Raw genomic sequence first — 57,096 nt, forward strand, 5'->3', positions numbered from 1 at the left:
TCATTTCAGCGCTTCTTGCTCACCTCCTTTGGTTCCTCTCTGCCACCCATTGGTTTGAAGCCTGAGTCCATTTAGGGTATGTCGCCATGCCACTCTCTAGCCTGCCACTGCTGCCACTGCCTTTGCATGCCGTCCCCTATAGTGTCAGGGTCAATTATTGGATGTTTTAGATGCTATCTAGCCTCCTTCGGTCACTCTGTCATGGCCATGCTGTTGCCCATAATTTTGGCATAATGGTACGATTAAGCAGCCTCAGAGGCATCCATGCATGCTGCCCCTGCTGTTTCCAGTCCATTTCCGTGGTGTTTCCATCCTTTTCTGAGGTTCCCAGGTGTTTGGCCAAGCTTCCCTGTGCAGAGCCTTGGTCCCCTTGAAAAATGCTCGAGTCTCCCATTGACTTCAAAGGGGCTTGTTATTCGAGACGAGCACTCGAGCATCGGGAAAAGTTCGTCTCGCATAACGAGCACCCGAGCATTTTAGTGATCGCTTATCTCTATCCATTACCCTTCAGCAATAACTTCTCAAGTCACAAGACTGCAAGAGGGAGGGAGCGCGTTTATTAGCTGTATGATAATGTGGCTTCCCCGCAGATAAGGGATCACGCACATCTGTTTGGCAGGGGTGTAAATAAGAAGGAATTATATGCGGCTGTGCACTGAGACCCTCCAGGATCACTGAGAAGAAGGCTGTAAGTGGTGCATGTATCTGCTATACGCATGATTGAATTCCGGAATTTGGGGGAAAGCTTTCATGAGATTAATCTGCCTTGTTGGCTGTGGGGTGAAATGTGTGGGCAAATGGTAATCGTTTTGGTATCTGGTTTATATATTGTGGCTGATTATTGTTCTTAATTTCTTCTGTATGACTCCCTTTGTGGTATTTAAACTGTCAAGTGCTGCCCCTGTTTACACAACCTCAGGTTCGCTAATGGTTAATAAAATCCACTCAATTCTTTGAGTAACCTCAAAGAAATCACACCAAAACAGAATTATGGTATAGCAGCTAGGCTGCTTCCATGCGACACTAGATGGGAGACGGGGGACGGTGTCGTCGGACGATCCGACTGATTCGGACTGAGCGCGAGATTTAACATTCAGATTGTGTTGTTAGCCCAAGCACATGCACCGGGAAGACGAAGGTGAACTCCGGGGACCTGAGCGGGGAAGCGACACATGCAGGATATCTGGGGCACGATCTTAGTGAATCGCTGCAGAGTGCATTGTCAATTGTCCAGTTGACCCTATAGCTAGGACTCATTCCTGGCTGACCGGACACAGGAACGTCCACACTACACAAATTAGGTAACATCCATTTCAAAATAAAACAATATATTGTCATCTTCCTCCTTATTTCTATTTACATGACCAGAAGGACCTACCCTACTTCGGAGGTTGTATAAAAGAACAGTCCTGAGATAAGCAGCATTACTTCTAGAGGAGATACCAAGAGAGAACATGCTTCTAGCTACAGCCCTTCTCTGTGTCGTACTATGTCTGTTCTGGACAATATGGTGGAATGGGAAACTTAAGGCTCGACAACATCTTCCCCCAGGTCCTCCACCACTACCGGTGGTCGGTAACATGCTCCAATTAAATTCTTCGGAACTTCTACTTTCACTAAAGCAGGTAAATAACACAGTATAATAGTACATAAGGTTGGAAAAAGACACAGATCCATCCAATTAGGTCACACAAATGTTTTTTTATCCATAACCAGTGAGACATCCAGGCCGCTCATGGACATGTGCAAAGTATCAGCCATAACAACTTCCTGCGGCAGAGTGCTACAGCTTTGTTGTTTTTACAGTCGGGGTTATAACAGTACAGGCCGTCCCCAGGTTACATACAAGATAGGTTCTGTAGGTTTGTTCTTAAGTTGAATTTGTATGTAAGTCGGAACTGTATACTTTATAATTGTAACCCCCAGAATCTTTTTTTTGGTCATAAAAACAAGAATTAACAATAAATCTTCATTACAGACGCCTGTGATAACTGTTACAGCTGTTTATTATAGCCTAGGACTAAAGTACAGTAAACATCCAGAGGTCCGTTCGTAACTAGGGGTCGTCTGTAAGTCGGGTGTTCTTAAATAGGGGACGGCCTGTATTGTAAAGTAGATGACGCAGTAGATATTCCAGTGTTATAGCATAGGTAAGGGGACAGCGTTCCCTCCTATGCCAGTGACATCGGAGCCGGAGCGCGCAGTAAGGCGTCCTGGCGCAGGTGGCGCAGTGACGTCACACACTGTGACGCCTGCCCCAGACCCTCTGACCTCTCGAAAGCGGAGGAAGTTGATCAACGCCAGAGAAGGCAAGTTAAGTTTCTCTATTTTACTGGAAACTGTAAATGTAGTTAATGTAGTTAATGATACATGGTTAATGCTGGGGGGGACTGTACATGGTTAATGCTGGGAGGGGACTGTACATGGTTAATGCTGGGGGGGACTGTACATGGTTAATGCTGGGTGGGGACTGTACATGGTTAATGCTGTGGGGGGACTGTACATGGTTAATGCTGGGGGGGACTGTACATGGTTAATGCTGGGAGGGGACTGTACATGGTTAATGCTGGGGGGGACTGTACATGGTTAATGCTGGGAGGGGACTGTACATGGTTAATGCTGGGGGGGACTGTACATGGTTAATGCTGGGGGGGACTGTACATGGTTAATGCTGGGGGGGACTGTACATGGTTAATGCTGTGGGGGGACTGTACATGGTTAATGCTGGGGGGGACTGTACATGGTTAATGCTGGGTGGGGACTGTACATGGTTAATGCTGTGGGGGGACTGTACATGGTTAATGCTGGGGGGGACTGTACATGGTTAATGCTGGGAGGGGACTGTACATGGTTAATGCTGGGGGGGACTGTACATGGTTAATGCTGGGGGGGACTGTACATGGTTAATGCTGGGGGGGACTGTACATGGTTAATGCTGCGGGGGGACTGTACATGGTTAATGCTGGGGGGGACTGTACATGGTTAATGCTGGGTGGGGACTGTACATGGTTAATGCTGGGGGGGGACTGTACATGGTTAATGCTGGGGGGGACTGTACATGGTTAATGCTGGGGGGGACTGTACATGGTTAATGCTGGGGGGGACTGTACATGGTTAATGCTGTGGGGGACTGTACATGGTTAATGCTGGGGGGGACTGTACATGGTTAATGCTGGGTGGGGACTGTACATGGTTAATGCTGGGGGGGGACTGTACATGGTTAATGCTGGGGGGGGGACTGTACATGGTTAATGCTGTGGGGGGACTGTACATGGTTAATGCTGGGGGGGACTGTACATGGTTAATGCTGGGGGGGACTGTACATGGTTAATGCTGGGAGGGGACTGTACATGGTTAATGCTGGGGGGGACTGTACATGGTTAATGCTGTGGGGGGATTGTACATGGCTAATGCTGGGGGGGACTGTACATGGTTAATGCTGGGGGGGACTGTACATGGTTGATGCTGGGGGGGACTGTACATGGTTAATGCTGGGGGGGACTGTACATGGTTAATGCTGGGGAGGGGGGACTGTACATGGTTAATGCTTGGGGGGGGACTGTACATGGTTAATGCTGGGGGGGACTGTACATGGTTAATGCTGGGAGGGGACTGTACATGGTTAATGCTGGGGGGGACTGTACATGGTTAATGCTGGGGGGGACTGTACATGGTTAATGCTGGGGGGGACTGTACATGGTTAATGCTGGTGGGGACTGTACATGGTTAATGCTGGGAGGGGACTGTACATGGTTAATGCTGGGGGGACTGTACATGGTTAATGCTGGGGGGGGTTGTACATGGTTAATGCTGGGAGGGGACTGTACATGGTTAATTCTGGGGGGGACTGTACATGGTTAATGCTGGGTGGGGACTGTACATGGTTAATGCTGGGGGGGACTGTACATGGTTAATGCTGGGGGGGGGGGGGTTGTACATGGTTAATGCTGGGAGGGGACTGTACATGGTTAATGCTGGGGGGGACTGTACATGGTTAATGCTGGGGGGGACTGTACATGGTTAATGCTGGGAGGGGACTGTACATGGTTAATGCTGGGGGGGATTGTACATGGTTAATGCTGGGGGGGACTGTACATGGTTAATGCTGGGGGCTACTGTACATGGTTAATGCTGGGGGGGGCTGTAAATGGTTAATGTTGTGGGGGATTGTAAATGGTTAATGCTGGGGGGGTATTGTAAATGGTTAATGCTGGGGGGGACTGTACATAGTTTTTATAGAAGGCTGTATATAGTAATTACTGGGATCTGTATATAAAGGTTGCTGGGGTAGCTGTATATAGTAGTTGCTGGGGGAGCTGTATACAGTGATTGTGGGGGGAGCTGTATATAGTGATTGCTGGGGAGCTGTAAGCAGTGATTGCTGGGGGAGCTGTATATAGTTATTGTTAGGGGGTTGTATATAGTGATTGCTGGGAGAGCTGTATATAGTGATAGCTGGGGGAGCTGTATACAGTGATTGCTGGGGGAGCTGTATATAGTGATTGCTGGGGGAGCTGTATACAGTGATTGCTGGAGGAGCTGTATATAGTGGTTGCTGGGGGGAGCTGTATATAGTTATTGTTAGGGGGTTGTATATAGTGATTGCTGGGAGAGCTGTATATGGTTATTGTTAGGGGGTTGTATATAGTGATTGCTTGGGGAGCTGTATACAGCGATTGCTGGGGGAGCTGTATACAGTGATTGCTGGGGAGCTGTATACAGTGATTGCTGGGGAGCTGTATACAGTGATTGCTGGGGGAACTGTATATAGTGATTGCTGGGGGAGCTGTATATAGTTGCTGGGGGGAGCTGTATATAGTTACTGAGGGAGCAGTATATAGTGATTGCTGGAGAAGCTGTACATAGTGATTGCTGGGGGAGCTGTATATAGTGATTGCTGGGGAGCTGTATATAGTGATTGCTGGGGGAGCTGTATATAGTGATTGCTGGGAGAGCTGTATATAGTGATTGCTGGGGAGCTGTATATAATGATTGCTGGAGGAGCTGTATATAGTGATTGCTGGGGGAGCTGTATATAATGATTACTGGGAGCTGTATACAGTGATTGCTGGGGGAGCTGTATATAGTGATTGCTGGAGGAGCTGTATATAGTGATTTCTGGGAGCTGTATACAGTGATTGCTGGGGGGGCTGTATATAGTGATTGCTGGGGGAGCTGTATATAGTGATTGCTGGGAGAGCTGTATATAGTGATTGCTGGGGGAGCTGTATATAGTGATTGCTGGGAGAGCTGTATATAGTGATTGCTGGGGAGCTGTATATAGTGATTGCTGGGAGAGCTGTATACAGTGATTGCTGGGGGGAGCTGTATATAGTGATTGCTGGGGGAGCTGTATATAGTGATTGCTGGGGGGGAGCTGTATATAGTGATTGCTGGGGGAGCTGTATATAGTGATTGCTGGGGGGGAGCTGTATATAGTGATTGCTGGGGGAGCTGTATATAGTGGTTGCTGGGGGAGCTGTATATAATGATTGCTGGGGGAGCTGTATACAATGATTGCGATGGGAGCAGTATATAGCGATTGCTGGGAGAGCTGTATATAGTGATTGCTGGGGCAGCTGTATACAGCGATTGCTGGGGGAGCTGTATACAATGATTGTGATGGGAGCTGTATACAGTGATTGCTGGGGGAGCTGTATGTAGTGATTGCTGGGGGAGCTGTATATAGTGATTGCTGGGGGAGCTGTATACAGTGATTGCTGGGGGAGCTGTATATAGTGATTGCTGGGGGAGCTGTATATATTGATTGCTGGGGGAGCTGTATACAGTGATTGCTGGGGGAGCTGTATACAGTGATTGCTGGAGGAGCTGTATATAGTGGTTGCTGGGGGAGCTGTATATGGTTGCTGGGGGGAACTGTATGTAGTGATTGCTGGGGGAACTGTATATAGTGATTGCTAGGAGAGCTGTATACAGCGGTTGCTGGGGGAGCTGTATATAGTGATTGCTGGGGAGCTGTATACAGTGATTGCTGGGGGAACAGTATATAGTGATTACTAGGGAAGCTGTATATAGTTGCTGGGGGAGCTGTATATAGTTGCTGGGGAGAGCTGTATATAGTTGCTGGGGGGAGCTGTATATAGTTGCTGGGGAGAGCTGTATATAGTTGCTGGGGGGAGCTGTATATAGTTGCTGAGGGAGCTGTATATAGTGATTGCTGGGAGAGCTGTATATAATGATTGCTGGGGGAGCTGTATATAGTGATAGCTGGGGGAGCTGTATATAGTGATTGCTGGGGGAGCTGTATATAGTGATAGCTGGGGGAGCTGTATATAGTGATTGCTGGGGGAGCTGTATATAGTGATAGTTAGGGGAGCTGTATATAATGATTGCTGGGGGAGCTGTATATAGTGATAGCTGGGGGAGCTGTATATAGTGATTGCTGGGGGAGCTGTATATAGTGATAGCTAGGGGAGCTTTATACAGTGATTGCTGGGGGGAGCTGTATACAGTGATTGCAGGGGGGGCTGTATACAGTGATTGCTGGGGGGAGCTGTATATAGCGATTGCTGGGGGAGCTGTATACAGTGATTACTGGGCACTGTATATAGTGATTGCTGAGGGGACTGTATATAGTGATTGCTGAGGGGAGCTGTATATAGTTATTGCTGGGGGGGTGCTGTATATAGTGATAGTTGGAGGAGCTGTATATAGAGATTGCTGGAGGAGCTGTATATAGTGGTTGCTGGAGGAGCTGTATATAGTGGTTGCTGGGGGGAGCTGTATACAGTGATTGCTGGGGGAGCTGTATATAGTGATTGCTGGGGGGAGCTGTATATAGTGATTGCTGGGGGAGCTGTATATAGTGATTGCTGGGGAGAGCTGTATACAGCGATTGCTGGGGGAACTGTATAAAGTGATTTCTGAGGGGTTATATACAGTGATTGCTGGGGAGCTGTATACAATGATTGCTGGAGGAGCTGTATATAGTGATTGCTGGGGGAGCTGTATATAGTGGTTGCTGGGGGGAGCTGTATATAGTGATTGCTGGGGGAGCTGTATATAGTGGTTGCTGGGGGAGCTGTATATAATGATTACTGGGAGCTGTATACAGTGATTGCTGGGGGGAGCTGTATATAATGATTGCTGGGGGAGCTGTATATAGTGATTGCTGGAGGAGCTGTATATAGTGATTGCTGGAGGAGCTGTATATAGTGATTGCTGGAGGAGATGTATATAGTGATTGCTGGAGGATCTGTATATAGTGATTGCTGGGGGAGCTGTATATAGTGATTGCTTGGGGAGCTGTATATAGTGATTGCTGGGAGAGCTGTATATAGTTGGTGGGGGGAGCTGTATATAGTGATTGCTGGGGGAGCTGTATATAGTTGCTGGGGGGAGCTGTATATAGTGATTGCTGGGGGAGCTGTATACAGTGATTGCTGGAGGAGCTGTATATAGTGATTGCTGGAGGAGCTGTATATAGTGATTGCTGGGGGAGCTGTATATAGTGATTGCTGGGGGAGCTGTATACAATGATTGCGATGGGAGCTGTATATAGCGATTGCTGGGAGAGCTGTATATAGTGATTGCTGGGGGAGCTGTATGTAGTGATTGCTGGGGGAGCTGTATATAGTGATTGCTGGGGGAGCTGTATATAGTGATTGCTGGGGGAGCTGTATACAGTGATTGCTGGGGGAGCTGTATATAGTGATTGCTGGGGGAGCTGTATATATTGATTGCTGGGGGAGCTGTATATAGTGATTGCTGGGAGAGCTGTATATAGTGATTGCTGGGGGAGCTGTATATAGTGATTGCTGGGGGAGCTGTATATAGTGGTTGCTGGGGGAGCTGTATATGGTTGTTGGGGGGAACTGTATGTAGTGATTGCTGGGGGAACTGTATATAGTGATTGCTAGGAGAGCTGTATACAGCGGTTGCTGGGGGAGCTGTATATAGTGATTGCTGGGGAGCTGTATACAGTGATTGCTGGGGGAACTGTATATAGTGATTACTAGGGAAGCTGTATATAGTTGCTGGGGGAGCTGTATATAGTTGCTGGGGAGAGCTGTATATAGTTGCTGGGGGGAGCTGTATATAGTTGCTGGGGAGAGCTGTATATAGTTGCTGGGGGGAGCTGTATATAGTTGCTGAGGGAGCTGTATATAGTGATTGCTGGGAGAGCTGTATATAATGATTGCTGGGGGAGCTGTAAATAGTGATAGCTGGGGGAGCTGTATATAGTGATTGCTGGGGGAGCTGTATATAGTGATAGCTGGGGGAGCTGTATATAGTGATTGCTGGGGGAGCTGTATATAGTGATAGCTAGGGGAGCTGTATATAATGATTGCTGGGGGAGCTGTATATAGTGATAGCTGGGGGAGCTGTATATAGTGATAGCTAGGGGAGCTTTATACAGTGATTGCTGGGGGGAGCTGTATACAGTGATTGCTGGGGGAGCTGTATATAATGATTGCTTGGGGGGAGCTGTATATAGCGATTGCTGGGGGAGCTGTATACAGTGATTACTGGGCACTGTATATAGTGATTGCTGAGGGGACTGTATATAGTGATTGCTGAGGGGAGCTGTATATAGTTATTGCTGGGGGGGAGCTGTATATAGTGATAGTTGGAGCAGCTGTATATAGTGATTGCTGGAGGAGCTGTATATAGTGGTTGCTGGAGGAGCTGTATATAGTGGTTGCTGGGGGGAGTTGTATACAGTGATTGCTGGGGGAGCTGTATATAGTGATTGCTGGGGGGAGCTGTATATAGTGATTGCTGGGGGAGCTGTATATAGTGATTGCTGGGGGAGCTGTATATAGTGATTGCTGGGGGAGCTGTATACAGCGATTGCTGGGGGAACTGTATATAGTGATTTCTGAGGGGTTATATACAGTGATTGCTGGGGAGCTGTATACAATGATTGCTGGAGGAGCTGTATATAGTGATTGCTGGGGGAGCTGTATATAGTGGTTGCTGGGGGGAGCTGTATATAGTGATTGCTGGGGGAGCTGTATATAGTGGTTGCTGGGGGAGCTGTATATAATGATTACTGGGAGCTGTATACAGTGATTGCTGGGGGGAGCTGTATATAATGATTGCTGGGGGAGCTGTATATAGTGATTGCTGGAGGAGCTGTATATAGTGATTGCTGGAGGAGCTGTATATAGTGATTGCTGGAGGAGCTGTATATAGTGATTGCTGGAGGATCTGTATATAGTGATTGCTGGGGGAGCTGTATATAGTGATTGCTGGGGAAACTGTATATAGTGATTGCTGGGGGAACTGTATATAGTTGCTGGGGGAGCTGTATATAGTTGCTGGGGGAGCTGTATATAGTTGCTGAGGGAGCTGTATACAGTGATTGCTGGGAGAGCTGTATATAGTGATTGCTGGGGGAGCTGTATACAGTGATTGCTGGGGGGAGCTGTATATAATGATTGCTGGGGAAGCTGTATATATTGATTGCTGGGGGAGCTGTATATAGTTGCTGAGGGAGCTGTATACAGTGATTGCTGGGAGAGCTGTATATAGTGATTGCAGGGGGAGCTGTATATATTGATTGCTGGAGGAGCTGTATATAGTGATTTCTGAGGGGCTGTATACAGTAATTGCTGGGGGAGCTGTATACAGTGATTGCTGGGGGAGCTGTATATAGTGATTGCTGGGGGAGCTGTATATAGTTATTGCTGGGGGAGCTGTATACAGCGATTGCTGGGGGAGCTGTATATAGTGATTGCTGGGGGAGCTGTATACAGTGATTGCTGGGGGAGCTGTATATGGTGATTGCTGGGGGAGCTGTATATAATGATTGCTGGGGGAGCTGTATACAGTGATTGCTGGGGGAGCTGTATATGGTGATTGCTGGGGGAGCTGTATATAATGATTGCTGGGGGAGCTGTATATAGTGATTGCTGGAGGAGCTGTATATAGTAGTTTCTGTGGGGAGCTGTATACAGTGATTGCTGGGGGAGCTGTATATAGTGATTGCTGGGGGAGCTGTATATAATGATTGCTGGAGGAGCTGTATATAGTGATTGCTGGAGGAGCTGTATACAGTGATTGCTGGGGGAGCTGTATATAGTGATAGCTGGGGGAGCTGTATACAGTGATTGCTGGGGGTAGCTGTATATAGTGATTGCTGGGGGAGCTGTATATAGTGATTGCTGGGGGAGCTGTATACAGCGATTGCTGGGGGAGCTGTATATAGTGATTGCTGGGGGAGCTGTATACAGTGATTGCTGGGGGAGCTGTATATGGTGATTGCTGGGGGAGCTGTATATAATGATTGCTGGGGGAGCTGTATACAGTGATTGCTGGAGGAGCTGTATATGGTGATTGCTGGGGGAGCTGTATATAATGATTGCTGGGGGAGCTGTATATAGTGATTGCTGGAGGAGCTGTATATAGTAGTTTCTGTGGGGAGCTGTTTACAGTGATTGCTGGGGGAGCTGTATATAGTGATTGCTGGGGGAGCTGTATATAATGATTGCTGGAGGAGCTGTATATAGTGATTGCTGGAGGAGCTGTATACAGTGATTGCTGGGGGAGCTGTATATAGTGATAGCTGGGGGAGCTGTATACAGTGATTGCTGGGGGTAGCTGTATATAGTGATTGCTGGGGGAGCTGTATATAGTGGTTGCTGGGGGGAGCTGTATATAGTGATTGCTGGGGGAGCTGTATATAGTGGTTGCTGGGGGAGCTGTATATAATGATTACTGGGAGCTGTATACAGTGATTGCTGGGGGGAGCTGTATATAATGATTGCTGGGGGAGCTGTATATAGTGATTGCTGGAGGAGCTGTATATAGTGATTGCTGGAGGAGCTGTATATAGTGATTGCTGGAGGAGCTGTATATAGTGATTGCTGGAGGATCTGTATATAGTGATTGCTGGGGGAGCTGTATATAGTGATTGCTGGGGGAGCTGTATATAGTGGTTGCTGGGGGGAGCTATAAATAGTGATTGCTGGGGGAGCTGTATTTAGAGATAGCTTGGGGAGCTGTATACAGTGATTGCTGGGGGAACTGTATATAGTTGCTGGGGGAGCTGTATATAGTTGCTGGGGGGAGCTGCATATAGTTGCTGAGGGAGCTGTATACAGTGATTGCTGGGAGAGCTGTATACAGTGATTGCTGGGGGGAGCTGTATACAGTGATTGCAGGGGGGGCTGTATACAGTGATTGCTGGGGGGAGCTGTATATAATGATTGCTTGGGGGGAGCTGTATACAGTGATTGCTGGAGGAGCTGTATATAGTGATTGCTGGGGGAGCTTTATGTAATGATAGCTGGGGGAGCTGTATACAGTGATTGCTGGGGAGCTGTATACAATGATTGCTGGAGGAGCTGTATATAGTGATTGCTGGGGGAGCTGTATATAATGATTACTGGGAGCTGTATACAGTGATTGCTGGGGGAGCTGTATATAGTGATTGCTGGGGGAGCTGTATATAGTGATTGCTGGGGGAGCTGTATATAGTGATTGCTGGGGGAGCAGTATACAGTGATTGCTGGGGGGAGCTGTATACAGTGGTTGCTGGGGGAGCTGTATATAATGATTGCTGGGGGAGCTGTATACAGTGGTTGCTGGGGGAGCTGTATACAGTGATTGCTGGGGGAGCTGTATATAATGAATGCTGGGGGAGCTGTATATAGTGATTGCTGGAGGAGCTGTATATAATGATTGCTGGGGGAGCTGTATTTAGAGATAGCTTGGGGAGATGTATACATTGATTGCTGGGGGAACTGTATATAGTGATTGCTGGGGGAACTGTATATAGTTGCTGGGGGAGCTGTATATAGTTGCTGGGGGAGCTGTATATAGTTGCTGAGGGAGCTGTATACAGTGATTGCTGGGAGAGCTGTATATAGTGATTGCTGGGGGAGCTGTATACAGTGATTGCTGGGGGGAGCTGTATATAATGATTGCTGGGGAAGCTGTATATATTGATTGCTGGGGGAGCTGTATATAGTTGCTGAGGGAGCTGTATACAGTGATTGCTGGGAGAGCTGTATATAGTGATTGCAGGGGGAGCTGTATATATTGATTGCTGGAGGAGCTGTATATAGTGATTTCTGAGGGGCTGTATACAGTAATTGCTGGGGGAGCTGTATACAGTGATTGCTGGGGGAGCTGTATATAGTGATTGCTGGGGGAGCTGTATATAGTGATTGCTGGGGGAGCTGTATACAGCGATTGCTGGGGGAGCTGTATATAGTGATTGCTGGGGGAGCTGTATACAGTGATTGCTGGGGGAGCTGTATATGGTGATTGCTGGGGGAGCTGTATATAATGATTGCTGGGGGAGCTGTATACAGTGATTGCTGGGGGAGCTGTATATGGTGATTGCTGGGGGAGCTGTATATAATGATTGCTGGGGGAGCTGTATATAGTGATTGCTGGGGAGCTGTATACAGTGATTGCTGGGGGAACTGTATATAGTGATTACTAGGGAAGCTGTATATAGTTGCTGGGGGAGCTGTATATAGTTGCTGGGGAGAGCTGTATATAGTTGCTGGGGGGAGCTGTATATAGTTGCTGGGGAGAGCTGTATATAGTTGCTGGGGGGAGCTGTATATAGTTGCTGAGGGAGCTGTATATAGTGATTGCTGGGAGAGCTGTATATAATGATTGCTGGGGGAGCTGTAAATAGTGATAGCTGGGGGAGCTGTATATAGTGATTGCTGGGGGAGCTGTATATAGTGATAGCTGGGGGAGCTGTATATAGTGATTGCTGGGGGAGCTGTATATAGTGATAGCTAGGGGAGCTGTATATAATGATTGCTGGGGGAGCTGTATATAGTGATAGCTGGGGGAGCTGTATATAGTGATAGCTAGGGGAGCTTTATACAGTGATTGCTGGGGGGAGCTGTATACAGTGATTGCTGGGGGAGCTGTATATAATGATTGCTTGGGGGGAGCTGTATATAGCGATTGCTGGGGGAGCTGTATACAGTGATTACTGGGCACTGTATATAGTGATTGCTGAGGGGACTGTATATAGTGATTGCTGAGGGGAGCTGTATATAGTTATTGCTGGGGGGGAGCTGTATATAGTGATAGTTGGAGCAGCTGTATATAGTGATTGCTGGAGGAGCTGTATATAGTGGTTGCTGGAGGAGCTGTATATAGTGGTTGCTGGGGGGAGTTGTATACAGTGATTGCTGGGGGAGCTGTATATAGTGATTGCTGGGGGGAGCTGTATATAGTGATTGCTGGGGGAGCTGTATATAGTGATTGCTGGGGGAGCTGTATATAGTGATTGCTGGGGGAGCTGTATACAGCGATTGCTGGGGGAACTGTATATAGTGATTTCTGAGGGGTTATATACAGTGATTGCTGGGGAGCTGTATACAATGATTGCTGGAGGAGCTGTATATAGTGATTGCTGGGGGAGCTGTATATAGTGGTTGCTGGGGGGAGCTGTATATAGTGATTGCTGGGGGAGCTGTATATAGTGGTTGCTGGGGGAGCTGTATATAATGATTACTGGGAGCTGTATACAGTGATTGCTGGGGGGAGCTGTATATAATGATTGCTGGGGGAGCTGTATATAGTGATTGCTGGAGGAGCTGTATATAGTGATTGCTGGAGGAGCTGTATATAGTGATTGCTGGAGGAGCTGTATATAGTGATTGCTGGAGGATCTGTATATAGTGATTGCAGGGGGGGCTGTATACAGTGATTGCTGGGGGGAGCTGTATTTAATGATTGCTTGGGGGGAGCTGTATACAGTGATTGCTGAAGGAGCTGTATATAGTGATTGCTGGGGGAGCTTTATGTAATGATAGCTGGGGGAGCTGTATACAGTGATTGCTGGGGAGCTGTATACAATGATTGCTGGAGGAGCTGTATATAGTGATTGCTGGGGGAGCTGTATATAATGATTACTGGGAGCTGTATACAGTGATTGCTGGGGGAGCTGTATATAGTGATTGCTGGGGGAGCTGTATATAGTGATTGCTGGGGGAGCTGTATATAGTGATTGCTGGGGGAGCTGTATACAGTGATTGCTGGGGGGAGCTGTATACAGTGGTTGCTGGGGGAGCTGTATATAATGATTGCTGGGGGAGCTGTATACAGTGGTTGCTGGGGGAGCTGTATACAGTGATTGCTGGGGGAGCTGTATATAATGATTGCTGGGGGAGCTGTATATAGTGATTGCTGGAGGAGCTGTATATAATGATTGCTGGGGGAGCTGTATTTAGAGATAGCTTGGGGAGATGTATACATTGATTGCTGGGGGAACTGTATATAGTGATTGCTGGGGGAACTGTATATAGTTGCTGGGGGAGCTGTATATAGTTGCTGGGGGAGCTGTATATAGTTGCTGAGGGAGCTGTATACAGTGATTGCTGGGAGAGCTGTATATAGTGATTGCTGGGGGAGCTGTATACAGTGATTGCTGGGGGGAGCTGTATATAATGATTGCTGGGGAAGCTGTATATATTGATTGCTGGGGGAGCTGTATATAGTTGCTGAGGGAGCTGTATACAGTGATTGCTGGGAGAGCTGTATATAGTGATTGCAGGGGGAGCTGTATATATTGATTGCTGGAGGAGCTGTATATAGTGATTTCTGAGGGGCTGTATACAGTAATTGCTGGGGGAGCTGTATACAGTGATTGCTGGGGGAGCTGTATATAGTGATTGCTGGGGGAGCTGTATATAGTGATTGCTGGGGGAGCTGTATACAGCGATTGCTGGGGGAGCTGTATATAGTGATTGCTGGGGGAGCTGTATACAGTGATTGCTGGGGGAGCTGTATATGGTGATTGCTGGGGGAGCTGTATATAATGATTGCTGGGGGAGCTGTATACAGTGATTGCTGGGGGAGCTGTATATGGTGATTGCTGGGGGAGTTGTATATAATGATTGCTGGGGGAGCTGTATATAGTGATTGCTGGAGGAGCTGTATATAGTAGTTTCTGTGGGGAGCTGTATACAGTGATTGCTGGGGGAGCTGTATATAGTGATTGCTGGGGGAGCTGTATATAATGATTGCTGGAGGAGCTGTATATAGTGATTGCTGGAGGAGCTGTATACAGTGATTGCTGGGGGAGCTGTATATAGTGATAGCTGGGGGAGCTGTATACAGTGATTGCTGGGGGTAGCTGTATATAGTGATTGCTGGGGGAGCTGTATATAGTGGTTGCTGGGGGGAGCTGTATATAGTGATTGCTGGGGGAGCTGTATATAGTGGTTGCTGGGGGAGCTGTATATAATGATTACTGGGAGCTGTATACAGTGATTGCTGGGGGGAGCTGTATATAATGATTGCTGGGGGAGCTGTATATAGTGATTGCTGGAGGAGCTGTATATAGTGATTGCTGGAGGAGCTGTATATAGTGATTGCTGGAGGAGCTGTATATAGTGATTGCTGGGGGAGCTGTATATAGTGATTGCTGGGGGAGCTGTATATAGTGGTTGCTGGGGGGAGCTATAAATAGTGATTGCTGGGGGAGCTGTATTTAGAGATAGCTTGGGGAGCTGTATACAGTGATTGCTGGGGGAACTGTATATAGTTGCTGGGGGAGCTGTATATAGTTGCTGGGGGGAGCTGCATATAGTTGCTGAGGGAGCTGTATACAGTGATTGCTGGGAGAGCTGTATACAGTGATTGCTGGGGGGAGCTGTATACAGTGATTGCAGGGGGGGGGGCTGTATACAGTGATTGCTGGGGGGAGCTGTATATAATGATTGCTTGGGGGGAGCTGTATACAGTGATTGCTGGGGGAGCTTTATGTAATGATAGCTGGGGGAGCTGTATACAGTGATTGCTGGGGAGCTGTATACAATGATTGCTGGAGGAGCTGTATATAGTGATTGCTGGGGGAGCTGTATATAATGATTACTGGGAGCTGTATACAGTGATTGCTGGGGGAGCTGTATATAGTGATTGCTGGGGGAGCTGTATATAGTGATTGCTGGGGGAGCTGTATATAGTGATTGCTGGGGGAGCTGTATACAGTGATTGCTGGGGGGAGCTGTATATAATGATTGCTGGGGGAGCTGTATATAGTGATTGCTGGAGGAGCTGTATATAGTGGTTGCTGGGGGAGCTGTATTTAGAGATAGCTTGGGGAGATGTATACAGTGATTGCTGGGGGAACTGTATATAGTGATTGCTGGGGGAACTGTATATAGTTGCTGGGGGAGCTGTATATAGTTGCTGGGGGAGCTGTATATAGTTGCTGAGGGAGCTGTATACAGTGATTGCTGGGAGAGCTGTATATAGTGATTGCTGGGGGAGCTGTATACAGTAATTGCTGGGGGGAGCTGTATATAATGATTGCTGGGGAAGCTGTATATATTGATTGCTGGGGGAGCTGTATATAGTTGCTGAGGGAGCTGTATACAGTGATTGCTGGGAGAGCTGTATATAGTGATTGCAGGGGGAGCTGTATATATTGATTGCTGGAGGAGCTGTATATAGTGATTTCTGAGGGGCTGTATACAGTAATTGCTGGGGGAGCTGTATACAGTGATTGCTGGGGGAGCTGTATATAGTGATTGCTGGGGGAGCTGTATATAGTGATTGCTGGGGGAGCTGTATACAGCGATTGCTGGGGGAGCTGTATATAGTGATTGCTGGGGGAGCTGTATACAGTGATTGCTGGGGGAGCTGTATATGGTGATTGCTGGGGGAGCTGTATATAATGATTGCTGGGGGAGCTGTATACAGTGATTGCTGGGGGAGCTGTATATGGTGATTGCTGGGGGAGCTGTATATAATGATTGCTGGGGGAGCTGTATATAGTGATTGCTGGAGGAGCTGTATATAGTAGTTTCTGTGGGGAGCTGTATACAGTGATTGCTGGGGGAGCTGTATATAGTGATTGCTGGGGGAGCTGTATATAATGATTGCTGGAGGAGCTGTATATAGTGATTGCTGGAGGAGCTGTATACAGTGATTGCTGTGGGAGCTGTATATAGTGATAGCTGGGGGAGCTGTATACAGTGATTGCTGGGGGTAGCTGTATATAGTGATTGCTGGGGGAGCTGTATATAGTGATTGCTGGGGGAGCTGTATATAGTGATTGCTGGGGGAGCTGTATATAGTGATTGCTGAGGGAGCTGTATACAGTGGTTGCTGGGGGGAACTGTATATAGTGATTGCTGGGGGAGCTGTATACAGTGATTGCTGGAGGAGCTGTATATAGTGATTGCTGGAGGAGCTGTATATAGTGATTGCTGGGGAGCTGTATATAGTGATTTCTGGGGGAGCTGTATATAGTGATTGCTGGGGGAGCTGTATATAGTGATTTCTGAGGGGCTGTATACAGTAATTGCTGGGGGAGCTGTATATAGTGATTGCTGGGGGAGCTGTATATAGTGATTGCTGGGGGAGCTGTATACAGTGGTTGCTGGGGGGAACTGTATATAGTGATTGCTGGGGGAGCTGTATACAGTGATTGCTGGGGGAGCTGTATATAGTGGTTGCTGGGGGAGCTGTATATAATGATTACTGGGAGCTGTATACGGTGATTGCTGGGGGAACTGTATATAATGATTGCTGGGGGAGCTGTATATAGTGATTGCTGGAGGAGCTGTATATAGTGATTGCTGGGGGGAGCTGTATACAGTGATTGCTGGGGGAGCTGTATATAGTGATTGCTGGGGGAGCTGTATATAGAGATTGCTGGAGGAGCTGTATATAGTGGTTGCTGGGGGAGCTGTATATAGTGATAGCTGGGGGAGCTGTATACAGTGATTGCTGGGGGAAGATGTATATAGTTGCTGGGGGAGCTGTATATAGTTGCTGGGGAGAGCTGTATAAAATTACTGGGAGCTGTATACAGTGATTGCTGGGGGAGCTGTATATAGTGATTACTGGAGGAGCTGTATATAGTGATTGCTGGGGGAGCTGTATATAGTGATTGCTGGGGGAGCTGTATATAGTGATTGCTGGGAGAGCTGTATATAGTGATAGCTGGAGGAGCTGTATATAGTGATTGCAGGGGGAGATGTATATAGTGATTGCTGGGGAACTGTATATAGTGATTGCTGGGGGAGCTGTATATAGTGATTACTGGAGGAGCTGTATATAGTGATTACTGGAGGAGCTGTATATAGTGATTGCTGGGGGAGCTGTATATAGTGATTGCTGGGAGAGCTGTATATAGTGATAGCTGGAGGAGCTGTATATAGTGATTGCAGGGGGAGCTGTATATAGTGATTGCTGGGGAACTGTATATAGTGATTGCTGGGGGAGCTGTACATAGTGGTTGCTGGGGGGAGCTGTATATAATTACTGGGAGCTGTATACAGTGATTGCTGGGGGAGCTGTATATAGTGATTACTGGAGGAGCTGTATATAGTGATTGCTGGGGGAGCTGTATATAGTGATTGCTGGGAGAGCTGTATATAGTGATAGCTGGAGGAGCTGTATATAGTGATTGCAGGGGGAGCTGTATATAGTGATTGCTGGGGAACTGTATATAGTGATTGCTGGGGGAGCTGTACATAGTGGTTGCTGGGGGGAGCTGTATATAATTACTGGGAGCTGTATACAGTGATTGCTGGGGGAGCTGTATATAGTGATTTCTGGGGGCTGTATATAGTGAATGCTGGGGGGATCTGTATACAGTTATTGCTGGCAGCTGTATACAGTGATTACTGGGAGCTGTATTTAGTGAATACCGGGAGCTGTATATAGTTATCAGTGGGGGGGGGTGGGATATATAGCGATTGCTGTACCCTAACTGGACTACATACCATGGGGGCCCCCACCATTTTTTGCGCCCAGGGGCCCCCACCAACCTTAATCCGGCCCTGTGTGTCATGGGTGCTCCCCCGACCCGTGATCCTCCATGTGCCACTGCGCCCCACACTACGGTCTTACCTCTCCTAGTTCCTGACCCCCGTTGGGCGGCCATGTAGGCGCGTTCCCTGGCTTCAAAATATTTAAAGGGCCAGCGCACCGCTGATTGGTGCTGGTCCTTTCAGGAAATGGTTAAAGCCGGCGTTTTCCGAGCATTCCCTGCCGGATCTTCATGCTCTATGCCGTCGAGAAAGCTTAGTCTTGTTCCATGTGCCTGTGATTGGATCTCCCATTGTGACCAAAGACCAGTTGCCGTTTACCTGTCCTGACCATCTGCTCAGCCTCTGACCCTGAACCTTTGCCGCCTGTCTTGACCTCCTGCCTCTCCCCGACCCCGAACCTGCCTGCTGACTCTGTATCTCGCCTTGGCTGCCACAAAGTCGCACCTGTGGAACCACATGGAGATAGCACACCGCAACAAGTCCAACCCGCTTTGCGGCAGGCTCTGGTGAAAACCGGGTAAACTTAGATTCCGGTCCCAGGTGTCGGCTGACGCCATCATCCACGTTGGTCCAGGTGGTTCACTACCCCTGAAGCCTGACAAGGTGGTGGTAGGGACCAACAGCACTAACTATAGCGATGTACAAATGCCAATTTTGTTACAAACAAGTAAATGGATAAATGCTCACACGTGCTATAATATCAGTAGGAAAAGATTCTGTATAAATGAACATTGGGATAGCAAGAAATAATTACATCATTTGGGGAATGTTATGACATATAACACCCTAGATTATATGGACAGTAAGGAAGTGCAAGTACTACCCCCACCTAAATGAGACCTCCACCAGTGTTGTTTAGGTTTCCTGAGGAATAGATCACATATATCTTACTTGATTCTGCAGCGATGTTCTGTATCTCCGTTGTTCTCCTTGATGGCAATAAAGATAACAGCGTAGTGAGGATGTGCGCCGTTCGGCAAGACTATTGGTAGTAAACCCATTTACACTTAAATAACTTAGAAAGTGCACTTTGGCAACATAATAACCAAACATACCACCCACCCTTCAAAGAAACGCAGGCAGAGGCTTGTTGTTGGGTGTAAAACGGTCACAGCATATTTTAATGGCGCATCCTTGTGGCAAACAGCTTGGCCAATTTAAGCCATCAGGTTTTATAAGGCACCAACGGTAAATATTATTTTCACACCACCACCAGGAGCGGTATGCCCAGCCGGACTCCCGACTGGCAAGTCGTCCACCTGGTACACACTCATCTCCTTTTTCCGCTAGCTGTGACTTTAAATATATAACAGTATAACAAATCCAACATAACATAGCAGCAACAGAGAACAGTATAAAATACAAAACAAAAAAGGGGAGGGAGGGAAGCTTGAGGTGAAGTTCAAAGAGGCCTACCCTAGACCACAACCCCCATTTATATCCTAAAGTGACTACTGGGAGAGGGAGGGGAAAACTCTGCATCATGGGAAACAGAACATCCCACCCCCTTCCTAAAGTGCATGATTAACCCCGTTTGTACCTGAATAAAGAACTATGGACACCAACAGTCCGTGTGTACCCTTCTTATACAGTCGGGTGTACACTCCATCTGCGTCAGCTCCATAGAGATGAACGGAACAGAACATACATGCCTGACCGTCTGCTCCACTAGTCTCATGGACGACAAGGGGTCCTACAGACGTACCTTGGACCCCATCAGGCCCCATGTTATGTGATCTGTAGAGGGGTCTAATCACTGAGACCCCCACTGATCAGCAAGTTAGGTCCTATCCTGTGGAAAATTCAACAAAAGTGGGATCCGCTGACCCTTAGTAAATAAGTCCCAATGGGAGAGGTTTATCAAGCTGCATATTTGTCCCACTTCATCTGGGGTGTTATACAGTATATGAGCCCTGCTGTATGCCTAGGTATTCAGCAAGCTCCACAATCAGGACTGTGGGGACAACTCATCATCCAATAACCACCTGGCAAGCAGCAGGCGAGCATACCAAATAAATACCTTACAACGACATGCTGGGGATTGTGGGGTGAAAACATTTTAAACATTAAAGACTCTGGATTTTTATCTATTTTTATGTGCTGTTTATTCAATGCTGGTAAATATTTATATGTGCGGCCCAGTCATTGGTATTAGAGATGAGCGAGCACTAAAATGCTCGGGTACTCGTTATTCGAGACGAACTTTTCCCGATGCTCGAGTGCTCGTCTCGAATAACGAGCCCCATTGAAGTCAATGGGAGACTCGAGCATTTTTCAAGGGGACCAAGGCTCTGCACAGGGAAGCTTGGCCAAACACCTGGGAACCTCAGAAAAGGATGGAAACACCACGGAAATGGACAGGAAACAGCAGGGGCAGCATGCATGGATGCCTCTGAGGCTGCTTAATCGCACCATTATGCCAAAATTATGGGCAACAGCATGGCCATGACAGAGTGACAGAATGAAGCTAGATAGCATCTAAAACATCCAATAATTGACCCTGACACTATAGGGGACGGCATGCAGAGGCAGCGGCAGCAGCGGCAGGCTAGAGAGTGGCATGGCGACATACCCTAAATGGACTCAGGTTTCAAACCAATGGGTAGCAGAGAGGAACCAAAGAAGGTGAGCAAGAAGCGCTCAAATAATATTGGTACATGATAAAAGTTTGCCAGTATATTTTGTGGATTACACAGCAGGGTGGCGACAAAGTTAACATGGAAGCCATGAAAACAATCCAAAATTCTGCCTGACACAGCTCGTTTGATAAGGGGACGATGTATGGAGGCAGTGAACTAGTAGTAGATTAAAGGTACTGCAGTTAAAACTATGTTAGTTGGTTCTTGGCATGGAGCTGGCGCTCCGCTGCCAGACGAGCTTTCGCCAATCCAAGCCCCTGTCTCTAGGCTACTCCCCAAACAGCACTTCTAAGAACCTTTCGGATAAGATCAAGTGTAGTAGCGTTCTTATAAGTTTGGGATATGGCGGGTGAGGGGAATGTAAACATCTGCACAAGAAGCGCTGAAATAATATCCGTAAATGAAAAAAGTTTTCCAGTATATTTTGTGGCTTACACAGCAGGGTGGCGACAAAGTTAACAAGTTTGATGTGGAATGCCCTGCAATAGCTCTTGGGCGGTGTGCCTTTTATCACCTAGGCTCAGCGGTTTGAGCACCGCCTGCTGTCGCTTAGCAACGGCACTGCTGCTGTGCCTAGAGCTACCGACTGATGGCGCCATGCCCACGGATGGTAATTCGGAGGAGGAGGAGGTGGAGGAGGGGTGGGAGGATTTGGAGGTATAGTAGGCCTTTGAGACCTGGACCGAGGTAGGCCCCGCAATCCTCTGCGTCGGCAGTATATGACCAGCCCCAGGGTCAGACTCGGTCCCAGCCTGCACCAAGTTAAGTGTAGTAGCGTTCTTATAAGTTTGGGATATGGCGGGTGAGGGGAATGTAAACAGATGCGCAAGAAGCGCATGATGCGCATGGAGCTGGCGCTCCGCTGCTAGGCGAGCTTTCGCCAATCCAAGCCCCTGTCTCTAGGCTACTCCCCAAACAGCACTTCTAAGAACCTTTTGTATAAGATCAAGTGTAGTAGCGTTCTTATAAGTTTAGGATATGGTGGGTGAGGGGAATGTAAACAGATGCGCAAGAAGCGCATGATGCGCATGGAGCTGGCGCTCCGCTGCTAGGCGAGCTTTCGCCAATCCAAGCCCCTGTCTCTAGGCTACTCCCCAAACAGCACTTCTAAGAACCTTTTGTATAAGATCAAGTGTAGTAGCGTTCTTATAAGTTTAGGATATGGCGGGTGAGGGGAATGTAAACAGATGCGCAAGAAGCGCTGAAATAATATCCGTAAATGGTAAAAGTTTGCCAGTGTATTTTGTGGATAACACAGCAGGGTGGCGACAAAGTTAACAACTTTGATGTGGAATCCATGAAAACAACCCAAATTTTGGCCTGACAAACCTCGTTTGATAAAGGGACGATGTATGGAGGCAGCTATATGGACGACTTTTGGAGGTAGCAATGGAGACAACGTGTGGAGGCTGCTATGGAGACAATTCAATTTGGATAGTGCCTGTATGTGGCAGTCCAAAAAATTTTTCAAACCAGAGGAGCAGGTAGGTGGCCCTCCAGAAAAATGGAATAGATTGAGTGCCTGTATGTGGCAGTCCAAAAAAGTTTTTAAACCAGAGGAGCAGGTAGGTGGCCCTCCAGAAAAATGGAATAGATTGAGTGCCTGTATGTGGCAGTCCAAAAAATTTTTCAAACCAGAGGAGCAGGTAGGTGGCCCTCCAGAAAAATGGAATAGATTGAGTGCCTGTATGTGGCAGTCCCAAAAAATTGTTTAAAACAGAGGACCGGAAAGGTGGCCCTCCAGAAAAATTGAATAGATTGAGTGCCTGTATGTGGCACTCCCAAAAATTGTTTAAAACAGAGGACCGTGTCGGTGGCCCTCCAGAAAAATTAAATGCATAAAGTACTATAGCAAGAGCCAGTGGGCCCTGTCAAAAAACAGCCAGTTTCCTCTGCTTTACTGTAGAAAGAGGAGGAGAAGGAGGAAAATGAGGAGGAGGAGGAGTGGATAAATTATTCAGGTTGAGCTTCCTTCACCTGCTGGAGATTTGAAATTAGGAGAAATCCATGCTTTATTCATCTTGATAAGCGTCAGCCTGTCAGCGCTGTCAGTCGACAGGCGTGTACGCTTATCGGTGATGATGCCACCAGCTGCACTGAAAACCCGCTCTGACAAGACGCTAGCGGCAGGGCAGGCAAGAACCTCCAAGGCGTACAGCGCCAGTTCGTGCCACATGTCCAGCTTTGAAACCCAGTAGTTGTAGGGAGCTGTGTGATCATTTAGGACGATGGTATGGTCAGCTACGTACTCCCTCACCATCTTTCTGTAAAGATCAGCCCTACTCTGCCGAGACTGGGGACAGGTGACAGTGTCTTGCTGGGGTGACATAAAGCTGGCTAAAGCCTTGTAAAGCGTACCCTTGCCAGTGCTGGACAAGCTGCCTGCTCGCCTACTCTCCCTCGCTACTTGTCCCGCAGAACTACGCACTCTGCCGCTAGCGCTGTCAGAAGGGAAATACTGTTTCAGCTTGTGCACCAGGGCCTGCTGGTATTCATGCATTCTCACACTCCTTTCCTCTCCAGGGATGAGAGTGGAAAGATTTTGCTTGTACCGTGGGTCCAGGAGAGTGAACACCCAGTAATCGGTGCTGGAATAAATTCTTTGAACGCGAGGGTCACGGGATAGGCAGCCTAGCATGAAATCTGCCATATGCGCCAGAGTACCAACGCGTAAGAATTCACTCCCCTCACTGGCCTGACTGTCCATTTCCTCCTCCTCCAACTCCTCCAACTCCTCTTCTTCTGCCCATACACGCTCAACAGTGTAGGACTCAACAATGGTCCCCTCTTGTGTCTCGCCAACATTCTCCTCCTCTTCCTCCTCATCCTCCTCCACCTCCACCTCCTCCGATATGCGCTGAGAAACAGACCTAAGGGTGCTTTGGCTATCAACAAGGGAATCTTCTTCCCCTGTCTCTTGTGAGGAGCGCAAAGCTTCCGACTTCATGCTGACCAGAGAGTTTTTCAACAGGCCAAGCAGCGGGATGGTGAGGCTGATGATGGCGGCATCGCCACTGACCATCTGTGTTGACTCCTCAAAGTTACTCAGCACCTGACAGATATCAGACATCCACGTCCACTCCTCATTGTAGACTTGAGGAAGCTGACTGACCTGACTACCAGTTCTGGTGGAAGTTGACATCTGGCAGTCTACAATCGCTCGGCGCTGCTGGTAAACTCTGGATAACATGGTCAGTGTTGAATTCCACCTCGTGGGCACGTCGCACAACAGTCGGTGAGCGGGCAGTTGGAGGCGGCGCTGCGCTGCCCTGAGAGTGGCAGCATCTGTGCTGGACTTCCTGAAATGCGCACAGATGCGGCGCACCTTCGTGAGCAAATCAGACAGATTGGGGTATGTCTTGAGGAAACGCTGAACTATCAGATTTAACACATGGGCCAGGCATGGCACATGTGTCAGTCTGCCGAGTTGCAGAGCCGCCACCAGGTTACGGCCGTTGTCACACACAACCATGCCTGGCTTCAGGTTCAGCGGTGCCAGCCACAGATCAGTCTGCGCCGTGATGCCCTGTAATAGTTCTTGGGCGGTGTGCCTTTTATCGCCTAGGCTCAGCAGTTTGAGCACCGCCTGCTGTCGCTTAGCGACGGCACTGCTGCTGTGCCTAGAGCTACCGACTGATGGCGCCATGCCCTCGGATGGTCGTTCGGAGGAGGAGGTGGAGGAGGGGTGGGAGGAGGAGGAGGCATAGTAGGCCTCAAACACCTGGACCGAGGTAGGCCCCGCAATCCTCGGCGTCGGCAGTATATGACCAGCCGCAGGGTCACACTCGGTCCCAGCCTCCACCAAGTTAACCCAATGTGCCGTCAGAGATATATAGTGGCCCTGCCCGGCAGCACTCGTCCACGTGTCCGTGGTCAGGTGGACCTTGTCAGAAACGGCGTTGGTCAGGGCACGGATTATGTTGTCTGACACGTGCTGGTGCAGGGCTGGGACGGCACATCGGGAAAAGTAGTGGCGGCTGGGGACCGAATACCGAGGGGCGGCCGCCGCCATGAGGCTGCGAAAGGCCTCGGTCTCTACTAGCCTATAGGGCAGCATCTCCAGGCTTAGCAATCTGGAGATGTGCACATTAAGGGCTTGGGCGTGCGGGTGGGTTGCACTATATTTGCGTTTCCGCTCCAGCGTCTGGGGTATGGAGAGCTGAACGCTGGTGGATGCTGTGGAGGATCGTGGAGGTGACGATGGGGTTTTTGTGGCAGGGTCCTGGGCAGGGGGCTGACTATCAGCTGACACAGGGGAAGGAGCAGTGGTGTGCACGGCCGGAGGTGAACGCGCTTGTTGCCACTGAGTGGGGTGTTTAGCATTCATATGCCTGCGCATACTGGTGGTAGTTAAGCTAGTAGTGGTGGAACCCCTGCTGATCCTGGTCTGGCAAATGTGGCACACCACAGTCCGTCGGTCATCCGGTGTTTCCTTAAAGAACCTCCAGACTTCTGAAAATCTAGCCCTCGCCGCAGGAGCCCTCGCCACGGGAGCTTCACTAGTTGACACATTTGGCGCTGATGCACCAGCTCTGGCCCTGCCTCTCCGTCTGGCCCCACCACTGCCTCTTCCAACCTGTTCTGGTCGAGGACTCTCCTCCGTCTCAGAAGCACTGTGTTCACCCGGCCTCTCAACCCAGCTTGGGTCTGTCACCTCATCATCCTCCGATCCCTCAGTCTGCTCCCCCCTCGGACTTCCTGCCCTGACAACAACTTCCCCACTGTCTGACAACCGTGTCTCCTCATCGTCGGACACCTCTTTACACACTTCTTCCACTACGTCAACAAGGTCATCATCACCCACAGACTGCGACTGGTGGAAAACCTGGGCATCGGAAAATTGCTCATCAGCAACCGGACAAGTGGTTTGTGACTGTGGGAAGGGTCCAGAAAACAGTTCCTCAGAGTATGCCGGTTCAAATGGCAAATTTTGCTGGGAGGGGGCAGACTGGGGGGGAGGAGGCTGAGGTGCAGGAGCTGGAGGAGTGCCGATTTCGGTGACATGGGTGGACTGCGTGGAAGACTGACTGGTGGACAAATTGCTCGAAGCATTGTCGGCAATCCACGACATCACCTGTTCGCACTGTTCTGGCCTCAACAGTGCTCTACCACGATTCCCAGTAACTTCAGACATGAACCTAGGGAGTGTAGCTCTGCGGCGTTCCCCTGCTCCCTCATAAGCAGGTGGTGTCTCACCCCGCCCAGGACCACGGCCTCTGACCCCTGCAGTAGTTGGACGCCCACGTCCCCGCCCTCGTCCTCTACCCCTAGCCCTCGGGTTAAACATTTTGAAAATGAGAGTTATAACTTGTATTTTGTTTTTAACTTTTTTTTTTTTTTGTTTTTTTTTTGTGTTTTTTAGTTTTTAAAACCAAACGATGCTATCCTATTGCTATGGCTATTTTCTAGCCAAGTATTACAGCACACTACTATGCCAGATGAGATGACGCTGAGTTATGAAAAAAATAAACGTAAAATAAAAAAGGAAATGGCAGACTGTGCCTAATTGAAATACAACCCCGGGCCCTAATAAATTTTCCCACTTCGGTCTTTGCGATGGATATGTGCGTCACTAAAACACAGTGGTCGCAAGTCTGACTCCAAATTGCTCCCAATTTGATAGTAGATGCACTGCAGCAAGTACAGCCACCAGCAGATCAACCAGAAATCAAATATATATAACGCTACTGTAGGCGTAAGTAAGCCGTTTGTATTCTCCTATGGCTATTTTCTAGCCAAGTATTACAGCACACTACTATGCCAGATGAGATGACGCTGAGTTATGAAAAAAATAAACGTAAAATAAAAAGAAACTGGCAGACTGTGCCTAATTGAAATACAACCCCGGGCCCTAATAAATTTTCCCACTTCGGTCTTTGCGATGGATATGTGCGTCACTAAAACACAGTGGTCGCAAGTCTGACTCCAAATTGCTCCCAATTTGATAGTAGATGCACTGCAGCAAGTACAGCCACCAGCAGATCAACCAGAAATCAAATATATATAACGCTACTGTAGGCGTAAGTAAGCCGTTTGTATTCTCCTATGGCTATTTTCTAGCCAAGTATTACAGCACACTACTATGCCAGATGAGATGACGCTGAGTTATGAAAAAAATAAACGTAAAATAAAAAGAAACTGGCAGACTGTGCCTAATTGAAATACAACCCCGGGCCCTAATAAATTTTCCCACTTCGGTCTTTGCGATGGATATGTGCGTCACTAAAACACAGTGGTCGCAAGTCTGACTCCAAATTGCTCCCAATTTGATAGTAGATGCACTGCAGCAAGTACAGCCACCAGCAGATCAACCAGAAATCAAATATATATAACGCTACTGTAGGCGGAATTAAGACGTTTGTATTCTCCTATGGCTATTTTCTAGCCAAGTATTACAGCACACTACTATGCCAGATGAGATGACGCTGAGTTATGAAAAAAATAAACGTAAAATAAAAAGAAACTGGCAGACTGTGCCTAATTGAAATACAACCCCGGGCCCTAATAAATTTTCCCACTTCGGTCTTTGCGATGGATATGTGCGTCAATAAAACACAGTGGTCGCAAGTCTGACTCCAAATTGCTCCCAATTTGATAGTAGATGCACTGCAGCAAGTACAGCCACCAGCAGATCAACCAGAAATCAAATATATATAACGCTACTGTAGGCGTAAGTAAGCCGTTTGTATTCTCCTATGGCTATTTTCTAGCCAAGTATTACAGCACACTACTATGCCAGATGAGATGACGCTGAGTTATGAAAAAAATAAACGTAAAATAAAAAGAAACTGGCAGACTGTGCCTAATTGAAATACAACCCCGGGCCCTAATAAATTTTCCCACTTCGGTCTTTGCGATGGATATGTGCGTCACTAAAACACAGTGGTCGCAAGTTTGACTCCAAATTGCTCCCAATTTGATAGTAGATGCACTGCAGCAAGTACAGCCACCAGCAGATCAACCAGAAATCAAATATATATAACGCTACTGTAGGCGTAATTAAGACGTTTGTATTCTCCTATGGCTATTTTCTAGCCAAGTATTACAGCACACTACTATGCCAGATGAGATGACGCTGAGTTATGAAAAAAATAAACGTAAAATAAAAAGAAACTGGCAGACTGTGCCTAATTCTACTCAAACCCCTAATAAATTTTCCCACTTTGGTGTTTGAGGTGGATATGTGTGTCACTAAGAGCTAAACACAACGGTAGCAAGTCCCCCTGCTAATTCCTCACAATATGGTACTAGCTGCAAATAAAAAAAAAAAAAATATATAACGTTATTGTAGCCCTAAGAAGGGCTGTTGGGTTCTTTTAGAATCACTCCTGCCTAACAGTAAGCTAATAGAACACCCTAACGCTTTCCCTGAGCAGCAGCAGCTCTCTCCCTAGCGGCATCCAGACAGAGAATGATCCGAGCAGCGCGGGCAGCGGCTAGTCTATCCCAGGGTCACCTGATCTGGCCAGCCAACCACTGCTATCTACGTGTAAGGGTACCACGTCATGCTGGGTGGAGTGCAGAGTCTCCTGGCTTGTGATTGGCTCTGTTTCTGGCCGCCAAAAAGCAAAACGGCGGGAGCTGCCATTTTCTCGAGCGGGCGAAATACTCGTCCGAGCAACGAGCAGTTACGAGTACGCTAATGCTCGATCGAGCATCAAGCTCGGACGAGTATGTTCGCTCATCTCTAATTGGTATCTATTAGAGATGAGCGAACATACTCGTCCGAGCATGATGCTCGTTCGAGCATTAGTGTACTCGAAACTGCTCGTTGCTCGGACGAGTATTTCGTCAGCTCGAGAAAATGGCATCTCCCGCCGTTTTGCTTTTTGGCGGCCAGAAACAGAGCCAATCACAAGCCAGGAGACTCTGCACTCCACCCAGCATGACGTGGTACCCTTACACGTCGATAGCAGTGGTTGGCTGGCCAGATCAGGTGACCCTGGAATAGACTAGCCACTGCCTGCGCTGCTCGGATCATTCTCTGTCTGGATGCCGCTTGGGAGAGAGCTGCTGCTGGTCATGGAAAGAATTAGGGTGTTCTATTAGAATAGTGTTAGGCAGGAGTGATTCTACAAGAACCCAACAGCCCTTCTTAGGGCTACAATAACGTTTTATTTTACTTTTTTTTGTTTGCCTGTGGCTGGGCTTGCTGCCATTAGTAGTGCAGCTAGTACCATATTGTGAGAAATTGCAGGGAGACTTGCTACCGTTGTGTTTAGCTCTTAGTGACACACATATCCACCTCAAAAAAAAAAAATTTAAGTTTACACTTTAATTTGGAAAATGTTTAACCCGAGGGCTAGGGGTAGAGGACGAGGGCGTGGACGTGGGCGTCCAACTACTGCAGTGGTCTTGGGCGGGGTGAGACACCACCTGCTGATGAGGGAGCAGGGGAACGCCGCAGAGCTACACTCCCTAGGTTCATCATGTCTCAAGTTACTGGGACTCGTGGTAGAGAACTGTTGAGGCCAGAACAGTGCGAAGAGGTGATGTCGTGGATTGCGGACAATGCTTCTAGCCATTTGTCCACCAGTCAGTCTTCCACGCAGTCCACCCATGTCACCGAAATCAGCACTCCTCCAGCTCCTCCACCTCAGCCTCCTTCCCCCCAGTGTGCCCCCTCCCAGGAAAATTTGGCATTTGAACCGGCATACTCTGAAGAACTGTTTTCTGGACCCTTCCCACAGTCACAAACCACTTGTCCGGTTGCTGCTGAGCTATTTTCCGATGCCCAGGTTTTCCACCGATCGCAGTCTGTGGGTGATGATGACATTATTGACGTAGTGGAAGAAGTGTGTAAAGAGGTGTCGGACGATGAGGAGACACGGTTGTCAGACAGTGGTGAAGTTGTTGTCAGGGCAGAAAGTCTGATGGGGATCGGAGGATGATGAGGTGACAGACCCAAGCTGGGTTGATAGGCCGGGTGAACACAGTGCTTCTGAGACGGACGCGAGTCCAATAGAAGAACAGGTTGGAAGAGGCAGTGGCCAGACATAGAGGCAGGGCCAGAGCTGGTGCATCAGCGCCAAATGTTTCACGTAGTCAAGCTCCCGTGGCGAGGGCTAGATTTTCAAAAGTCTGAAGGTTCTTTAAAGAAACACCGGAGGACCGACGGACTGTGGTGTGCAACCTGTGCCAAACCAGGATCAGCAGGGGTTCCACCACTAGTAGCTCAACTACCACCAGTATGGGCAGGCATATGAATGCTAAACACCCCACTCAATGGCACCAAGCCCGTTCACCTCCGGCCAGGCACACCACTGCTCCTTCCTCTGTGTCTGCTAGTCAGCCCCCTGCCCAGGACCCAGGCCCAAACACCTCCCGTGCGAAAACCCCATCTTCGCCTCCACGATCCTCCACAGCATCAACCAGCGTTCAGCTCTCCATACCCCAGACGCTGGAGCGCAAAAAGAAGTATAGTGCAATCCACCCACACGCCCAAGCCCTCAACGTCCACATCTCCAAACTGCTTAGCCTGGAGATGCTGCCCTATAGGCTGGTAGAGACCGATGCCTTTCGAAACCTCATGGCGGCGGCCACCCCTCGGTATTCGGTCCCCAGCCGCCACTACTTTTCCCGATGTGCCGGTACAGCCCTGCACAAGCACGTGTCAGACAACATCATCCGTGCCCTGACCAACGCCGTTTCGGACACGTGGACGAGTGCTGCAGGGCCACTATATGTCGCTGACGGCACATTGGCTTAACTTGGTGGAGGCTGGGACCGAGTCTGACCCTGGGGCTGGTCATATACTGCCGACGCCGAGGATTGCGGGGCCTACCTCGGTCCAGGTCTCAAAGGCCTACTATGCCTCCTCCGTCTTCCACCCCTCCTCCTCCTCCGAATTACCATCCGTGGGCATTGCGCCATCAGTCGGTAGCTCTAGGCACAGCAGCAGTGCCTTCGCTAAGCGACAGCAGGCGGTGCTCAAACTGCCGAGCCTAGGCGATAAAAGGCACACCGCCCAAGAGCTATTACAGGGCATCACGGCACAGACTGATCTGTGGCTGGCACCGCTGAACCTGAAGCCAGGCATGGTTGTGTGTGACAACGGCCGTAACCTGGTGGCGGCTCTGCAACTCGGCAGACTGACACATGTGCCATGCCTGGCCCATGTGTTAAATCTCATAGTTCAGCGTTTCCTCAAGACATACCCCAATCTGTCTGATTTGCTCACCAAGGTGCGCCGCATCTGTGCGCATTTTAGGAAGTCCAGCACAGATGCTGCCACTCTCAGGGCAGCGCAGCGCCGCCTCCAACTGCCCGCTCACCGACTGTTGTGCGACGTGCCCACGAGGTGGAATTCAACATTAACCATGTTATCTAGAGTTTACCAGCAGCGCAGAGCGATTGTAGACTGCCAGATGTCAACTTCCACAAGAACTGGTAGTCAGGTCAGTCAGCTTCCTCAAGTCTACAATGAAGAGTGGACTTTGATGTCTGATATCTGTCAGGTGCTTAGTAACTTTGAGGAGTCAACACAGATGGTCAGTGGCGATGCCGCCATCATCAGCCTCACCATCCCGCTGCTTGGCCTGTTTAAAAACTCTCTGGTCAGCATGAAGTCTGAAGCTTTGCGCTAGTCACAAGAGATGGGGGAAGAAGATTCCCTTGTTGATAGCCAAAGCACCCTTAGGTCTGTTTCTCAGCGCATATCGGAGGAGGTGGAGGAGGATGAGGAGGAAGAGGAGGAGAATGTTGGCGAGACAGAAGAGGGGACCATTGTTCAGTCCTTCACTGTTCAGCGTGTATGGTCAGAAGAAGAGGAGTTGGAGGAGTTGGAGGAGGAGGAAATGGAGAGTCAGGCCAGTGAGGGGAGTGAATTCTTGCACGTTGGTACTCTGGCGCATATGGCAGATTTCATGCTAGGCTGCCTATCCCGTGACCCTCGTGTTCAAAGAATTTATTCCAGCACCGATTACTGGGTATTCACTCTCCTGGACCCACGGTACAAGCAAAATCTTTCCACTCTCATCCCTGGAGAGGATGAATACCAGCAGGCCCTGGTGCACAAGCTGAAACAGTATTTCCCTTCTGACAGCGCTAGCGGCAGAGGGCGTACTTCTGCGGGACAAGTAGCGAGGGAGAGTAGGCGAGCAGGCAGCTTGTCCAGCACTGGCAGGGGTACGCTTTACAAGACCTTTGCCAGTTTTATGTCACCCCCGCAAGACACTGTCACCTGTCCCCAGTCTCGGCAGAGTAGGGCTGATCTTTACAGAAAGATGGTGAGGGAGTACGTAGCTGACCATACCATCGTCCTAAATGATCACACAGCTCCCTACAACTACTGGGTTTCAAAGCTGGACATGTGGCACGAACTGGCGCTATACGCCTTGGAGGTTCTTGCCTGCCCTGCCGCTAGCGTCTTGTCCGAGCGGGTTTTCAGTGCAGCTGGTGGCATCATCACCGATAAGCGTACACGCCTGTCGACTGACAGCGCTGACAGGCTGACGCTTATCAAGATGAATAAAGCCTGGATTTCTCAGGATTTCCATTCTCCACCAGGTGAAAGAAGCTCAACCTGAATAATGTATGCACTCCTCCTCCTCATTGTCCTCCTTCTCCTCCTCTTTGTACACTAAAGCAGAGGAAACAGGCTATTTTTTGCCAGGGCCAACTGGCTGTAGCAATAGTACTCTATGTATTTCATTTTTCTGGAGGGCCACCTACCCGGTCCTCTGTTTTAAACAATTTTTGGGAGTGCCACATACAGGCACTCAATCTATTTAATTTTTCTGGAGGACCACCTACCTGCTCCTCTGGTTTGAAAACTTTTTTGGACTGCCACATACAGGCACTCAATTTATTTCATTTTTCTGGAGGACCACCTACCTGCTCCTCTGGTTTGAAAACTTTTTTGGACTGCCACTTACAGGCACTATCCAAATTAAATTGTCTCCATAGCAGCCTCCACACGTCGTCTTTTTAGCTGCCTCCACGCATTGTCTCCATTGCTACCTCCACACGTCATCGCCATAGCTGCCTCCAAAAGTCGTCCATATAGCTGCCTCCATACATGGTCCCCTTATCAAGCGAGCTGTGTCAGGCAGAATTTTGGGTTGTTTTCATGGCTTCCACATCAAACTTGTTAACTTTGTCGCCACCCTGCTGTGTAATCCACAAAATATACTGGCAAACTTTTATTATTTACCGATATTATTTCAGCGCTTCTTGCGCATCTGTTTACATTCCCCTCACCCGCCATAACCCAAACTTATAAGAACACTACTATACTTGATCTTATACAAAAGGTTCTTAGAGGTGCTGTTTGGGGAGTAGCCGAGAGACAGGGGCTTGGATAGGCGAAAGCTCGCCTGGCAGCGGAGCGCCAGCTCCATCCCAAGATCCAACTAACATAGTTTTAACTGCAGCACCTTTAATCTACTACTAGTTCACTGCCTCCATACATGGTCCCCTTATCAAACGAGCTGTGTCAGGAGGAATTTTGAGTTGTTTTCATGGCTTCCACATCAAACTTGTTAACTTTGTCGCCACCCTGCTGTGTAATCCACAAAATATACTGGCAAACTTTTGTCATTTACTGATATTATTTCAGCGCTTCTTGCGCATCTGTTTACATTCCCCTCACCAGCCATAACCCAAACTTATAAGAACACTACTACACTTGATCTTATACAAAAGGTTCTTAGAGGTGCTGTTTGGGGAGTAGCCAAGAGACAGGGGCTTGGATAGGCGAAAGCTCGCCTGGCAGCGGAGCGCCAGCTCCATCCCAAGATCCAACTAACATAGTTTTAACTGCAGCACCTTTAATCTACTACTAGTTCACTGCCTCCATACATCGTCCCCTTATCAAACGAGCTGTGTCAGGCAGAATTTTCAGGTGTTTCACCAGATACATAGTGGAACTTGGCCCATCTGTCGCCGCCATGCTGGAGACCTGAAGTTGCAATCATAGCAGCGCAATATGGATGCCCCATACTGTCGCTCTTAATCATGGAACCATTTCCGAAAAAACAATTAAAAATAGAACCACTATGCTATTCCATTATTCCTAGGTGAAATATTCAAACGACCCGGCCTGCTTTGAAAATTATAATTTTTTCAAAGTAAACGCTTCTGGCCCCCAGGCCCATTTTGGGTGGGGAGGAGCCGAGAGACAGGGGCTTGGACAGGCGAAAGCTCGCCTGGCAGTGGACCGCCAGCTCCATCCCAAGATTAGGCAGCCTCAGAGGCATCCATGCATGCTGCCCCTGCTGTTTCCTGTCCATTTTGCCTCCACGATCCTCCACAGCGTCCACCAATGTCTCCATGCGCAACTTTCAACTCTCTATACCCCAGACACTGGAGCACCAGAGGATATGCAGCACATCATCCCCTTATCAAACGAGCTGTGTCAGGCAGAATTTTCAGGTGTTTCACCAGATACATAGTGAAACTCGGCCCATCTGTCGCCGCCATGCTGGAGACCTGAAGTTGCAATCATAGCAGCGCAATATGAATGCCCCATACTGTCGCTCTTAATCATGGAAGTCGTCTCCATGGCTGCCTCCACATGTCGTCCCCTTATCAAAAGAGCTGTGTTATGCTCATTTTTCGGGTGTTTCACCAGATACGTTTTGGAACTTGGTCACTATGTCGCCACCATGCTGTGTTATCGACTAAATATACCGTCAACCTTTTGTTCACATAGGAAATCATTTCAGCGCTTCTTGCTCACCTCCTTTGGTGAAGCCTGAGTCCATTTAGGGTATGTCGCCATGACACTCTCTAGCCTGCCGCTGCTGCCGCTGCCTCTGCATGCCGTCCCCTATAGTGTCAGGGTCAATTATTGGATGTTTTAGATGCTATCTAGCCTCATTCGGTCACTCCGTCATGGCCATGCTGTTGCCCATAGTTTTGGCATAATGGCACGATTAAGCAGCCTCAGAGGCATCCATGCATGCTGCCCCTGCTGTTTCCTGTCCATTTCCGTGGTGTTTCCATCCTTTTCTGAGGTTCCCAGGTGTTTGGCCAAGCTTCCCTGTGCAGAGCCTTGGTCCCCTTGAAAAGTGCTCGAGTCTCCCATTGACTTCAATGGGGTTCGTTATTCGAGACGAGCACTCGAGCATCGGGAAAAGTTTGTCTCGAATAACGAGTACCCGAGCATTTTAGTGCTCGCTCATCTCTAGTATCTATGTGTTTGGTATATTTATTGCTGGAATATATTTATGTACTTGATTCTTATTCAAGTAAAAAGGAATAGGATGCAATACTGAGAACAACCAATAGACATGAGTAGCGCTGTTTTTAAGAGACAAAAATTCCTTTGGTTAATCTCTAGAAGAGATGAATACTGGACGCCATTCAGGGACATTGACCTGAAGTGAGTAACAGAGTAATGTTCCCGGTTTAGAGCTTTACTGTCTACTGTTCCCATGTGAACATTGTAATAGGAAGGAATTTCTTTAGTTAGAATGTAAGTAATCATTTAAAAACTCTGCATCAATTAATAGTACAATGCGATTCCATGAGAATTAACACTTTTTCTGGCCATTATGACTTTTATGCAGCATTTTAAGCAGTTGTGTCCAGGCTTTTGCAGTGTAAAGGACCATGCTTGACTTTCCCATCCATTAAATATGGACAAAGCGACTCCGATTCTCCTGAATAGTTAATGCCCCAGTGGTCAAACCTCCACTGATCAGATTGTTTTGGGAGGCAATAACGATGCCCTGCCCCCCTGTACATTGTATGAATAAGTATGCTATGGATTTGCATCATGGATGGTATGAGCACTGAGCCTCTGAGCTTCTGAACGGCTAATACTGTAAAATGACGCCCCTACCAACTAGTCTTGGCTATAATTGTCTAGGGGTCCCTCTGGGCAATCACAGCCAAGGCTAATAGCTAGGGACATTTGCTGTATTGGCTGTTCAGCTACCAACTTAAACTTGCTTGACTTGCCATCCATGGTGGTTTTCTTACTACAAATGTGGATTTTTGACCTCAATGTTGTCTTTGCAGTTACAGAAGAAGTATGGCCCAGTATTCACAGTACATTTTGATTCTCAACCAGTGGTGATGCTTTGTGGATATGATACGGTGAAAGAGGCCTTGATAGACAACAAAGACGCCTTCAGTGGAAGAGGAAGATTGCCGTTGTATGACTATACGCTGAAAGGATATGGTAAGATGTCATATCATTAGTTAATTTTCTTGCGAATGTGATGCCATACTCCAGAACCTCAATGAGTATCTTCTCTTCTAGGAGTCACAGTCAGCAACGGCGAGCGCTGGAAACACATGAGACGCTTTGCACTTACCACCCTTAGAAACTTTGGGATGGGTAAGAGGAGTATAGAAGAGAGAATTCAAGAAGAGGCGACGTTTCTTGTGGAAGAATTTAGGAAAAACAGAGGTATGGAAACATCTCATGAGCCTTAATCATCTCCTTTGACAAGTAGCTAGTCCTGCTTTTTGTGAGTAGAAATTAAAAATGACTTTTTGGGTAGAAATAAAAAAGTAGGTAGATTTACATGGAATTACACGGGTAATTAGGTCTCAAAATTATATAGACTCTAGTCTATAAACATCTCCAACCTCCCTTTCTATTTGTATTCTTAGCCACCAGGGTCACGATTACATACAAGGTTTTTGTATAATCCTATGCTTTGAAAAAGGGTTGCATACCCGAAACGCGTTGCAATGATCTTATTTATTTGTGTGTATATTTTATACTATCACTGGTGTTTTTACCAATAAAAGAATACTTTTTGTGTGGTTTGAAGGTCCACTACAAATTTTTTGAATGGTCCCACAGCCTCCAAACTATCTTTGTGTTCCTATATTCATAACTTTCATTTCTTTCAACATCTTCTACAAAATCATTGTACATATGGGAATGAATATAAAAGATTAAATGGCAGCACTTTAGGCTCAATCCAAAAGTTTAGAGGGTAATCTTACTGGTGAACTATCATTCTTAAGACATTAAGATATATTCAATTTTTATCTAAATAGGACAAATGTTTGACCCCACTTTCATCCTCGGTTGTGCCGTATCCAACATCATCTGCTCTATTGTATTTGGGAAAAGGTTTGACTACAAAGATGAACATTTTCTGACTCTTCTCAAAAACATTCATCGCATTCATCGATACCTGAATACTGGAAAGGGTTTGGTGGGTGTCATCACTACTTCTTAAAGTTTTTTAGCATATGGATTAAATTCTGGCAAATTCTCAAATGCATTTTCTCAATTTCTTTTAGTGATGCTCAAGTAATCTCACTGACATGACCTATTTTATTACCATAGATTTTCTACTTCTTCCATCGACTTATGCACTTCATTCCTGGTGCTCACCAGACGGGTTTACAGCATTTCACTGATTTCAGAGCATTTGTTCAAGGGCAAGTGGATGAGAGTATGAGAACACTTAACCCAGACTCTACAAGACACTTTATTGATTGCTTCCTGGTTAAGATGCAACAGGTAGGAAATAATTCAACCAATGACAAATCTTCTTCTTTGCAGTTTGAAGGGTTTTGTTGTACTGAACTTTCATGAAGATGACGGCTGACAATGCCAATATGCCATATATAACATACAGTATGTAGTATAACATGCAAGACTCCTCCATAACAGAAGATCTGGGTGATTTATGGTCCAGACTCCTATTTGTCAACATCAATACTAAGTGTTCGGCTCGTGACATCTGAAGAAGGGCAATCCCTTCAATAAGAAACATTAATTATCTGACCAATCCCAATGTGGACTTAATAAAACTTCTGTACAAAAATAATCTCATTGGCGCTGATCCAGTCACAATTTCCTATGGTCAACAATTGTCTTTCTCAATCGGTTGCCACTTCCACACACTCGGGTCAAACTGCAGGACTTCCTCCATATGGTATACTATATACAAAGAGGACCTCAGGTAAGTCTCCACCCTAGGGTGCAAGGACAAATGCCCAAGTCATTTCACAGCACTGCCTTTTGTCTCCTAACCACTAAATTTTTAGGCCCCCAGACAGCTACAATAGGCCCCTACAGTTGTTCAAAATGGATGAACATATGCTCTATCCTTTTCAGCCTAGGAAGCTACATAACTGTAACTGTAAAACATACAAATTATATTGTATTTGCCTTTATACAGGATAAACAAAATCCGGCCTCAGAATTCCATAATGAGAATCTAGTTGTATCTGTAATTAACTTGTTCTTTGCCGGGACTGGGACCACCAGCACCACCCTTCGATATGGTTTCCTAGTGCTACTAAAATATCCTGAAATTCAAGGTACATTTAGCTTTTCTGTATCAGCCAAAACTGTGCTTAAACTGGTCACTATGTGGACTTTTCTAAAGATAATTTTTTGAATGAATCATCATTGTAAGTAATAGAACTATATCTAGCTCGTTACATCTTCGCTAGTTATCGTATAATATTTCCGACTGGCAGGTGTTCTGACCATTACATGTAAAATGTATTTCCTTTTTAGAAAAAGTCCAAGATGAAATTGATCGGGTTATAGGTGATCGTTGCCCATCAGTAGAGGATCGATCCAAGATGCCTTACACTGAAGCCGTAATCTGTGAGATCCAGAGGTTCTGTGATATTGTTCCTACTGGGGTTCCTCGCTCTACAACAAAGGATGTGTCATTTCGAGGTTACACCATTCCCAAGGTAAAACTGTGGCTTAAGTCAAAGGCCAAAACGTATAATAAGTATCTGAAAATGAGTTATCCTGGTATACTCGACCTTCTTATGTCAACATCATCTTGTGGAATAGTGGTCATACACCTTAGATGTTCTTGAACACTAATGTGGCCAACAACTATATCTTTTGACTCCTTTGGCTAATTGCTTAGCATGGCCAAGCAAATGTTTTCTTCATGGGGCAAGAATGATCCGCTGCCAAACATCACTGGTGGTGTCTCATCTCTCGTGAGAACAAATGAAATCCACATCTACTTACAAATGGTTGCCTGATTCTACTGATTCCATGGTATGATTGGACATCTTTATAGACGTTACTATTGTCTTTTTGGTCTTGATCCATTCCAGGGTAGCATTTAAGAGGACCAGGACTGTTGTCTTATAGCAATCCAATGTGCAATGAAGGACAATTCCTACATTACATAGTATAAGCATACATATTCCTATATAATCTATATTTCTTAAACTTTTAGGGCACAGATGTGTTCCCATTATTGACTACTGTACTGAAAGATCCTGAACAGTTTTATCAGCCAGAGGTCTTCTCCCCGGATCGGTTCTTGGATCATAATGGGACAGTAAAAAAACATCCGGCCCTTATGCCATTCTCCGCAGGTAAAATGTCTTTTGTGCTTGTAACTTCCGTACAAAAACAATTCAATAGTCACCTTGCGGTGGCAGCCAATGCTGACGTCAACTATAGAAAAGGGGTAGGGACAATTGTGGAGATTAATAAAAAGTAACTTTTATTAAAAACTCCTTAAATAATGGGGGATGTGCATTGTGAAAGTGTCTCACTTATTTCCTATATGTTGGGCATCAAAGTGATGATGTTCAAGGGTTGGGAGGGGCATCATCTGCAGGAAATTCAATTCACAAAACAGATCTCTTTTCCTACAAACCGAATAGATGAACCGCACTTACTTAATTTTTCCGTTAGCCCTCTAATTTCTCATCTATTGAGATAATCATACAAGGACAAGGGGCTTAGAGAAGCATTTAATAACGGCAATGTAGTAGAGAAGTTGTGGTCTAGGTATCTAGTCTACAATCTCCTATTTTCCCGCAATCTCTCCTTATTCAGCACCACACTGTCTCATATGCATAAATATTGCACTCATTGGGCTCATTGGGGCGTATTTATTAAGGGTCCCACGGCCGCATTTTCTTTCGGGTTTCCCGACTTTTGTGATTGTGTCACACGCAATCGTTTTGTGTCGCAATCGCGCCGGCTTTCACGTGACACAAATCAGACGATCCGACTCATTCGGACTACACGCGGGATTTAACATTTAAATTTGTGTCACACGCCAAGCACTTAAATACACCGGGAGGAAGATGGTGAACTCCGGCGGACCTGATCAGGGAAGCGACACATGCAGGAAATCGGGCACACGATCTTCATGAATCGCAGCAGATGGGCATTCCGGCGGACAGTCCTGATCGGGGATCGTGCAGGATCGGGTAAGTAAATGTGCCCCATTAACTTACTCAGTCCCTGGAGTTCATAGAAAGTGCATTGTCCGTGTATAATGCCCAGTGCCGCAATCCACTCAGATTGGGGGGAACGATATCCTGCATGTGTCGCTTCCCCGCTCAGGTCCCCGGAGTTCATCTTCTTCTTCCCGGTGCATGTAAGTGCATTGTCCGTGTATAATGTGCTGTGCGGGGAGTCACTAAGATCGTGCGCCCGATTTCCTGCATGTGTCGCTTCCCCGCTCAGGTCCCCGGAGTTCACCTTCTTCTTCCTGGTGCATGTAAGTGCATTGTCCGTGTATAATGCGCTGCGCGGGGAGTCACTAAGATCGTGCGCCCGATATCCTGCATGTGTCGCTTCCCCGCTCAGGTCCCCGGAGTTCATCTTCTTCTTCCTGGTGCATGTAAGTGCATTGTCTTGCGACACAATTTGAATCTTAAATCCCGCGCTCAGTCTGAATCAGTCGGATCGTCCGCCCCCCGATGGAAGACATTCCAGCTGCGCCAAAAAATAGCGTAGTATGTTTCCGCAGGTCTCAATTTATTCGTTAAAATATACTTACAAACAAAAGTGTAAAATGCGCATATAAAAGTAAAATCCAGATGCCGGTTCTCATAGGACGGACATATGAGACTGGCGTCTGCGCATTTTACACTTTTGTTTGTAAGTATATTTTAATGAATAAATTGAGACCAGCTGAAACATACTACGCTATTGATGCATAAACCTTTACAGCGACCCGCCAATTGTAGTGGGATCGAGGGGCGAAGAAACGTAGCGATATGTCTGAATAGTGGTCTATTCTCATCAGAGGATATTTCATTGTGGAAACATGACTAAAGGACTTTTTATGATTGGAGTAGACAGAAACTGTCAAACCTACATACAAAGACGAAGATAACATCCAAAGAGCTCCGGTCAGAGTATTTTTACCTGTTAAATACCTGTCCAAACCGTGTAATCCTCTAAAAAGGTGCACAGTCCGACAAAAGTGTATCACGCGATCCTTAGTAAATGAGCCCCATTGTCCTGTCTCCCTTCCTCCTCATATATTGCACTCTAGCCCTATCTCTACTCAACTCCTACACGTTTCGCCATAGCTTTATTCTATGGCTCATCAGGGAGATAACTTTCAGCATGACCGGCAGAAATTCAAAGTAGCAATAGCCCTGGTTGAGGGTACACGGTGAGTTTAAATCCCCTATACCCCGCCCATTAATTTCTACATTCAGCAGGAACATACCAATAGGATCCCGGGACACAGTAACCATCTCCAAGCCTGAACTGGAAGTCGAGTCGAGTCAAGGCAGATGTGAGGTCATGTTGCTATGGGGACCTAACAACGACCCCGACGAGATTTGCTGAATTGCGATCCTGGTGACACTGCACAAAGCAGTCACCGAATTGTAGCATCCCATGACTCGGTGAATGGTAATACTTGGGGGCTTAGTTTAATATAATATATTGAATACAGATTCTCAATGTAAGAAACAGCCCTAAAATAAAAGTTTGGGATTACCCCCAAAAGGCTGTTGTAGAATCCATTTGGACTACATAAAATGTATATCTAGATGGTACCCTGGGAATAAAATGGGAAACAATATTATTGGCCGCCCTCCAGAATATGATATAACTGTGTTAATAAAGGAATGTCCCACTTCCCCAAACCATATGCAACATGGCCATATTTAGGAATAGACACCTATGATGTTATAAAGATCCATTTTGCGGAAACAAGAACTGAATAGTATTAGATCCAATTAATATCAGTTCACGACCCAAAATGTTATATCCAACACAAATATAACCTACTATTGCCGTATAACACAAATTAGCTCTATAAAAAACAGGCATAAATTTTCATTAAGTCCATCAGGGGCCACCGACTTTAATCTATATATCCAGCGACATTCCCCTTGTAACAGTTTTTTCCCAATTCCCTCCCCGTAGAGGTGGGGGGACCAATTGTATTCCTACTAAACACATTGCACGGTGGTTTTCAACCATGACACTCATGTGCATGTTTCCTTTTTGGTTTTTATGTCATTATAGGGCTCCCGAATTCTACACCTAAATTCTTGATTTGTTTTTTCAATGTAGTCTAAAGGACAATCGCATCGGGTCAGGTACAAAACCCCACTGAATTTACAGAGGAGCTCGCCTCCCACTCCTTTTGGCCCATATTTGTTCACATGCCAGAGATGAATCACAACGAAAAGTTCCCTGTGGTCCATTAATTAACCAACGTGGCCAGAGGAGGGGGTCTCATGTAGTGGTTCTTCACCAATCGGTCTCTGAGGCTTCTCCCTTTTTAAAAAAATAATAAGGGGAATAGGTCCTAACAGTTCCCTTAGATCAGTGATGGCGAACCTTTTAGCGGCCGAGTGCCCAAACTCCGACCCAAACCCCCCCTGATTTATCGCGAGGTGCCAACCAAAAATTAAAGCAGTAACTTATTGCTCCTTGTTCAACAATTTTCAATCATATTGGCCTCCTGAGGACAGTAACACAGTAGAAAGATGGAAAATTTTCATAATTTTAGCTTCTTTGCAGTGTCCCTCTGTACAGAGAAAATCGTGGGGCCAGCAGGAGGTCCTCCAAAGATAATTCGGCCCTGTCTACTCATTCTCCCTCTTCCTATAGTCCCAAGTATCAAAATATGACTGGAAGCAGCATCTTTTAAGTTGCTTGGAACTGCAGGAAGATTGTTTGAGTCCTGTCTGGTGTGCTGGGGCAATGGCCCGGGTGCCCACAGAAAGGACTCTGAGTGCCGCCTCTGGCACCCGTGCCATAGGTTCGCCATCACTGCCTTAGATCGTCATCCTGAATGAGGATGTCCAAGTGGTGTATCAGAATATTCTGAATATCCATATGCACTTCATCTAATGTATAAATTACCCTTGCTTTACTTATCGCTATTTTGTCATTTCTGGGTACCAATAAAGACCTACCATCACGGCACACAACATCCCCAAATGATCTTCTGAGGATACTATCCGGATAGCCCCTTTTGAGTGAATCTTTCATGTAAATCATCAGCCTGGTGTTTAAAGCTGACCTTTATAGAGCACTTATGGCGTACCCGCAGATGCTGCCCCTTTGGGATACCCATTTTCAGTTCTTTAGGATGTGCACTGTCCCAATGGAGAAGGCTGTTTGTCACAATCTTTTTTTCTAAAGACCTTTGTGTTGAGGTACCAATTCGTGTATTTCTGGATCATGACATCTAAAAACAGTAGAAAGGTCCAACTCAACTTGTAAGTGAAACTGTAGGTTCAGGTCATTATCATTCAGTATTGCTAAAAAATGTTCCAAAGAGGATTCATCCCCTTTGCATAAGATGAAGATGTCAACAAGGAAGTTGAACCAAAGGCTGATGATATCTTGCCAGATGTCCAGATCATGGTCTCCCACCAGCCCAGGAGCAAATTGAGGGAAGACAGGGGCTCCCCATAATTGTGCCCCTGACCTGATGGTAAAATGGATCATCAAACATGAGTGTGTACTCAAGCAGAAGTTCAAAATAATAGTAGTCTTCTGTGCTTGGTCAAGACAAGAGTCAATGGGGCTCACTTACTAAGGGTCCACGGACCGCATTTTCATCGGGTTTCCCGACGATTTCCGTGTTGTGGCGCATTTAACAGGGGTTTTTGGCGCACGCAAACGGATTTTGGTGCATCGGCGCCGGCTTTCACGCGACACAAATCGGGGGGGCGGGCCGTCAGATGATCCGACAGATTCAGACAACTCGCGGGATTTAAAATTGCAAATTGTGTCACAAGACAATGCACTCACATACACCGGGAAGAAGAAAGTGCACTCCTGCGGACCACAGCGGGGAAGCGACAGATGCAGGATCTCTGGCGCATGATGTTGGTGAATCGCACCGGACTTCATTCTCGCAGGACCGTCCAGATCGGGGATCGCAACAGGACTGGGTAAGTAAATGTGTCCCATTATCTTTAGCAACCACTTATTTAATTGGAAGATCAAGTTCTTTACCAAAATGTTTTGTATGAAAGTTGACAAAAAGTTCAAAGACTAAAAAACTCTTCCTCATGTCTCTCTGTAGGAAGAAGGATGTGTCCTGGAGAAGGCTTAGCTCAGATGGAACTCTTCCTATTCCTGACGACTCTCCTCCAGAAGTTTACAATGACCCCAGAGGTGCCGAGAGGAAAAATAGACCTAAGTCCTGAGTTTAGTAGCACCGGGCACCTACCACCCAGTTACAAGATGTCTGCAGTTCCTCGGCATTAAAGTTTTAAGTCAGTTATGAGATATATATAGAAGAAAAAATCTATGGGAAAGCTCAAATATTGTGCAGCTGGTTCAATATCTCTTATTTTCTTTAATAATATGATAGGTGTGAGCGCAACTTCTGGGGCTCATTTGACCAAAAATAACCATTTGGCACCTTTTCATTTCTTTGTAACAAATCAGTAATAAAATATTTAAAAACGATGGTAACAAAAATATTAAAATTATTTTTTATCATAATTTTTAAATATTTTATAACTTATCACACTTGCGCTGCAGATCACGTCAGAGTCTGATCAGGGGGCGATCAGGGTTTGGTCAGTGAAAAACTGACATTTATTCCTGAGGGTTCACTCAATTTTCAATGTGTTCAGTGTCTCAGTTTTTCCCGTGCATCCCGTCCCCATATCTCCCCCTTCCCTTCTCATTTGAGTCTTGCCAGGAGCAGTTCTATATCTGAGTTGTATAATTGAGGATGTGACCCTCATCCCGGTTGTATCATGCGCTTTAGTTCTATAACTGTGCAGTATGTATTATCACTATCTACTATGTTGTATTTGAGACATTTTGGTGGAGCTAAAGCTGCTGCGAAGCTTCTGGATATGACCAGGAACTGATTGGGACACCGAAATGAAGAATGAAAAAGCAAGCTTAATGTTGTTATTCTTTGCTGTATTGTAAACCACTGTTCCCCACATTGACTTGACTGACGAGTCCTTTGTTGGAAAAACAATAAAAAAAGTTTTAAAACTAAACATAAAACAAGGGCCACATCCCTGCAGTGCATCCTCCTATCTGCTCTGATCAGACACCATCTTGAGGTTTCGTTTTCTTTTTCTCCATGCTATGAGTTATCAATTCCCTGATGCGTCAGCACAGTATCACATGGGCAGCTAGAGGCAGTAGTATTTCTGTAGCATAATTCCCTTCTCTACATATTCTATTAATATTTAAAAGCCTCCACTTTTCGATAGGAACCATTGTTCAATTGCTGTGGTTAGAGACGACTTTGTCATGTGATGGACACACAGATGTACGGCTCATCTGATAACATAATTGAGATAACTATACTGCATTGTACATTCACTTTTGAAACATGAACATGATGCTCAGGGCCTGTGCTATGGGTAGGTAAAATGGGCAATAGCCCCCCTCTCTTCTTTCATATAAATCTAAAATTGTGTTTCTAGGTGCCAGGGATCTAGAGATATTGCAGTTTAAAGTGAAAATTTCAGGTGTACATATAAAAATCACTCCCAACGGCATTTTAACAGTTAATATCTCCGTTTTCCTGACACTTAGAAACACATATTTAGATTCATATAAAAGAGGAGACTCTCTTCTTTCATAGGAAAAAGAAGTGAGGTTCTATGTGTCACAGAGCCAGTGATATAGCCCTCTGAAGTGCATGACCCCCTCCAGATTCTTAGCCGGCAGCTACAGGGAGAATTTGCTGCACCTCACAGATAATAATAATAATAATAATCTTTATTTATATGGCGCCATCAAATTCCGTAGCTTTACAAATCACAGGGGACGTATACAAATATAATACTACATTACAGAGTACAAACAGAAATATGGAACAATAGGAGTGAGGGCCCTGCTCACAAGAGCTTACAGTCTATGAGGATGAGGGGGTGACACAAGAGCTTACAGTCTATGAGGATGGAGGGGTGACACAAAAGCTTACAGTTTATGAGGATGAGGGGGTGACACAAGAGCTTACAGTTTATGAGGATGAGGGGGTGACACAAGAGCTTACAGTTTATGAGGATGAGGGGGTGACACAAGAGCTTACAGTTTATGAGGATGAGGGGTGACACAAGAGCTTACAGTTTATGAGGATGAGGGGGTGACACAAGAGCTTACAGTCTATGAGGATGAGGGGGGGACACAAGAGCTTACAGTCTATGAGGATGAGGGGGTGACACAAGAGCTTACAGTTTATGAGGATGAGGGGGTGACACAAGAGCTTACAGTTTATGAGGATGAGGGGGTGACACGAGCTTACAGTCTATGAGGATGAAGGGGTGACACAAGAGCTTACAGTCTATGAGGATGAGGGGGTGACACAAGAGCTTACAGTCTATGAGGATGAGGGTGTTGACACAAGAGCTTACAGTCTATGAGGATGAGGGGGTGATACAAGAGCTTACAGTTTATGAGGATGAGGGGGTGACACGAGCTTACAGTCTATGAGGATGAGGGGGTGACACAAGAGCTTACAGTCTATGAGGATGAGGGTGTTGACACAAGAGCTTACAGTCTATGAGGATGTGGGGTGACACAGGAGCTTACAGTCTATGAGGATGAGAGGGTGACACAAGAGCTTACAGTCTATGAGGATGAGGGGGACACAAGAGCTTACATTTTTTATAAGGGAGCAATATAAAATAATTTAATAAATAAAAATGTTGCTGCTTGAACCGGCCATCAGCCGCCATCTTATTTACAGGGTCCTAGGTGAAAAAGACTGCAGAGCAGCCGGGAGCTTGGTAAATATCTGCTGTTTGCTGGATAACAGACGGGAGATAGGACATAGGATGGATTAGTAAAGGCATTTCATGCAGTTAGCGAGTGTGATAGATCTGCCTAAAGAGATGGGTTTTAAGAGCACGTTTGAAGCTTTGGAGGGTGGGTATTAGTCTGAGAGTCCGGGGAAGGGCATTCCAGAGAACTCGGGAGAAGTCTTGGAGACGTACATGAGAGGTTCGAATTAAGGTAGAGATTAATCTAATGTCACTGGCAGAGTACGGGAAGGGAGATAGACTGAGATGAGAGAAGAGAGATAAGGAGGTGCAGCATTATTCAGAGCTTTGTGGATGAGGGTTATTATTTTAAAGTGAATACGGAGGGAGACAGGCAGCCAGTGCACTGATTGGCACAAACTGGAGGCATCCGTGTAGTGTTTGGTCTGAAAGACGAGCCTGGCTGCTGCATTAAGAATAGATTGAAGAGGAGAGAGTTTAGCGAGTGGAAGACCGTTTAGTAGGAAGTTACAGTAGTCTAGGCGAGAGTGGATCAGACCAATAATTAATATTTTAGTTTCAAATGTTAGAAACGGACGGATTCTGGAGATGTTTCTGAGATGCATCCGGCAAGAGCGAGCAAGAGTTTGAATATATGGTGAAAAGGAGAGGTCAGAGTCCAGCACAACCCCAAGACAGCGGGCATGCTGCCTCGGTGCTATAGTGATCCCACAGACCGAGATGGAGAGGTCAGGGTTGGGTCGGTTAGTAGATGGTGGAAAGACAAGAAGTTCAGTCTTGGAAAGATTACGTTTCAAGAAGAGAGAGGACATGATGTTAGAGACAGCAGAGAGACAGTCACTAGTGTTCTGGATTAAGGCCGGGGTGATGTTTTGTGCAGAAGTATATAGCTGGGTGTCATTAGCATAGAGATGATACTGTAAACTAAATCTGCTGGTGGTTTGTCCAATGGGGGCAGTATAGAGAGAGAAGAGGAGAGGACCTAGGACTGAGCCCTGAGGAACCCCGACACTGAGAGGAAGATGAGAAGAGAAAGATCCAGAAAAGGAGACACTGAAAGAGCGGTCAGAGAGATAGGAAGAAAACCAAGAGCGTGCAGTGTCCTTTAGGCCAATGGAGCGAAGCATCCTGAGGAGGAGCTGGTGGTCTACAGTATCGAACACTGCTGAAAGATCCAGAAAAGGAGACACTGAAAGAGCGGTCAGAGAGATAGGAAGAAAACCAAGAGCGTGCAGTGTCCTTTAGGCCAATGGAGTGAAGCATCCTGAGGAGGAGCTGGTGGTCCACAGTATCGAACGCTGCGGATACAGGAGAATGAGGAGAGAATAGTCACCTTTAGATTTAGCAGTGAGGAGATCATTGGAGACTTTAGAATGAGCAGTTTCAGTGGAATACATAGAGCGGAAACCAGATTGCAGGGGGTCAAGGAGGGAGTTAGCTGAGAGATAGCGGGTTAGTCGAGAATAGACCAAGCGTTCCAGGAGTTTGGAGATGAAAGGGAGGTTAGAAACTGGTCTGTAGTTAGCAGCATTGGATGGGTCCAGGGAAGGTTTCTTTAGTAAAGGGGTAACAACAGCTTGAAAGAAGAGGGAAAGACACCAGAAGAGAGAGAGAGGTTGAAGATTTTAGTGAGGTGAGAAGTGACTGCTGGGGAGAGAGACTGTACCAGATGTGAGGGGATGGGGTCACTGATGCAGGTAATGGGGCGAGCAGAGGAAAGGAGCCTGGACACTTCTTCCTCTGTGACCGGCTCAAAGGAAGAGAGTGAACAAGATAAGGTACCGGAGGGAAGGGGATTGGAGGGGTGAGTGGATTGAGCAATTATTTCCTGGCGAATACAATCAATTTTATCCTTAAAGTAGGCGGCCAGATCTTCAGCCCCAAGGTCTGTGACCGGTGGCTGCTCCTTTGGTGTTAGTAAGAAGTGAAGGGTATCAAAGAGCCTTTTGGGGTTGTTAGAGAGAGAGGATATGAGATTAGTAAAATAGACCTGTTTAGCAAGGTGAAGGGCAGAGTTATAAGTTTTTAGCATAAATTTGAAGTGAAGAAAGTCTGCAGATGTGCGCGACCTTCTCCACAGACGTTCGGCAATCCTGGAGTTTGTTCAGTGTGCCAAGGTTGCCTGCCTGTGTGTGTGTTGAAAATTTCGGATAGTGAGTGGTGCCATCTCATCTAGGGCGCTTCTGACAGTGTGATTATAGTGGTTAGTAGCCAGGTTTGGACAGTTGAAAAAGGAGATGGGGGACAGTGCAGTCTGTAAGTTTTCTGTGAGTTGATGAGTATCTATTGCACGTGGGTTCCGGTATGAGTGATGGGTGGAAGGATTCTGAGAAGGTGAAAGATTATTGAAAGTAAAAGAAAGGAGATTATGGTCTGAAAGTGGAAAGGAAGAATTGGTAAAATCAGATATTGAAGATGGTCGAGAGAAGACCAAATCGAGGATGTTTCCCTCACTATGAGTGGGGGAAACGCAGAGTTGTGAAAGACCGAGAGAAGTAGTTAGCGCTAAGAGCTGAGAGGCAGGAGGGGAAATGGGAGTGTTAATGGGGATGTTGAAGTCTCCCATGATGATGGTTGGAATGTCACAGGATAGAAAGTGAGAGAGCCAAGAGGCAAAGTGGTCAAGAAACTGATAGGGTGAGCCAGGAGGACGGTATACTACATCCACTCGAAGAGAGAATGGGCGGAAAAGTCTAAGGGTGTGGACCTCAAAAGATGGGAAAGTAAGAGAGGGTACAGGAGGAATGACCTGGAAAGTGCATTGTGGAGAGAGGAGTATGCCTACCCCACCTCCCTGCCTATTCTCCGGTCTGGAACAGTGCGAAAAGTGTAAACCGCCATAAGACAATGCCGCAACGGAGGCGGAGTCATCCTGCTGGATCCATGTTTCCGTAATGGCAAGCATGTCAAAAGACTTAGAAAGGAAAAGGTCATGAACCGATTCTAGTTTATTACACACAGAGCGGGCGTTCCATAGGGCACATTTATAAGGGGTTACGGGTGGGGGAGGAGAAGAGGGGATACACTGAATCTTTATAAGGTTAGCAGGGTTTCTGTGTGAAGCGTTAAAATAATGGAAATATTCACTTTATGTGTTACTACATTCTGATAAGGAATAATATCAACTAATATTCATGTTTTTAACCCTCTCCTATCCAGAACTATCTAAGAACGCACTTTCTCTCTCTAATTGCATTTTGTTTCGTTATAGGTTTTTTTGCGAAAATTGACTGATACGATGAACACTCGATCCTCTTCGCCTAATGTCACTGCATATTAAAGGGAACCTGTCACCAGGGACCTCATTTTTCACTAAAGACATATTGTAAAAGGCCATGACACCTGCAGTGCAAATATACCTTTCTGCCTTCTCTAAGCATTTGCATTATTATATAATTGTGAGTTATAACTTACTCTTGCACCCTGACAAAATCCTGGGGTAGTCACAGGGGCTGGACTTTGGTTTGCATGCATTTCAAAAAACAACATGTGACCTGTTTGAGCTGCAGGCTGTCTCCATGTTTGTGCTCCTGTACAGCTTGTCCCTCCCCCACTGATGTCAGGCCGACCAGGCTGTGACCTCTGAGAAGAAGCAGGAGGTGGAGCTAAACAGGAGCACAACGGTGGGGGCCAAGCTCTGAGGAGTGGGTAACACAGACAAGCCACATGTTGTTTTTTGAAATGCATCCAAACCAAAGTCCAGCCCCTGTGACTACCCCAGAATTTTGTCAGGGTGCAAGGTAAGTTATAACACACAATTATATAGTAATGCAAATGCTTAGAAAAGGCAGATTTGCACTGCTGATGTGATGGGCGTCTGTAACCTGTCTTTAGTGAAAATTAGGTCCCTGGTGACAGATTCCCTTTAACACCGCGACCCAGAACATGTCCATAAAGTTATATGTAACACCAAAAACACACACATGTCCTGGAATAAAGTTTTTATTTCCCACCATCCTCCCTTATGTACTCCTATGTTATGACGTTCTCACTCAAATTCTTATGAAGCGCGGAGGGTTCAGTTATTGTGCGGCTAATACATTGGCGCACGTGACTTTTATTATCTCATTATCTTGGTTTATGGATATATAGTTATTTATTTGGGTCACCATTGTGTAAGGGAGCAAACAATGATAGATCTGTGTGATGCTCAGTGTAATTTTCTGCAAAAATAGTTTGGTGCCCCCTGTGGATTTAACGTTCCCTTTGATGCATATTTTGGTGAATATTCACATGTGGGGGGTTGTATGATCTTTTCACATCTTGCTGTTTTAGGAAAGTATATTTTCTTTATATAAGTATTCTGCATTTGTACATATGTTTTGAAAATTTAGAATTTTCAAGCAATTTTTGCATTTTATTGCCGTTTGCTGCAAAGTTGCATGAAGGTGGTCGTGTGTATGAATTTAAAAGTTATTCTTGTTTACATGGTGATTTCTGGAAAAAATTGGATTTTTACAGAATAGGAGCCTTTTACAGTATTTTGTGTGTGATATATTTTTAAACACATTTGTGAATGGCAACCAAATACCGTATATACTCGTGTATAAGCCGAGTTTTTCAGCACAAAAAATGTGCTGAAAAACCTCACCTCGGCTTATACACAAGTCAAGTAAAAAATAAAAAACTTAATACTCACCCTCCGGTGTCCGGATCGTTGGCGCGGGTCCCGATCTTCAGCCCGAGGCTCCCAATCCTCGGCGCGGTACCAGGCGTCGGCGACGGGCACACAATAAGATGCTGCGGTGTCGCTGCTGATGACGTCAGCAGCCGCGACACCGCGGTATCATAGCGCGAGCCCGCCGGCAGATCACATGGACGCGATCTGCCGGCTACAGAAGAAAGAAGAGAGAAGAAGAGCCACCACCGCCCGGTACTGCGCCGAGGATCGGGAGCCTTGCGCTGAAGATCGGGACCCGCGCCAACGATCCGGACACCGGAGGGTGAGTATTAAGTTTTTTATTTTTTTTATACGCTTGGCAGGGGGCAGGCTGTATACCTTATGGGGGCAGGCTGTATACTTTATGGGGGCAGGCTGTATACCTTATGGGGGCAGGCTATATACTTTATGGGTGCAGGCTATACACCTTTTGGGGGCTGGCTGTATAACTCTTGGGGGCTTGCTCTATACTACATGGGGGCTGGCTCTATAACTCTTGGGGGCTGGCTCTATACTACATGGGGGCTGGCTCTATACTACATGGGGGCTGGCTAGCTGTATACTACACCCTCGGCTTATACTCGAGTCAATAGGTTTTCCCAGTTTTTGGTGCTAAAATGAGGGGTCTCGGCTTCTACCCGGGTCGGCTTCTACTCGAGTATATACGGTATGTCACGGTTTTTGTTTTAGCATTTTTGGGAGTGTAAATTCTTGATGTTGTGTACAGGCAGTCCCCGGGTTACATACAAGATAGGGTCTGGAGGTTTGTTCTTAAGTTGAATTTGTATGTAAGTCGAAACTGTATATTTTATAATGGAAGTTCTAGACAATTTTTTTTCTTTTGCCCCAGTGACAATTGGAGTTTCAAAATTTTTGGTGTAATTGGACCAAGAATTATCAATAAAGCTTCATTACAGACACCTTACAGCTGATCATTGCAGTCAGGGACTATAGTAAAGCATCCAGAGAGCTTCACCAGAGGTCACAGTGGGCAGAGGGGTCCGTCTGTAACTATGGGTTGTCTGTAAGTCGGGTGTCCTTAAGTAGGGGACCGCCTGTATTGTGTTTTATATAAATCTGCTCACTTTGTGTTATTATTTTGAAATCCCTATTTGTCCGTAAACCTCCACTTCGATGGGAGTTTTATGTAAAAACTTACGTTATCAAGGCATTTTCAGTGCACTTTTTGTTTAATAATTTGTGTTTGTCACAAACCAAAAACTAAATAAAACACACACATTTTATTGTTGGAAAAGTGCTGGTCACAGCTTTATTTATTCTTTGAAAATCTGTAAAATATAAACTTTATTAAACATATATTAACAAATTACAAAATATAATGAAATACATTAAACATCAGATCTTTTAGTGGCCGAGTACTTGACAACAGAGCAGAAAATTGTTTGTCCATTTTGACAACCAACTAAGTCCGGTGTAACCGTTAAGTAAAATATCATCGCTCAGAACTCACGCTCAGCGTGTAAACAACCACACCTACCAATCCACGAGCCGCACAACAACCTGGCGAGTGACGAGGGCAGAATGTGGCAAATATCAAAAGAATCCAGCTCCTGAGGTCAAACTCTCAAGGAGACTGCAATTCAATTCACCAAATTCCCGGACTTTATCCCAAATGATGCAATCAATTTACCAAATATAAATTATCTGTTGCCAAGCACCCGCCCACCTCACAATCAATGGCCTAAACTCCCTAAGCTATGCCCACCCATTCCTGACAAAAGAATCTCAACTACTTGTATCCCTCCTCCCCAAAAACACATAATGTGACCCTAATACAAAGCAAACTAAAGGGGAGGGTGGGTGGGACAATTTTCTCCAGCCAAAAGATGGCGTGCCCTTCCTGGCACCCCTTATAATCTCTCTAAAGTCTCCACCCCCCAACTAAGACCACCTATCACCTCACTCAAAGTTCAACCCCCCCAACTCTAAACCACCCGCCTTTTCCTGCCCTCCCAGCCCATCCTGTCATGGCCGCATTCCGCCCACTTCCAGCTATCTCCATGCTAACATGAGGGTGGTCAAATGTTAATTGCCAAATGCATCGCCTGGTTGTCTGCTTCCTATTCTATAGGCTTTACGGTCGCCTTTACTTTTTGATCTGTTTTATTGATATATTTTGCAGGTTGTGACTTTTTAAAAATTTGTAGCTGAAAAGCAGATATCTAGTTATTACAGTGCTAGTGATATTATGTGGATTTGTTTATGTGAACGTATCAATATGAGACATTTTATATATATATTTATCTCCTATAAAATTCTCCAATATTACAGTTTGTTTTACCAGACTAAAGGAGCCTCTTACTAACTGTGACTGGTCATAAAATAGTTTTATTTTAGGGCCCCACTTTAAGTTTTGCCCAGGGCCCCACGTTGTCTAGAGCCGGCCCTGGGCTCGATGGTCCGTCTGTAACTAGGGGTCGTCTGTAAGTCGGTGTCTTTAAGTAGGGGACCGCCTGTAATATATATTACGTTGTCTCCTTACGAGTTGTATTATCAGGGTCAGTGCATTATACTCTATACCTGCACATATCATCCCATCTAGTGGTTGGTGTTAGTTATAACCTGGAGATTCAGGTCTGTGTCGCGGGTATATTGTTCTGCTTTATATATTTCGTAATGATTGGTCGGATATTTTGTAGAAATAAAAAGCTATGGAGGTCATTGATCTTTATCCGGTTCATTTGTTTGTGTCTTGTTTTGTTTTTTTCTCCAGATTTTGGACTTTATTGTAGAGATTGATATATCAGGCAGCTGAGTCTGTGAAATATTTTTGCGACTTTTTATTTAACTCCTTAGTGCTCCGTGCCGTACCTGTACTGTGTTGGCTCCCGTGATTAGCGATCAGTGCCGTATGAGTACGGCTCTGAGCCGATGCCGGTATGGTTCCGCTCTGCACCGGAGCCATACCGGCATTGGGAGTCGCAGTAGCCATACCGGCATCGGGATGTTGTTGCTATGGCAGCCCTGAGATCCAATCGGGACCCCAGGGCTGCCTGAAGGCAGTGCCATTAAGACGACCTATACATGTGCATAGGCTGACACTGCAAATACCCTGCAATACATAAGTATTGCAGAGTATTATCATGAACAAGCAATCAGATCACATCCCCTGACGAAGCCCGCGAGACGGGCGATACGCGTGGGGCACTCTCTCCTCCCCAGACCGCAACTACTGAGTTGGTAATGTAATTTTCTATATCTACATCTTTCCACAGTCTACCTTTCTCGGACCATTTATTTATCAGCATCTTTTCTTATTTATTGTACAGAGGATCTATTTACCCCTCCTCTTGGTCCTAGACATATGTTGTCCAAACGTATTATTCTTTATCTATATATTTATATAAACATCTTTGTACTGTGGTTTGGTCTGTGATGTATGCATATGACGGGACTGGGGAGTTCTCTTGTGATGTACACCCAATTGGTTTTGGGTTTTTAAGTATGTTTTAAAATTATTTACTAATAAAGTTTAATTTGTGTCATTCATGCACTTCCCTCTTTGTCTCTTATTTACCATGAACAAGCAATCAGATGATTGCTTGTTCGTGTCCCATGGTGGAAACAATAAAAAAGTTAAAAAAAAAAAGTTATTCAATAAAAAATACACTAATAAATCAATAAAAATGCCCATAAGCCCCAAAACATATAAAGAGACATATAGGGGGTCATTTACTAAGGGCCCCATTCGCGTTTTCCCGACGTGTTACCTGAATATTTCCGATTTGCGCCGATTTTCCCTGAATTGCCCCGGGATTTTGGCGCACGCGATCCGATTGTGGCGCATCGGCGCCGGCATGCACGCGATGGAAATCAGGGGGCGTGGCCGAACGATAACCCGACGGATTCGGAGCAATTTACTCAACACATTTTTTTTTTTAAATGCGGCGGTTTCTCCGAATCCGTCGGGTTATCGTGCGCCAAAATCCCGGGGCAATTCAGGGAAAATCGGCGCAAATCGGAAATATTCGGGTAACACGTCGCGAAAACGCGAATCGGGCCCTTAGTAAATGACCCTCTATATGTCTCTTTATATGTTTTGGGGCTTATGGACATTTTTATTGATTTATTAGTGTATTTTTTACCTTCACTCAGCCCGGCTCAGTGTATTCCAGTGCTCTTCAGCGCAGCAGCGCCACCTGGTGGACGGCGGAGGAACTACCTTAATGAATCCCGGCCGGACCCGAATCCAGCGCAGAGAACGCGCCGCTGGATCGCGAATGGGCCGGGTAAGTAAATCTGCCCCATAATGCACAAAAAAGTCTAAATCATAACATAAAACCCCACAAATATAGTATCACCGCGTCCGTAATAAAACTAAATAATTATTGAACGCAGTAAAAAAATAACGTAAAAAAATCTGCCAAAAATTATGATTTTTACCTATTTAATCCCACAAATAAAATCCAATACAAAAGTGATCCACAAAACATATGTACTCCAGGATGATACTAAAAACAAGCCACCAACCAGCTCCATAGCCAAAAAAGTAAAAATGTTATGCCACTTGGAAGACGGCGATGCAAATAGTTTTTTTTCCCACATTTTAGGGTTTTATTTGGCAAATTTAGTAAAACATAACAAAAAATATTCATGTCTGGTATCCCCGTAATCGTATGGACCCATAGAATAAGGATAACATGATTATTAGGCTATACGGTGAACACCAAAAAAAATAGTAAAAAATCCAGTACAGAATTGATGCTTTTCTACTCCTGCCCTCAAAAAAAAGTTCATAAATTTTCAACAATAGGAGATACCAACCCCAAAATGGTAACACTGGAAAAAGCATCTCATCCCGTAAAAAAAATGCCGTCACATGGCCCCAATAACAAAAAATCGAAAATTTTATAGCCTACAAAAGGGGCCAATGAGGAAACTAAAATCCCGGCAGCTGCAGGGCCCTCCTTCCCTTCTGCGCCTCGCTGTGCGCACATAAAACAAGTAACGGCCACAAGTGGGGGGTCTCTGTACTCAGGAGAAATTGTCTAACAAATTTTAATATGGGTTTTCTCTTTTTATCTTTTGGAAATGTATAAATTTTAGGGCTAAATGAACATATAACCGACAAAATTTGACCATTCTAAATTTCACCTCCATTTTGATTCAATTACTATGAAGATCTCAAGGGGTTAACAATCTTCCTAAAAGCTGTTTC

At 46.3% G+C, this 57,096-nt stretch overlaps 1 protein-coding gene across 1 annotated transcript; it reads left to right on the top strand.

Moving 5' to 3' along the window:
* The first annotated feature begins 1,374 nt into the window (after window positions 1-1,374).
* LOC140077604 (cytochrome P450 2B1-like) lies at window positions 1,375-44,920 on the top strand. Its single transcript, XM_072124893.1, has 9 exons — window positions 1,375-1,625; window positions 36,338-36,500; window positions 36,582-36,731; window positions 37,334-37,494; window positions 37,629-37,805; window positions 38,470-38,611; window positions 38,814-38,998; window positions 39,505-39,646; window positions 44,581-44,920. Exons 1-9 carry the CDS (start codon window positions 1,455-1,457, stop codon window positions 44,763-44,765), a joined length of 1,476 nt encoding a protein of 491 aa, XP_071980994.1. The 5' UTR covers window positions 1,375-1,454; the 3' UTR covers window positions 44,766-44,920.
* Window positions 44,921-57,096: the final 12,176 nt, after the last annotated feature.

This window comes from Engystomops pustulosus, chromosome 9 (assembly GCF_040894005.1).
Source record: "Engystomops pustulosus chromosome 9, aEngPut4.maternal, whole genome shotgun sequence".
Lineage (NCBI taxonomy): Eukaryota > Metazoa > Chordata > Amphibia > Anura > Leptodactylidae > Engystomops > Engystomops pustulosus.

Excerpts from the sequence above, each read along its gene's own strand:
- LOC140077604 (XM_072124893.1), top strand. The coding sequence starts at position 1,455 with ATGCTTCTAGCTACAGCCCTTCTCTGTGTCGTACTATGTCTGTTCTGG. Across the intron at positions 1,626-36,337 it reads TTCTACTTTCACTAAAGCAG|TTACAGAAGAAGTATGGCCC; the intron begins GTAAATAACACA and ends TTGTCTTTGCAG. Across the intron at positions 38,999-39,504 it reads GAGGTTACACCATTCCCAAG|GGCACAGATGTGTTCCCATT; the intron begins GTAAAACTGTGG and ends TTAAACTTTTAG.